The sequence below is a fragment of the Nycticebus coucang genome, chromosome 20 (assembly GCF_027406575.1).
Source record: "Nycticebus coucang isolate mNycCou1 chromosome 20, mNycCou1.pri, whole genome shotgun sequence".
In the NCBI taxonomy this organism is placed as follows: Eukaryota; Metazoa; Chordata; class Mammalia; order Primates; family Lorisidae; genus Nycticebus; species Nycticebus coucang.
In genome coordinates this window covers 41,954,047-42,026,135 of record NC_069799.1, presented here as the reverse complement: position 1 = coordinate 42,026,135, position 72,089 = coordinate 41,954,047, and the positions used below count along the sequence as shown (strand labels likewise).

The 72,089-nt window shown below is 43.2% G+C and overlaps 1 pseudogene; it reads right to left on the bottom strand.

The window, feature by feature from the left end:
* Window positions 1-53,404: 53,404 nt before the first annotated feature.
* On the bottom strand, window positions 53,405-59,073 carry LOC128572615 (ERO1-like protein alpha; annotated as a pseudogene).
* Between the last annotated feature and the right edge of the window lie 13,016 nt (window positions 59,074-72,089).

The following is a 72,089-nucleotide window of genomic DNA, read 5'->3' as shown; positions in this document are numbered from 1 at the left end:
CACAACACCGTGCTCCCCCATCTGATATCCTTCCTTCTCTGTGCATGTTCTCATCAAGTCATTTAATTTCAAAAGAAGTATCTCTGTCAGGGTCAGGCAGTGGTCTGCATTCTTGGTCCTTGATGTGCTCCTAGCCAAAGAATGACCAGACACACTAAAAGCAAGGCAAGTGTGGAAAAAGCTTGTTAAGGAAGAGAAATCTAGGTTGACAGAGCAAGATATGCTCACTAGAGACAGTGAGTGGGGGCACGTGTAATGACAAAATAGGATTTGGTAAGGACTGCAGTTTCCGTTTTACTGTACCTGGGTTGGGTCCTCCTCGTGGTTCCGACCTCACCATGAAACCCTGGATGGATGGTTAACAACACGATGATTAGTCTTAGGCTCCTTTAGGGGACTTTCCAAATCCTTTTGTGCTGGGCCACCTGGCCCACAGGGCGTTCCTCCTTTCCCAAGGTGTGGCAGTTGCTTGGGATAAGATTAAAGTAGGGCAGCACCACGATGGGGCCCACCCTTATCCTTCTTCCCTGGTGGGGCAATTGATTGACGCAGCACTAAGGTACCCACTTTGTCCCTAAGAGAGTCTTGGGGCTCCCTTGCTATCTACCTAACATCTCTTTGTCTTCACAGAACCATCCTTATCTCTAGTGGCTCAAACCAATCATTTCTCCCTGATTTTGGTTCTACCTAATCCATTGTTCTCTTCCCTTCTATAATTTATTTATCTTGCTTGGAATCCATGTCCTCACTATCTGCAAACCATGCACATATCTTCCCATTATCTAATTTTAAGAGTTTAAACATCGGTACTTCTGAATTTGACTACTTTATCTACTATGACTTATGAAAAAATTCAGGACAGGGTAGTCTTCACCTCTCAATCCTTCATTCCTCTGCTCTTTCTACTCTGATTATACCTACACTCTCCCAAAGCATCCCTGGTCTCAAAGATAACCAGGGACCAAGAATCCTCTCATGTCTACGTCCCATCGTTTTGATTTTTCTGTAGCATTTCCAAGTATGTACACCCTTCCTCTACAAAACATTCTCAGCTCCTTCCTCCTACAGCGCGTCTTTCTCCCCACATTCTTCTCTGGGCACATTTAAGTTACATTTATTCTTTGGCAATTTTCTAGTGTCTTTTGTCCTTTCTCCTTTTATCTTTCTTCTATTTCTCTTTTTGCCATGTTATCCATTTTAACCGCACAGATAAAAATAATTACTCAATGTGAACTGCAACCTCAAGCCCAAGCTCCTGACCATAAAGTGTGAGGTCGGACAATTAGGTTCATGAACTCATCCTAGAAAAACTGCTGCATGCCTCATTGCCGAGTATCACTATGGCAACCTTTGAAATACTCCCCTTGGCCATATGGCGACCACAGTGATGTTTAGCAATGAGGTAGGTAGCTCTTTTTTATAGGATGAGTTTGTCCTCATACGATGACAGCTCTGATCGGCCATTCCAGAAAAAGAGTTCCAGAATTGCTTTGAAGGGTAGACAGATGCTGGCATCGGTGCATGGCTTTCCAAGGTGAGGACCTCAAAGGTAACTGTAGTGATATTCAGCAATGAGGTTTATAGCACTTTTCCTAAAGATGAGTTCGTGAACTTAATTGTCTGAACTCTTCCAAAGTGTCCTCATTCACAGCATGTCAAACAGCTTTATCTATACATCTATCAATCAGTTTATGAAAGCTGGTAAGGAATCCCAGATGCCCTTCCTTTAGTCCTGGTAAGAAGTTCAAATCATTAGCAATGACCCTTTCTCTTACCACCATAAAAAACCCCAAGCCAGGCTCATTTCTTATTCTTTCAAGCCAGTGTTTTGTTTCCTTGGGAGCCTCCCTGCTGTACCCCAGAAAGCCTCATTTGTGAATAAAAAAACACAAACTAAAGTTTGGCGAAGATCCACCCTGGTTCTGCAGGGTCATCACAACATTTGCCTTTGTCTTATTGCAAAAGTATAACTACTCTGCTCACCCTGAGTGTTGCCACATCAGATCATCCAGTATTTTTCATGAAGCTCAGATACATTTACTTTTCTCTTAGAAGATTCCACTTTTCTCTATTACCTGTCAAATACAAATTTTGACCTAGTATTTAAAACCTTCATAACCAACCAGGCACAGTGGTTTATGCCTGTCATCCCAGTACTTTGGGAGGCCACAGTGGGAAGCTCACTTGAGGCCAGGAGTTTGAGACCAGCCTAAGTAACATTGTAAGACCTCATTTCTACAAAAAGTTAAAAAAAAAAAAAATAGCCAGGCTTGGTGGGGCACACCTGTAGTCCCAGCTACTTGAGAGGCTGAGGCAGGAGGATGGCTTGAGCCCAGGAGTTATGTTCACACCTCCCCCCCCAAAAAAAAGATGCAAAATAACCTTCCATGTCCAAATCTCAACCAAAATTTCTAGACTTCTCTGCTATTCTCCTTCATGCACCTTAAAATTCTACTTAACTGTACCTCCCACCTTCCCTCAATAGGTCTTGCCTTTTCTTTCTTTTTTTTTTTTCAGTGTAACAAAGAGAAATTTTATTTAAAAATATAGAGAAAGTTTATACCACTTCCAAAGAAGTAGTTCCCTCCCATGAAGGAGAAGAGGTAAGAGAGATCAGATACTGCCTTTTTCTACACTTGGGACTTTTGTTTTCATTCTCTTCCCTCAGATTGGATCGTCTTCACACTGTTGCTTGCTGTCCAAACCCCACCTGAATGGGTCAGCTAATATGTTTTTGGTTGTAAGAGACATAAAACCCATCCCAGAGGGCGGTACCTGTGGCTCAGTCGGTAGGGCGCCGGCCCCATATGACGAGGGTGGCGGGTTCAAACCCAGCCCCGACCAAGAACTGCAACCAAAAAATAGCCGGGCGTTGTGGCGGGCACCTGTAGTCCCAGCTACTCGGGAGGCTGAGGCAAGAGAATCGCTTAAGCCCAGGAGTTGGAGGTTGCTGTGAGCTGTGTGAGGCCACGGCACTCTACCCAGGGCCATAAAGTGAGACTCTGTCTCTACAAAAAAAAAAAATCCCAGAAGGTCAAAATAATAAGAGAGAATTTATTGACTCACATAATTCAAAAAGCCAGAAATAGTTCAGGCTTCAGGTAAGGCTTGATCCAGGCACTCATACAATGCCCTCAAGATCCAGTTCCTTACCCTCTAAGTTCTACAAGAATTGAATCCCTGAATCTTCCATATCTTTACAGTCCCAAAGCCAGTGGAAAGATAAAGGGTCTCTTTCCATAGCTCTAGAAAAACTCATTTATTTACTCTGATTGAGTCATCCTAAGTGATACATTATCCTAGGAGCCAATCATAGTTAGCAGATTTGAAACAATGAATGGTTCAGGCTTGGCTTCCAGGACCTGTCCCTTGAGTAGGAAGGAGAGGACCACCCAGACCACAGTGTGCGACAGTAGGGAAAAGGGTAGATTCTCCCCCAAAATCTAGAGATGTTACAGGAAGAAAGAGTAATTGATTCAGAGAGAGAAAACTTTATGTCTATCAGATTATCTATCAAAGTCCAGCTCAAATTTCATTTCATTAATGAATAATTCATTATTGAAAATAATTCTCTCTCCTCTAAACACCCATTACATTTTATACCTACCTTTCTGATAACAACTGATCAAGTTCTGCCTTACGTATACTGTCCTTTCTGCAAACTCCAAGGACAAAGACCACCTTATGCTTTGCTTTTTCATTCAGAGCCCCATTATACATAGTGTGTTGAAAAGTTTATTGAAAGAATAAATTAATAAAATACCTAAAAAGTTTTAAACTCAATAACTTTTTATTATAAACTTGTTATTCCATTTTTCTTCACATTGTTTTTATCAGTTTTTTTTTGAACTTTTCAATTGGTCACCCACTCTCTCTGCAGAAAAGAATAACTTTAAATAATCACTTGCAAAAGCTTGAATAGTTAGACTAAAATACAGGTGAGATTTATAATACTTTCACCTCAGTGTATATATCAAACTCTTTCCTCCATTACATATATATATTTTTTTTATTTATTTATTCATTTATTTATTTTTTTTTTGAGACAGAGTCTCAAGCTGTCACCCTGGGTAGAGTGCTATGGTATCACAGCTCACAGCAGCCTCAAACTCCTGGACTCAAGCAATTGTCCTGCCTCTGCCTCCCAATAGCTGGGACTACAGGCACCCACCACAACGCCCAGCTATTTTTTTTTTTTTTGGTTGCAGCCATCATTGTTGTTTGGCAGGCCCGGGCTGGATTCAAGCCCACCAGCTCAGGTGTATGTGGCTGGTGCCTTAGCTGCTTGAGCCACAGGCACTGAGCCTCCTCCATTATATTAAATAGAATAATTTTAAAGTATGTTTTACTAAGGAAAGGAATGTTGCTGAAGGTTTACACACAACAGTGACTACAAATATACTCTGAAAACTTCAACAAATCATCTTCTGATTTTAATAGGGAAAAAAAAGCATCACAGTGTTAAAAAGAAACCACCTGTGTAATATTCTAGTACCATAAGACCCAACCCCTGGGGCATGGACCCATACCAGTCTATGGCCTGTTTTAAGAACTAGGCTACACAGCAGGAAGTGAGCAGCGGGCGAGGGAGTGAAGCTTCATCTGTATTTACAGCTGCTCCCCATCACTCACATCACCACCTGAGCTCCACCTCCTGTCAGATCAGCTGGAGCATTGATTCTCATAGAAGCGTGAACCCTGCTATATAAACTGTGTATGTGAGGGATCAAGGTTGCATGCTCCTTATGAGAATTTATTTATTAAGACAGAGTCTCACTCTGTCACCCTGGGTAGAATGCCAGGGCATCATAGCTCATAGCAACCTCAAACTCTGGGGCTCAAGGGATCCTCTTGCCTCAGCCTCCCAAGTGGCTGGGACCACAGACATACACAGCTATGCCTGGATAGTCTTTTTATTTTTAGTAGAGACAGGGTCTTGCGCTTGCCCAGGCTGGTCTCAAACTCCTGAACTCAAGCAATCCACCTGCCTCAGCCTCCCAGAGTGCTAGGATTACAGGGGTGAGCCACCACGCCCAGCCTCCTTGTGCGAATCTAATGCCTGATGATCTGAAGTGGAGCTGAGATAGTGACACTAGCCCTGGACAGTCTACTGCAGGAAAACAAGCACAGGGCCCCCACTGATTCTGCACTATGTTGAGCTGTATAAATATGTCATTATATATTACAATATAATAATCATAGAAATAAAGTGCACAATGCTTGTAATATACCTGAATCATCCCCCAACTATCCTCCCTCCTGCCCAGTCCCTGGAAAAATTATCTTTCTTGAAACCAGTCCCAGGTGCCAAAAAGGTTGAGCACTGCGTCTTCAGTAAACAAAACTTCTTCCTGGGGGCAAAGTTTCTCCCACACTCCAAAGTCTACTGGCAAACTAGGGAAAGAAGTTGCCAGAGACAGAGCTGGAGAGAGAGACTCAGGGATCACCAAGAACTGAGGCTATCTGTGCTGGCTCCTAAATTTGCATTGTTCCGTTTACAGCCAATAGACAATCTGCCATCGAGGGGTAGGACGGGGGAATTACAGTGGGAGACCACGCAGCGGGTGTGGAGGAGGGAGAACCAAAGAAAACAAGTAAAGCATAATTAAAGCTGTCTTCCTTAATTGGCATCATAACTAAAGGTGTAAAATGTGCTCAATTGAATTTTAAAATCTCTAAAAGATCTAGGAAATCATTTGGGTCTCTCTTCGTTTGATGCCAAAATAGCCAGAGAATCTTTGTTTTGCTATTTAAAATAAACATCATGACTGGAACTGGAGGTCGTTACATGAAGTGAATTAAGCAGGCACAGAAAGACAAATATTACATATCCTCACTTGTATGGGATAGCTAGAAAAATGGTTCCAGTGAAGGTGGAGTAGAATGATGTTTACTAGAGGTTTGGATGAGTAGGGAGGAAGAGGGGGATTAAGAGAAGTTGGCTGGAATTTGGTTAATGGGTACAAACCTACAGTTAGAAGAATAAGTTTTAATGTTCAATAACAGAGCCAAGTGATTATAGTTAGCAACAATGCATTGTATATTTCAATATTTCTAGAGGAGAGGACTTGGATATTCCCAACACGTAGAAATGATAAATACTCAAGGTCATGAACATGCCAACCTCCCAGACCTGATTATTAATAAATAATAATAAAATATTAATTAATAAAACATTTTGTGCATTTAATAAAATATCACATGCACTCCAAAAATATGTGTAAATATCATGTATCAATAAAAAATTAAAAACGGGCAGTGCCAGTAGCTCCGTGGGTAGAGTGCCAACAACATACATGGGGCTGATGGGTTCGAACCTAGCCAGGGCCAGCTAAAATCAACAAGGACAACTGCAACAAAAAAATAGCTGGACGTTGTGGTGGGTGCCTGTACTCCCAGCTACTTGGGAAGCTGAGGGAAGAGAATTGCTTAAGCCCAAGAGTTGGAGGTGCCCAAGAGTTGGAGGTTGCTGTGAGCTGTGACATCACAGCACTTTACCCAGGGCAACAGCTTGAGACTCTGTCTCAAAAAAAAAAAATTAAAAGCAACTTAAAAATGAACAAACATCTTTACTATGCTCATTAATAGCATCTTTTGAATGGTCGGATTTAGCTCTTGGGTTCAACGTTGTTTCATTTCATCGTGTCTTGCAGTAATTTAAGCAGAGGGACACTATTCTTAAAAAAAAAACAATTTGAATTAACCTATTTGGCCATTATCACATTCTAACACTGTGGTCCATAGCCTGTTAGGAAGCAGGCTACAAGGCAAGGGGTGAGCAGCAGGTGAGCGAGGGACACTTCCTCTGTCTTGCAGCCGCTCCCCGTTGCTCTCATCACCCCCTGAGCTCCGCCTCCTGTCACATCAGCAGCAGCATTACATTCTCATAGCAACGTGAACCCTACTGTAGACTGTGTGTGCTGGGGTGCGTGCTTCTCATGAGAATCTAACCCACTCCCCACTTGGAAAATTGTCTTCCATGAAACTGATCCCTGGTGCCAAAAAGATTGGAGACCCCTGCTCTAACACATTCCCTAAACATCATCACAAAAAAAAATTGAATGACTTTTCTTCATGACTGAAAACTCTCTCCTTCCCTTCTAGCTGCTAGCCTGGGTGCTAGCTATAATCAAAGTGAGCAATGAATAGATAAATTGAAGTGATAGAAAAATGGCTGATTTGATATCATCGTAACAACTTATGGTGCTGGGTACCAATGAAATCTTTATTCATTCAACATAATATTGATTAAGCCTCTACAATGTGCCAGAAACTGTCCTGGATGGTGACAACATAGTAATAACAACTGTTGTTAACTTAGGCTACTACAACAGATCTCTGGAATAATATTTTTTAGTTCTTATAGTATAGAAAGAACACGATAACATCCTACTAACACTTTTTATTGACTTTTTCAGCACCCTTGGTGTTACCAGGTTACATGACTAAATAAGGTCCAGTGAGGAGAGAAGAGAATGAGAATTTTTAGGGTGCTATTTTTTTTCTTTTTTTTTATTAGTATTAGATCATAGCTGTGTACATTAATGCGATCATGGGGCACCGTGCATTGGTTTTATAAACAGTTCGACACATTTTCATCACACTGGTTAACATAGCATTCCTGGCATTTTCTTAGTTATTGTGTTAAGACAATCATATTCTGCATTCACTAAGTTTCACCTGTACCCTTGTAAGATGCGCCACAGGTGTGTATGGTGCTATTTTTTAAAAATTCTTTTCAAGGCCAGTAAAATATATGTTCCATGTTTTGATTTCAACCAGAAATGCAAGTCTCTCATCACGGCATGTCAATATTTCTCAGCTCAGTCAGCTTTCCAGAATTTCATTCCATTTAAAATAATCTTATCTTACAAGGAAAAGTGACAGCTGAGTGAAATAAAGACAATTTCTTGTGTCGAAGCAGTAATTATTTCCATTTTTCATTAAAGCAGCCCATTCAGTTGGAAGGTTCAGAGAAAAAGTTAAATTATGAAATAAAATTGCCATTGAAACAGAAGACAGCTAATGGAAGAAAATATGTAAACAAGATGAATATGATTACCTTGGAAAATGGGAAGAAAACAAATAATGGTAAACACGAATAACAAACATTTTGCATAGCTCAAATGCCTTATATCTTGAAACCTCCAGAATCAAAGGCCAATGAACAATTATAATTCGCTGGAGGAAAAAGCAAAGGAAGCTACGGGCATCCCCTGTACCCTTTAGCAGAGGAAAATGAAATGTAAAAGGGAAATAAAAATTCAAGAATTTTTTTTTCCTGCCTCACTCTTTACTCCTTAACATTCTTCTGAGAGCTGAGTTTTCTTTGAAGATACTTTCCTCCCGGTGGGTTTTCCATCCTCTGCGAGCTCCCTTGGATCATAAGAGCAAGCTCGGCTCGGTGTGTTTGGGCCAGGATGGTAATGTGTGTGTTTCTTGGAAAGAAATACACTCTTTTTCTTTTTTGCTTCATTTTTTTCCCCTGCTGTGGTGCTTCTGAGTGGAGGGCAGAGACAGAACGGGAAGGTGGGTACTAAAATGTCTGCAATCCAGCTCCGTGTCCTCTAGAAACCTCCTGCAATAAACTCATGCCAAGCTCATCAGAATAAGGCCGGGAGACCTGGAATCTACAACACTCACTGCTGGGACTTACGGGCGCTCGCTGTGCCAAGCGGTATCTCTATAAGCCCTCAGTCTTTGTGTGGTGTTTTCTCCGCCTGTGCCAAGATATACCTTCTGTGGCTGTATTTTTGCCTACGAGTTAGAAATTTTGCAATTGTTAATTCTGGCTCAATCAGAAGAACCAGAAATGGGGGTTGGGGAGGTTATAAATCTTAAAATCCTCACCACAATTATAGAAACCTTATCTATTCTTGGTGATGTATACACCTTCAAGGGAAAGAAAAATATGTAAAAGAAAACAGTTATGAGGGGAAAAAAGCTGAATGCTGTTTGTAAGCACTGTTACCAAATTCTTGCATGTACCCTGCCACTGTCACAGTGTCTCTTTGCTCCCTCCCTCCGGTGTCTCTTTGCTCCTGGCATGGGAGCACTTTCATCAGAGCACCAAGCACTTTCATCAGACTTAAGAGTCATATTTCTCACACGCAGAATTGGGAAAGTCATTGACTTTCCGTAGGCCTCAATTTCCTCATCTGTAAAATGGGAATTAAATTTGATAATACTGCACATAGTCAGGGCTCTAAATTAATCATTAATTTTACCCAGAGACCACGAAGAAAAAAATGCAGAGAAAGGGGGCGTTATCAGTAATAAAGAGGCAAGTCTGTTTTAGAAATAGCTTTGCATTCACAGTGTGTTTAAGTTTCATAGAGAACAATTCAGCTCACTGGGGAACTAATTCAATTATGCAACTGTAGTATCAGATGTGGGGATGGGGGTAAAGAATACGTTAGAACTTTGTTGATCTCATCACAAATTTCTCCATGCCTATGCAAGGTCACATTTAGAAACAACATTCTCTCATCTGTAGAGAATTGACCTGTGATGGTCGATTTTATGTGTCAATCTGATGGGCTAGGCTAGGGGATGTCCAGAGAGCTGGTAAAATGTTATTTCTGAGTGTGTTTGTGAGGGTGTTTCTGGAAGAGGTGAGTACTCGAATTGGTAGACTGAGTAAAGATGACCCTCACCAATGTGGATGGGCATGGCCCAGTCCAGGGGGGGCTTGAACAGCATACAAAGGCAGGACGAGGGCAAATTGGCTCTTTCTACTTGGGCTAGGACATCCGTCTTCACTTGCCCTTGGATATTGGTGCCCAGGAGTCTCAGTCCTTTAGACTCAGACTAAGACTTCAAAGGAGCTTGGGAAATTTCACCCCGGACTCCTTGGTATAAAGAATATTTTGAATTAAAGGCTCTTGGAGATTGACAGGCCTTGGAGGAAGCTTTCCCTCTCTCTGCATAAAACTAGACTGACCCATCTGTTGCCTTTCCTTCCCCTTCTAGTTATCCCAATGTTTTTCAGGAAAGAAAACAAGAATGCAACCAGACCTGGCCCAAATAATTTTAAATATAATATCTCTCTCTCAAGTTCATTTATGTCAATCTCTCTCCCCCCCACCACCACCCATTCATTCTTTCAAGTATCTATTCATCCTCCCTACTAACCATTTATTGCCCCTAAACAGAATTACCTATATTCTCCATCACTCCCTCTCCCCTCTAAAATGAGGGTGTATACATTTCTGGACACTCCCCACCCCCCGGGCTATTAAGTAATCACTCCCAGGAGGAGTGATCCTCCTCCTGTGCATGGGAAATAATTCCCTTTCTCCTATTAATGTGCTTTGTTGTGAGTCAACCTGTCAGCAAACCTTCTGGGGTGAAGGGAAAGTTTCATCTCACTCCCACAACTCATAACCATCAGCCCCCCAGGTCTTAGGCCACCAGGCTTGGGCTGGAACTACACCACCACCTGTCCTTGGCCTTCAGCTTTTGGATAGTACATCATGGAACTGCTCGGCCTCCATAACAGCATGAATCAATCCCTCAGAAGAAATCCTTTTCTGTATATCTGTGTATCTATATCCCTCTTTATATACATATATACCAATTCGTGGGCAATTTAAAATAGTTTAACATAGTAAATTCCACAGAAACTTTATGTCCACCATGTGTACGTTACACCTAAATGTTTGTGTCCCTTCAAAATCCACATGTTGAAATCCTACACCCTCACCATGATGGCACTAGGGGGTGGGGGGCTTTGGGAGGTGATTAGGTCATGAAGGTAGAGCCCTTGTGAATGGGATCAGTACCCTTATAAAAAAAGACTCCAGCAAGTCATTCACCCCTCCCATCATGTGAAAGCATGACGCCACCAGACACCACATCTGCCAGTACCATGATCTTGAGCTTCCCAGACTCCAGAACCGTACGACATAAATGTCTGTTGCTCATCAGCTACCCAATTCATGCTATTTTTGTTTTAGCAAAGCAAATGTACTAAACATCCTGTTGTCTCTGTTTCTCCAGAGAAGCTTGACTAGTACATTGCCATAAACCCCACCGAGAAAAGAATAAGGGTCACATCATCCCATTTTCCAGCTCCTGCCTCTCGTGAAGCTGTGTGCCTTTGGGTGTATCTATTAATCTTTTTTTAAATTTCAGATTAATATGAGGGTACGAAGGGTTAGGTTACATTGTTTTGTGTTCGTTAGGTAAAGTCCAAGTTGTAGTTGGGCCCTTCACCCAGGAGGCGTGCCATGCACTTCTACCTTGTGCCTGTGAGAGCACACCAATCTCCCTCCCTCTTCTCCTCTCCCCCTTCTCCTCTCCCCCTTTCTTCCTCCCCCCACCTGAATGACACTGTGTCTTTCTCTTGCATGGGTTTGTAGTTGTTCAGCTGCCAGTTTCATCCCTTCATCTTTTTAAGCAAGCCTCTCCTTTGTCATCCGTACAGGGTGGTTTTAGCAGGATCTACTTTGTTGGGTGAACAGTTTGCTATCCTCATGTCTGGCAAATGGTAGACTTTCAATAACTATTACCTGTTATTGATTAATATTGCTGCTTCTCTCCCAGATTCCTAAAGCTAGATGTTGAGCACGTAGGAGACGTTTCCACAATGAGGTCAGTTCAAGGATGCCACTCTTGGCCTCACACCTACCTATTCTTGCACCTACCGGAGCAGAAGCCCAGTGACAGAGTGGCTATATTCAAATGAAAGAGATTAATTGCCTGGTCTGAAACCTGAACGAGAAGAGAGCTCCAACTTTTGGCTCTAAAAACAGTACTACACCGGTTCGTTTTAATCCCACGCTGATCCCCTCCCTCTGATTCTTTTCCTTTCTTGTTTGCAAGTGACTAGGATGTCCTGGTGGCTGGTAGTATCTGGACCTACCGTGACTTCAAAGTGACGAGACGGAGGCACGGCCTCCGGAAGCTACGTTATCTTTGAGCAGATGACTGGTGTCCAGAGGCGGTAATCATCTCAAACTAGCCCGGGAGAGGGAGGACGAGAGAGCTATAATAATGTTAGTCAGGTAGCGCTTGCTACCTTATCAGCCCCAGCAGACATAAGTTTGCACTGACAATCCTACCCCAGAGGGTAGGATAAAAGTGGAATTAGAAAATAACTACCTTCAGGAGATACCGGGCTTCCAAATTCGATATGCAATTGTAATACAGATAACATGGAAAAACAGATAATAAATACAGCTTTTAATTCAAACATGACCTTCAAAGGGCTTTTTCCTTAGAAACACAATTGAAAATTCCAAACCTTTGAAAGAGCTGATTCAAACAATAAGCATGTTCCTTCATCCCCCTCCTCCCCAGCCCGGTCTAACGGGGCCCATCAGAGACCGTCCTCAATAATGGCCTTGCAGGGTACTTTTATCACACTTTATCACATATTCTGAGGTTCTTTATCACAATGGAAAGATAGGCTTCCTTTACTACTGGTTTATCTCCTTCTAAAGGTATCTTATCAATATTCCCTAGCCATGCCTATGAGTATCTCTAAATGACAGTACGGAACAGTCTATGATAAACGGGAACGTTGCTGCCTCTCTGATCAGCGGGCGAGATAAAGAGAATGTGGCCAGCCGGAAAAATCAACTGGGCTTGGCTGGAGTGTCAGGATCATCTGTAATGTGGCAGGGAATGATTCATTACTGAGCACGGGGACCCTCCTGAAGTTGAAGGGAACCAGGCAGGATGAGGTCAGAATGCCCCAAGTTCCTTGCAGAAGTTGCTTCCAATACAGCCAAGTGGCCGCCTCCATTGTCCTTGAGAAGCAAAGGAGGTTTTGTATTAAACTGTTCTCTCCTGAAGCCATATTTTACGGGTGCCAGAGCCAGAGCATTTTAATTGAGCTGAACTCCGTGCATGCAGGAGGGCCTCTTAGGATCAAGCACCCTCTTCCCACCATGACATTGAAACAAAGACAGTTTCTGCCACTTAACAGTGTGTAAATCACACAGAAAATCTTGCAAGGACAGAGACCACTGCGGCGTCCATGATGTCTCCATTCCTCCATTTTCCACACCCCATGTCCTTGATCTCTGCTTGGACGTGGCGCATTTGTAGAGAAATCTGTCTATGAGATAAGAGGGTGTATGTAGGGACCATGGGGAAACTCTTCCCCTTCGGCCTCTGAAGGTTCTTTGAAACACCCACTGGCCAAAAGGATAGCCATGCAAATGTATTCATGTGCCTGGAGGGAGAATGACAGGGTGATTACCCCACCACACAGGGGGGTACACATGGTTATAGACACTTTATCCTACGGGAAAGGGGGGTGGGGAAGTGTGGATGATTGGGGGGTGCAGAAAATTTTGCGGGGAATTCAACGGGCTTGAGGAACATACAATGGCTTGGGACAATGTCTTCTAGTGCTGCAGAGCAGACAACAAAATCCGTCCAGGTGTTGACAGATTTTAGCCTTTTTCCTGTGATGAGTTTACTCTGAGTTTCCTCTGAGTTAACTCAGAAACTCAGAGAAGGGACTGGAGGTGATTGTTTTCTTCTTTGGCGGGTCCAGCAGGTAAGGGGACTTCAGAGAACAGCTCCATCCTATGCTTTGAGAGGATGGAGGGACAGGAATGAAGGGACAGGGGAAGATCAGAGAGAGCTTGAGGCTTCCTCTTCTTCAGTTCAGCATGACAAAGTGCTCTTTTAGGGGGCATCAGTTTCTGATCCCCGACCAAGGAGTAAATAGAAAGCTTGCTTTATTCAACCTGCATTCCAACACCTGCCATCTCCACACACTTGCTACTGTACTAGAAAACATAATGTTTAAAACAAGATTAGATGACTGGTCTGGTTAAGATAGACTGTTACACAAAGGGATTAAATTCCACCAAGTATAACGAGACACACACTCTCCCCTTTAAGGTAAGACCCCCAACGTATTCCCTGACTAATAAAACAAAAAGACGTAAACATGACCTATGAAAAGTAACAGGAATTCAATCCAAATAATAACTATATTTACTAATCCAAAAACAGATGAAGTGATACTGCTCAGAAAACTTCCTAATCAAGAAAACTTCCTAATCGTATCTGTTCAGTGCCTGTCCACCAGATGCAAAACCATCCAAAACATAATGATGTTACAGATGACCTACGAGGCAGGTCAATGACCCCCATAGACACTATGATCCCTTTTGCCGGACAGAAGAATTGCAATTCACAAGCAATTGAGCGGAAATTATTTCCTCTCTGGGGCAGTTGAACTAACATAACAAAATCATGAAGGCTGTGACTTGGGTTAGCTTCCCTGTTCAAAAACAATGCTAATGATGTCAAGGTTGCCGGGTCAAACCCCATATGGGCCCATTGTCTTTAGAGAGGGAGAGATAGTATTCCATCGCCTGGGTGGCTTCAGGGGCAAAGGTCCCTGGGTCACATGAGGACCAAGAACCAAGACTTCACCAAAATCCACCAGCACATCTGGGAAAGCAGTTCTGCCTAATGAGTATGATCCCTTAAAGGAAGACACGGGCCATGATAAGATCTTGCCAGCCCAGAATACAAAAGGACAGGGAAATTATCTAGTATTTACTTTATGTTGTCAAAGAGATGGTAGGAAGAGATAGGTGGGAAATCAGGAGGAGAACCATGATTGCTTTAGGAAGAGAAGGTCTTTCAAATATAGAAATCTGATAGAACAATCATAAATGAGCTCAGTGAGAAGGACAAGAACAATCTCAGAAGGCCAAGGTGAAGCCCAGAGAGCTCCAGATAGGAGCGTCTCTCACTACAGCGCCCAACACCGTCAAAATCCCCACCCTCGCAGACCCTTTGCCCCTTCCCCAGACTCCAAACCTCAACACTATCTGCCAACTCTATCCTTGAGCTGTGCCACACTTTGCGGTGGAAAATAGTTGTGAGAGACATGGTTCTTTCTTCTCTGATAAGATGCATTCCAAATCTAAGGCATATTTGTCTAACACCGCAACTGGATATTTATCAACAAGCACTAAGTTCTAAAACAATTTATTTATCCCATTTTTTTCAACATGTTTGTTTTTACATCCCTACTAATTAAAGATTTACTACCACTTCTAAAGGGGAGTTTGGTGAGTCAGCGCCAGGAAAACAAATTATTTCGACAGCAGCAGCAGCAGCAGCAGCAAAGAAGCTTGACAGAGAAGCATCACTCACCAGTTCAGACTTCAACTCTTTTCCGTAAATCAGGTTTAGATCCCGCCTTCCTGCCAGGCGACTGTATGTGTCAAATACAATCCTCATTTTCATTTTAAAAAATGAGAAGGAAGAAAAGGACGAGTTGGCTGATGAACATAGCTGACTCAATCATTGGCAAAAGAAGCAAAAAAAGGTTTGGATTCTGAATGCTAGCATTCTTCCAATCCAACGCTTCCCAGCAGAAGGCCATTTCTAAAAATTTAAGATACAACTGGTTGAGATCCTAGAAATGAGGCAGTGGATATAAGGGATTGGATTGCTGAGCCTGAGGAATCTGTTAATCCTGTCTGTAAAGAAGTTAATAATTGAAACCTCAATTTCCCTATAGGATTACCCCTATCTTCAGACTGACAGATAAACGCTCTGATATTTTTCATAGCTTTTATAATCAAGGTGTATGACCTTGGGAAACAAACACGATTGCTTCTCTCAACCCTGGGCTGTTTGATTGCATTATCATGAAAGACAGGCTTGGGGGAACAAGAAACCCCCAATCACACAGTCCTTTGGGGATGCTGTCCTGGGAAGAAAAATCAACAGAAAAGCCCAGACAGGGACATACCCTTCCAAATGGGAACTATGATTTGATTAGGAATCTTGGATGGTTTTCTGTGAGACTACATTTCTAGCTGATATATTTCTTTTTTTTTTTTTTTTTAATTTCAGGTTAATATGAGGGTACATATGATGAAGTTACATTGCCCGTGTTCATAAGGTAAAGTTCAAGTTGTACTTGAGTCCTTTGTAAAAGATGAGGAGAAAGCAGGAAAGAAAATGTCACCAGCCAAAAAGATAGTTCTTAAAGGTTAAAAGAGCCAGGCGGTGCCTGTGGCTCAAGGAGTAGGGCGCTGGTCCCATATGCCGGAGGTGCCAGGTTCAAACCCAGCCCCGGCCAAAAAAAAAAACCATAAAAAAAAAAAAAAAAGGTTACAAAAGCCAAATAATCAACTTTATTTATTTATTTTGAGACAGAGTCTCAAGCTGTCACCCTGGGTAGAGTGCCGTGGCATCACAGCTCACAGCCACCTCCAACTCCTGGGCTTAAGTGATTCTCTTATCTCAGCCTCCCAAGTAGCTGGGACTACAGGTGCCTGCCACAACACCCAGCTGTTTTTTGTCACAGTTGTCCTTGCTGTTTAGCTGGCCTGGGCCGGGTTCGAACCTGCCACCGTTGGTATATGTGGCTGGCATCATAACCACTGTGCTACAGGCGCCAAGCCCAAATAATCAACTTTAAAAACAAAAGAGAGAGACTTAGGGTTAATAAGAAAAATGAGAGATGTAATTAAGCTTTTTTTGTTCTGTTATAAGCAGAATGACTTACTCTGTCAGCATCTTAATGACTGCCTGCTGCATACTTGACAGACTGGAGCTTTTCACCCAAATCCCTTCTTCCGCGCATTGTGTCACATACCTGAATTCTATCTCAGCCTCGCTCCAGGCCCTCTCGGGAATATGTGATTATTTCCCAGTGTTCAGGGAAAACAGATAAGGAGAAGGAGGGTTGATTCCGTTACTGACAACCTACACAATGAACTTTTGTGATCATTTTTAAGCCTTTTTCTTGCCCAGTTCAGCACAGAGTAATTTCTGTCTTCCTTCCCTTTCTGCAAGCTCCTCCCTGTAACCTCCACTTGGTGCATACTTACCCTACCTGGTAGAGTTAGTTGTCTGTTTATGTAAACCTCTGGTGCTCTGAGGGTCCATGACAAATTAGTCAACACAATAGCCATTAAATGAGATAACATAAGTGATGAAGGTCGTGTATTTTTATAACTTTCCCACACCAGCTACCATAATACCTTGTATAGTAACCAATAAGCAGTTATTGATTAAATACATGTTATGTTTTTAGAGATATTTTGTTAAGCCAGTTAAGCTTCATTACTCAACTATAAAAGAAGGGATTTATACACGTTAGATGACCTTTAAACTCCTTTTGAAGTTTACTTGCCTAAGATTCTTGTTCATTAACTTACAATCAAATGTTACGTTAATGTTTATCTTTGTGCAAATTCTAAGACAAAAAGGCATTTTTGACAAACTAATGGAAAATATTTGAGTGAAGTCTTTTTTTTTCCCCACACTTCAGGTACATATCTTTGATTTAAGCGATAGGTATTGAACCAGGCGTAGTGGCTCATGCCTGTAATCCTCATGCTCTGGGAGGCCAAGGTGGGAGGATCACTAGAGTTCAGGAGTTTGAGACCAGCCTAAGCTAGAGCCAGACCTTGTCTCTACTAAATATAAAAACATTAGCCAGGCATTGTAGTGGGCACCTGTAATCCCAGGTACTCAGGAGGCTGGGGTGGGAGGATTGCTTTAGCCCAGGAGTTTGAGGTTGCTGTGAGCTAGGCTAACACCATGGCACTCTAGCCTGGGCAACAAAGTGAGACCCTGTCTCAAAAAAAAAAAAAAAAAGATAAGTATTTGATTCAAAGTGGTAAGTTAATTATAGAATCTTACTATAATTCATTTTGATAAAATTTTCTTTGGTACTTCAACAAAACTATTATTTCTTTAAGATATAATCTATGATTGTGTTTTGATTTATTGAAACTGATTTCACCCCCCACTTAACTAGTGGCAAAATCCGGGTTCATTTACTGATTTGTTTCTCCAAGACTCACAATCTTTAAAAAACCTTGCCAGATGTAAAACGCCCAAACCATCCCATAGCCTTGGTTATTAAGTCACCGTCTATCCATTATTTACCAAATCTAATAGCTCGCTTATAGCCAATTCCAAAAATATTTACTGAGAGGCTATTCTATCTCAGGCAGTGAGAAAAATGTAAACTTGATTTTAAAAAATTATAAACTAGATTATAGTTCAAGAAAGGCAGGCAGAATTATACAAGCCACTGTGTCACAGAACAAAGAGGAGCAGAATGGTCTCCTAACCTCAGGAAGGAGAGCTCTCCCAGAGGAAATCTAGGTGAGAAGCGTGTGGCAAGGAGGGAGACAGTTCTGTCAAGGAACATTTTCTTAGGGAGAAGGAACTGGTTACATAAAAATGAGAAGGCAAGAGCAAGCATGTTGTTAGAGGACAATTTTAAGCTGATGTAGACTGCCAGGGTATGGAGTAAGGAGAGGGAAAGGAAGAAATAAAGGAAGGAAGGAAGGAGGAGAGAGGGAAGGAAGGGAGGGAGGGTGTGGGGGAGGGAGGGAGGAAGGGGAAGAAAGGAAGGCAGAGAGGGAGGGAGAGAGGAAGGAAGGAAGGGAACAAGGCACAGTGCAGCGGGAGGAAGAAGGAAGGAGGGAAGGAAGGAAGGAAAAAAGGAAAAGGAAGGGAGGGAGGGAGGGAGGAAGGGGAAGAAAGGAAGGCAGAGAGGGAGGGAGAGAGGAAGAAAGGAAGGGAAGAAGGCAGAGTGCAGCAGGGGGAATAAGGAAGGAAGGAAGGAAGGAAAGAAGGAAGGAAGGAAGGAAAAGGAAGGGAGGGAGAGAGGAAGTGGGAGAAAGGAAGGCAGAGAAGGAGAGAGAGAGAGGAAGGAAGGGAACAGGCAGAGTGCAGCAGGAGGAAGAAGGAAGGAGGGAAGGAAGGAAGGAAGAGAGATGAACAATGGCAAGATCACACCAAGATCTTACATAAAACATTAAGAAGTACACTATCTTCTGAATGGTATTTTCTGAGAAATCTGTTGTGTTCAGGCAGTTGTCTGTATTCTCAGCTCTTGGTGTGCTCTTAACCATACAATGACCAGACCCATCAAAAGCAAGTGTGAAACTAAGTTTGTTAAGGAAAAAAAAGATAGGTTTACAGAGCAAGATACATTTGCCATAGACAACCAACAGGCTCCCTTGTCGCAACAATAACGAAAAAGGATCTGGTAAAGAATGAGGGTCCTGTTTTACACTGTCTGGGTTGGGCCCGCCTCATGGTTCAGATATCACTATGGAACAACTTTGATGGACAGTTAGTGCATGATGATAGCCTTGGGTTACTCTAGGTCACTTTCCAAATCCTATTGTGTGGGCTGCCTGGCCTGCAGGATGGCCCAGGTGTAGAGGGTTTTCCGGGTAGGATTAAGGTAAGGCAGCACCAAGACCAGGCCCACCTTTGTCCTTCTTCCCAGGTGGGGCAATTGCTCAAAGCAGCACCAACTCAAGGAACTCCCTTTTGCTTGTAGAAGAGTCTTGGAGGTCCCTCCCTATCTATCTAACAAATTCATAAAGTTTCCTAAGATACAGGAGTATCAGTGGGTTGAAGCTGTAATGCAGAGAATAAGTGGAAGATGGTCCAGACTTGGCATGCGGCTAGCAGTTCAGAGCATGAGAAGAGGGTGACTGAGGCTGGGCCAGTTATTGTGCAGATAGAGGGAAATGTCAGGTGTCCCAGACATGAGAAAGTATCCACCAGCATCACTGACTGGTTGATTATGGGGGTGAGCAGTTGGAGAGGTCAAGTGCCCAGGGTTCTGCCCCGGGTATCTGGGCAGAGAGCATCCTTCACTGTGATTGAGAACAGAGTGTTGGTGGCATCGGAAAGGCAGTCAGAGGAGGAGTGGGGAAGGGGGAAGGTAGTAAGTGGAGTGTGTGTGCTGAAGGGGGAAGGTAGTAAGTGGAGTGGAGTTTGCTGCATCTGGGAACCATCCCTCTGGGGATATTGGGTTGGTTATATGGGTCTGCCGGTCAGACTTGAGCTCCCACTTGGAGACCCTATCTGGGAGGCATCAACAAACCACAACAGTTGAAGGGTATTAAAGGAGGTTAAGGAGGAGACAAGAGCAGAGATACAACATGATTAGCAGTGGTTGGAGGAAGAAGCTTGAGGAGAAGTAGAAGAAAAACTAGCTGAATGAGATCTCATAAGAGGCCAAGGAAGAAGATGCTTCCAGAAGGAGAAAGAGATTGATGGCGCCCAGCATCCCTGAGAAGGGGAGATGAAGATGTGGCCATTGGGGTTACAGACACAGGGGCCTTGTTGAGAACAGTTTAGCAAGGTGACAATTAACAGCCAAATTGTAGGACTCACCTTCTAGACCTCTCAGCAGTACTGTGCGCAGCTGGCCACTGTCCCTCCCCTCGGATCCCACTGACCTCCAGGCCCCGCACTCAGAGGCTTCCCTCTTCTCCGTCTAATGGGCCTCACTTCTTCTCCTGTTCCCTAGTCCTCCCCCAGGCTGCTCTGCTCCCCTCCCCTCTCTCTCCTCATCTTCCCACTGAAAGAGCTCAGGAAATGTCACACCCAAATACAACTCTTTGGTCTAAAGCATATTTGAATTAAAGGCCCTTAGAGATCAACAGGCATTGGAAGAGACTTTCCCTCTCTCTTCATAAAAACACAAAGCTGTCAAAAGGAACAATTGACTTCCCTTCCCCTCCTTGATATCTCAAAATATATTACAGGAAAGATCGAGAATGCAACCAGACCTGGCCCAACCCATCTTGAATGTAATGCCTGTCTTGGGTTCCTTTGATTTCCAAAGAGAATCATTTACAAGTCCATCTCCTTTCTCTTCCCCCATCCATTTATTCTCCCAAGTATCTATTCATCCTCCCTAGTAACCATTTATTGCCCCCAAACACACTTACCTGTATCCTTCATCTCCCTCTCCCCTCCAAAATGAGAGGATATAAACTTCTGAACACCACTAGGACAGTGAGTACTCACTCTGAGATTCTCCTCATGCACTTGGTGACTACATCTCTTTCTTTTTAATCTGCCTATTGTGAGTACCTTTTTTTTTTTTTTTTTTGAGACAGATTCTCACTGTGTCACCCTGGGTAGAGTGCAATGTTGTCACAGCTCACAGCTACTTCAAACTCTTGGGCTGAAGCAATTCTCTTGCCTCAGCCTCCCAAGTAGCTGGGACTACAGGTGCCTGCCATAACGCCCGGCTATTTTTGGTTGTAGTTGTCATTGTTGTTTGGCAGGCCCTGGCCAGGTTCAAACCTGCCAGCCCTGGTGTATGTGGCCGGCGTCATAGCCACTGAGCCCCAGGCGCCAAGCCTGTGAGTAGATTTTTTCACTGAACCTTTTGAGGTGAAAGGAGAGTTTCCCCTCACCCCTCCACCACCCATGTCATGAACCGTCCGGATGTCTTCATCACTCTCCTGTCCAGACTTCATGTCTGAGGCTGCCCGCGAGGCATGTGTCCGCCTCTCTCTCTCTTTCTCTCTACTCTCCTTCCATCATTTTCTCTCCACTTCTTTGTCTCTCTCTCCCTCCCTTCCCCTCCCCTCCTGACAGTGACTTTCAAGCCTTGCTTCTGTAACTTCCTCCACGGGAAACATCTTAAACTCAAGATGACCCAGCTTATCTCTTCACAACCTCTCTCTCCCCTCCCCACCTCTCAATCCCCTCATCCCTCCGGCTCCACATTCTGAAGCAGGGACATGCTTTTTCCTTTCTCTTTTTTTCCCTGCTTCCAATCTGTGGAGAGATCACAATTACCTGATCTCCCCACTATTCCTCACATCTTCCCTCTATCTGTGACGCTTCTGCCATTTTACTGTAGGCCATCCTTTTTCTTCCCCACACTAAAACAGATATTTTTTCTTTTTTGAAACAAACTCTCGGTCTGTGGCCCTGGGTGGAATCTCTGGCATTGTCACAGCTCACAGCAACCTCAAACTCTTGGGCTCAAGAGATCCTCTTGCCTCAGTCTCCTGAATAGCTGGGACTACAGGCACTTGCCACAACACCTGGCTGGTTTTTCTATTTTTAGTAGACATGGGGTCTTGCTCTTGCTCAGGCTGGTCTCCAACTCTTGAGCTCTGGCAATCCACCAGCCTTGGCCTCGCAGGGTGCCGGGATGACAGGTGTGAGCCACCGCACTCAGCATAAAACAGATTTCTTTTGTTTGTTTGTTTGTTTGTTTTTTGAGACTGAGTCTCACTATGTCACCCTCAGTAGAGTGCTATGGCGTCACAGCTTACAGCAAGCTCAGACTCTTGGGCTTAAGCGATTTTCTTGCCTCAGCCTCCCGAGTAGCTGGGACTACAGGCACCTGCCATAATGCCTAGCTATTTTTCTGTTGCAGTTGTCATTGTTGCTTAGCTGGCCCGGGCTGGGTTTGAACCTGCCAGCCTCGGTGTATGTGGCCAGCGCCATAACCACTATGCTACAGGCACCGAGCCTAAAACAGATTTCTAATGAATCCTTTTACATCCTGCTCCCTGAACATTGCCTTCAACCTGTTGCCCAGGTTCCAATTATGTTTCTTCTGCTTCGAAGTATTGTGCCTCCCACTGCCTGTTAAATTAAATGCCAGCTTCTCCAATGTGCCTTGAGGGCCCTCCATAACTTGACGAGTGATTGACATAGGACATCTTGTCCTTCCAGGGCTCTTCCTCTCCTGGTCACTATGTCCCGAGCAAAGCAGACTGCCCACCCTTCAACAAACTAAGCCCCATTTCTCACTTGGCTTCTGCCCATTGTGTTTCTTCTCCGGAAATCCTTCTATTCCGTTCCCCCCATTCCCAGCACTATCTTTGCCCACTACCAACATCTTCTCCACCTACAATCATGCCTCCACCTCCTCCCTGAAAAAAATCTTCATAGCATTTTTATTATACTTCCCTGTGGTTCTTACTGTTTCTACTTAATGACAATCATTGGTGCTGGAATGTCACCCTCACCTACAATCCAAGATCCTGTGTCTGCTCACCTGTGGGCAATACTTGTCTGTTGGCCTGAATGAATGGATTCCATTGCACAGATGTGAGCATTTGTTAATAAGAGTTCATTCTTTCTTTTCTAAGTGGCATCTAGAACCAAGGTCCCAAATTGGCCGCTGGAGGCTGAATCTGGCCCACAGATGTGTTTTGTTGAAGCCATGTTTCTTTTTTTAATTGAGTCAACATTTTTAAATGGAATATTTTACACAATATGCCAGATTTTCAGCTTCTCTATAAAAGTAGACTGTTCTGGCAACAGTGAGCCCACAGTCACCTCTGCCTAAAAATGCCTGAAGCGGAGGCCTGCCTGCTCTCTGTGGGTGAGGTGTCCACACCTTGGCTCACCTCAGCCTGAAGACTGCTGTCTCCCCTGCTCCCCTCCCTCCCTGGTGTTACTGATGGGTCCTCTGGAGGTACTAGAGTTTGCAACCCCAGTCTAAAGTCCTCCTAAGGGCAGTCTCCAGAAACAACCTTGACACAAGTAGGATCGTTTCTAGAATCAAATTCGAGTGGTAAATGAATTGTATCAGGCCATTGCTATTCTCCGTTTCTCCCACTCCCATCTTTACCACACAAAGCCCAGGTGGAAAACCCTTCCGTGAAATATGCCTTGCTCTTCCCTTATCAAAATGCACCTGCCTTCTAATGCAACCTGGATGATTAATATGTGTTCAAATGTTAATGAATTAATAATGATAATACTTCCCACATGGGTATAGTGTAAGTATGACTCATCTTTGTCAAGAATTATGCTGCACACACACACACACACACACACTCACACTGTGGCAGACATCACAACACAATCACAGTTCTCTTTCCAGCTAGGTTCAGATTGGTCTCAACACAGCACTTGAGGAAGCTGCTGGCTATGGGGTGGAGCCAGCACTGCGTCACCCCCACAACTCCCATGCTGCAGCCCCCACAGAGTGGATGATAAACACACTCAGGTCTCTCCTCATCCCTTTCCTGGCAAGAGTAGGCGCTGGACAGGAGAGGTATGATCATTATCATTTGGGGAATGAACAAACTGATTCCAAAATATGTATCAGAATGTGCTCAATACTAATAAGAAGCCAGTAGATGATCTAACACATGTCCACATAGGAGAAAAACTCCTTTTAGTTCAAGTTGGGGGGAGGGGTAACTCCAGAGGGGGAGGGGGTTGGGGTACTCTCACTGAATGGGCACTGGGTGAGGGTGTTTGGCACGCCTTTGTGTGTGGGACTTAACCGCAGAGGGACTCTACCTAACAAAATCAAAATTTTTGACCTGGTTGTTTGTACCCTCGCATTAACCTGAAATAAATTTATTTTTTGAAAAAAAATATATATTTGTCAGTTGCCCGCCATCAAATGAGATAAAGGTATTTGTGATAAATTTAACATCCTGCCCCAGGGGTCAAAATCTGCTCCCCTACAACAATGGAGAGGAGTCAATGAAAGAACAGCTTATCAGGAAAGACTGGGTTGATTTACGAAAAAAAAAAAAAAAAGGAAAGACTCGGTCAATTTTAGCTAAAAAAAGAATGAAAATATCTCTTGATACACAGAGTGAACATGAAGTTCATGTGCAAGTTAAAATAGTTTAACATAGTCAATGGCGTGTGAACTTTACGTCCACCCTGTATATTCAAGAGAGGTGAGGCTGCTTCTCCCCTCTGTGCTCCTCAGGGCACCAGGAGGGGCACCATGAACACTCTGGTTGCTTCCCCTTGACAGAAATAAAGATGGTTGGGAACAGATGGCAAAGCATGAAAAAAAAGGTCAAAGGGTGTCTCTGTTGGAAAAGAGAAAAAGTGGCAATCACACCTCTTGGTATCTTTGGAAGATAACAAAACACAGACTTGGACTCAAAAAAGGAAGGATGTTGAAATGGATATGGCTGCTCACTTTGCAATCCCTGTCACTGCTAACATTCCCAGAGGTTTCAGGAGAATTTCATACACCAGGTGAAGAGAATCACTACGATGTGCCTCTTAGATTCCTTTCAGCTTGAATATCCTGTGCTTCTATATTAAGGTCACTTAGCCAGGATAGCCTGAAGCCAAATTTGCAGTAACTGGCATATTCCTCTATACACTAAGTCCTCTTAGATAATATATTTGCATTTTAATGGAGAACATCAATGTCTTAGAGCAAAGGAATGTATAATATGGCCAATCTGAGCAATATGATATGGAGGAGCCATACAATTTCTATTTGTTTTTTTATTGCAGAGGGTAAATTATCCCTAGCACTCATATCATACCTCGTAGCATAGCCTTCTTCAACTATTATAAGCTCAATCCTACCAACAAAACTCTGTAAAATGCCCAGGGAAATGTGTTTTCTTAAAAAAATAAATAAATTGACACACGATCTAAAAACATGAAAAAAAGCTCATCATCCTTAATCATCAGAGAAATGCAAATCAAAACTACTTTGAGATATCACCTAACCCCAGTAAGAGTAGCCCACATAACAAAATCCCAAAACCAGAGATGCTGGCGTGGATGTGGAGAAAAGGGCACACTTCTACACTGCTGGTGGGAATGCACACTAATACGTTCCTTCTGGAAGGATGTTTGGAGACTACTTAGAGACCTAAAAATAGACCTGCCATTCGATCCTATAATTCCTTTACTAGGTTTATACCCAGAAGACCAAAAACCACAATATAACAAAGACATCTGTACCAGAATGTTTATTGCAGCCCAATTCATAATTTCTAAGTCATGGAAGAAGCCCAAGTGCCCATCAACCCACGAATGGACTAGCAAATCATGGTATATGTATACCACGGAATATTATGCAGCCTTAAAGAAAGATGGAGACTTTACCTCTTTCATGTTTACATGGATGGAGCTGGAACATATTCTTCTTAGCAAAGTATCTCAGGAATGGAAGAAAAAGTATCCAATGTACTCAGCCCTACTATGAAGCTAAATTATAGCTTTCACATGAAGACTATAACCCAACTATAGCACAAGAATATGGGGAAAGGGCCAAGGAAGGGGAAGGGAGGGGAGAAGTTAGGGTGGAGGGAGGGTAATGGGTGGGGCCACAGCTACGGTGCATCTAAGAATGGGTACAGGCGAAACTTACTAAATGCAGAATACAAATGCCTACATACAGTAACTAAGAAAATGCCATGAGGGCTACGTTGAACAGTTTGATGAGAATATTTCAGATTGTATATGAAACCAGCACATTGTACCCCTTGATTGCACTAATGTACACAGCTATGATTTAACAATAAAAAATAAATTAATTAATAAAAATAAATAATCACAAAGGCTGGGCATGGTGGCTCACACCTGTAATCCTAGCACTTGGGGAGGCCAAGGCAGATGGGTTGCTTGAGCTCAGGAGTTCCACACCAGCCTGAGCAAGAGTGAGACCCTGTCTCTAATAAAAATAGAAAAGCTAGCTGGGTGTTGTGGTAGGCACCTGTAGTCCCAGCTACTCAGGAGGCTGAGGCAAGAAGACCACCCAAGAGTTTGAAGTTGTTGTGAGATATGATGCCATCGCACTCTACCCAGGTGGCAGAGTGAGACTCCATCTCAAAAAAAAAAAAAAAGTTACAAAGACTTAAGGCAAATCTAACTGATAATCTGCATGAACTGTAACCTCTGAGATCTTGAGTTATTTTCTGAGTTTGGTGTCTACAAATATCCAAACAGCGCTGCTCCTCCTTTATGCTGTCTGGGATTTGGAGAAGTAGAATCCAGGCCACAGGGGAGCTGTGCAGGGAAGGGAACAATTCCCGGGGTCCTCAAACTTTTCAAACAGGGGGCCAGTTCACTGTCCCTCAGACCGTGGGAGGGCCGGACCATAGTGTAAAATAAAAAAACTATGAGCAAATTCCTATGCACATTGCACATATCTTATTTTGAAATAAAAATACAAAATGGGAACAAATACATTCATACGGCCTCATGTGGCCTGTGGGCCATAGTTTGAGGACCCCTGAATTAGACACAGAAGCCACAGACAGTGGTGGGTGGTGAAGTGAGTGGTGGGTGGTGAAGTCAGCCAAGACTTCTCCCTAGGCAGACAGGCTTCAGTATCAGAAGACTCCAGCTAAAAGGCAAGCAAAGAGCGTGTCCCCAGAAGTACCAACAAAAGCATGGGGAAGGGGAGAGGGTTGTTTGTTTTTTGGAGACAGAGTCTTACTCTGTAGCCCTGGGTAGAGCGCAGTGGCATTATAACTCACACCAACCTCAAACTCTTGGACTTAAGTGATCCTCTTGCCTCAGCCTCCCAAGCACTACAGGTGCCCACCACAACACCCAGTTATTTTTAGAGACGAGGTCTCACTCTTGCTCAGGCTGGTCTTGAACCTATGAGCCCAGGCAATCCACCCACCTCAGCCTCCCACAGTGCTGAGATTATAGTCGTAAGCTACTGTGCCCAGCCAACACAAGGGTTTTAGAAATGAAGATATAGCAGGGAGCCTGGACACCAGGCAGACCTGCCAATCACCCCAAGGTGCCAACAACGGGGGGGACCCAGAGGTGATCAGCCTATGAAGGCCAAGTTCTGAGTCATTCAGGGACGCCCACTGTACTTCCTGTTAAAACAGGAGACAAACCCATGGCAATTGCAGCCTGAAGTTTAAAGGTGGGAGCAGTCAGAGAAGATGTTTACCAATGTCATAACAGGCCTGACTCCTGACTTTATGGAAAAGAGAGGGTATGAGCACTCAAGGACATTGTCAACTCATCATAATGGAAACCGTCCTCCAGAATCCAGACCTTCTTTGCAGATTCCTGGTCCCTCGCTGTGTTCTCTAAGATCTCCAGAGCTTAGTTAAGACTAGAGCAGACTATTACTTTGTACCTTTCCAGAGCTAAGAAGTATTAAGCACATCACAGCTGATGTATCATATGCACAGGCTCACATGGGTAGCCACAGTGTGTATCCACACTTGGATACACTCACACCCATACGTTTTATTTATTGGTATTCTGCCAAAATATGGCTCAACAGGATATTCCCACATGTCACTGTCTGGCAATACTAAGCTTACACTTGTCTATCTTCCCAGGGAAGTATAAGCCTGATCTTCAGCTAGACTTTCAAAAGCAGTGAAACAAAGCATATATTCAAGCAAATACATCTCTGCATACTAAGTGGCCATGTCGTACAAAGCACCGTATACAGGTCATTGCCTATTAAATGCCTTTTAATGATTCTGGCACAGTATCAATAATTATATAATCAACTTTTAGTTCCTTGAGAATTCTCCATACGTTCTTTCAATAAAGGCTGTTTTAGTTTGCAATCCCATCAGCAGTGTAGAAGTGTTCCCTTCTCTCCACATCCAGGCCAACATCTGCAGTTTTAGGATTTTGTGATGTGGACCAATTTTACGAGAGTTAGGTGGTATCTCAAAGTGGTGTTGATTTGCATTTCTCTGATGATTAAAGATAATGAGCATTTTTTCATGTGTTTGTTGGCCATTCACGTGTCATCTTCAGAGAAGTTTCTGTTCTAGTCTCTTACCCACAAAGAAATGGGGTTGTTCTTTTCTTATTGATTAATTTGAGTTCTCTGTAAATTCCAGTTACCAGACCTTTGTTGAAATCATAACATGCAAAAATCTTCCATTCTGAAGACTGTCTATTTAATTTACTTGAATGCCTTAGCTGTGCAGAAGCTTTTTAGCTTGATCAGATCCTGGTAATATATTTTTGGTGTTGCTTCAATTGCTAGGGGGGTCCTCCTCATAAAATATTTGCCCAAGCCAATATCTTCAAGCATTTCCCTTGCACTCTCTTCTAGTATTTTTATAGTTTCATGTCTTAAATTTAAATCTTGTATCCAGTGAGAATCAATTTTTGTTAGTGGTAAAAAGTGAGGGTCCAGTTTTAATCTTTTCAAGTCACTAGCCAGTTCTCCCAGCACCATTTGTTAAATAGAGAGGAATCTTTTCCTCAATGCATGTTTTTATTGACTTATCAAAGATCAAATGACGATCTGTGGCATCTCTAAATTCTCTATTCTGTTCCATATACCTACATCTCTATTTTTGTGCCAGTACCATGCTATTTTGATCACTACAGATTTGTATCTACCCAGATGAACAAAAATCATTTTACGAAAAAGGACATTTGCACCAGAATGTTTATTGCAGCCCAATTCATAATTGCCAACGCATGGAAGCAGCCCAAATGCCCATCAACTCATGAATGGTTTAACAAATTGTGGTATATGTATACCATGGAATACTATGGAGCCCTAAAAATGATGGAGACTTTACATCTTTTATGTTTACCTGGATGGAGCTGGAACATATTCTTCTTAGTAAACTATCTCAAGAATGGGGAAAAAAGTATCCAATGTACTCAATACTATTATGAAACAAACATATAATCACTTACACATTCATACAAATGATAAAATACAAATATAAGTCCAGAAAGAAGGGCAGAGGAGGGAGAAGGGAGGGGAGGGGTAAGGGCAAGAGGAGGGAGGATATGTGGTGGGATCTCACCTAATGTGCACAATGCAAGGTACATACATTTCAAAACGGCTAAGAGTGTATTATAAATGTCTTACTACAAAAAATAAGTGAGGAGATGGTTATGTTAACCAGTTTGATTTAAGCATTCTACATTGTATATCAAACCATCACATCATACCCCATAAATGTATACAGTTATGATTTAATAAAAATTAAATTAAACAAGAAGATGCAATATTATCCTTTTTACTATTAATTAACAATGATAATTATTAAGATTACAGTTAACATTAATGATATTTTGACTGTTCTAAGTGACTGTTCTAAGCACTTAGCTTTCACAATGAATCTATGAGGTAACTATTATGACTGTATCTCTATTTTAAGATTAAAGGAAATAAGAATGTGTCTCCCTATTTCTAAATTTATCATTTTTTTAGTGCCACTATTTTTAGCCACGGAAAAACTCAACTGATATTTTAATATTTAGCTTCAGTCTTTGGAAGATTTAAAATATTCCAAGAAACATATTTTTAAAATAAATTGATTGGCCAGAAAAAAAAAAGAATCATATCATCTGTATAATCAATTATATAATCAATCATATAATCAATAGCAGATTTTTTCTAGCCCTGAATCTAAGACAATGGCCCTGAATCTTTTTGATACCAGGATCTGGTTTCATAAAAGACAATTGGGGGATGCTTTGGGGATGATTTAAATGCCTTATATTTATCATCCACTTTATTTCTATTATTATGACATTGTAATATATAATGAAATAAATATATGACTCATCATAATGTAGAATCAGTGAGCAATGGGGAGCGGCTGTAAATACAGATGAAGCTTTGCTCCCTTGCCTACCACTCACCTCCTGCTGTGCAGCCTGTTTCCTAACAGGCCACCTGATCTGTACCAATCTATGGCCCAGAGACTGGGATGGCAGTTCTAAGATGTACTGAATTCCTTCAGCCCTCAAGGCTAAATCCACGGGAGAGGGAGGGTTAATACCAGCTCCTTTCACTTCAATAGTTAACCAAATAGCTTTGCCCAAAGGCAAACTATAAGTAAAAAATAAAGAAAAAATTTTTTGCTTTTACAAAAAAAAAAAAAATCTTAAAAATAATGATTAATGGATCTACTTAGCAGGGTATTGCTTACATTCATCTCTGTCATAAAGTTGCCTTGATAGCTTTTGGAGACCTTTATCAGTGTTAATTTTGAAAGAGATTATCATGAGAAGGGGGTTTCGAGACACCAGCTTTCATTTCTTAGGACCAGGCAGTAGACTCTCCAGGAGCGTAGCCTGAAGCTTAATGAGGGTACTGCCTCCATGCCATCCAGGCACAGGGAACTAGAAAACATTTTGCCTGCTCTTCTCTGAACAGAAAATGCCACTGCTTTTTCCAAGCACCACGTTCAGAGGCAGGATCAATGTCTATTTCTGTGAGTTAGGCTTGGGTAATAACTCAATATTAAATGTTTGACTGAATGGGATTCTTTCTAATCAGCTATAGTGCATGATCTCAATCCCATTTCTAGGAATGCAGAGACAGAAAAACAGACAGCGTCCCAAGCAATCACATATTGTATAAGAAAGGGACATGAAGTTTGCTGTTAATAAAGATGGTTGGATTAGCTCAGCATGAACCCTGTAACTCTAATGATGCTTTGCCAGAATATGGAGGGACGATTACTGGGTGTCAGAGGACTCTTAGTTACAGAAGCTGGAAATCTTGATTTTTCCTTCCAAATGCCTTCTAAAGTAATGGAAATTTTGGTAGACCACAATTCAATTCCTCATATATGAGTCATCTTATTGAATCAAATGTTCAATGTATTAGTCTGCTTACCATTTGCATGAAAGTTACAGTAAACGAAATACAATTTTAAAGAAAGAACTAAAAAGAAAAGGAACTAAGTGTGTCTGATACTTTCCTGGTTCTTGACTTTAGCATCAGCTTCCACTTTTCTCTGAGGCTCGTAAATGGGACTCTCAGGCCTTGAAAAGAAGCACCCCGGAGGCTCTCCTCCCCCGTACATCTGTCACCATGCTCCTTCCAGATCAGGCTCTGTGACCGGCTTTGTAGAAAACCAAACAGATCCTTTCCCTGAATGGGACCTTCCAAGAAATGGTGACAATTTCTATCCAAACAGGAAACAGCTATTACACAAATCTTGACTTGATTTGGATAACATTACAGTTACCTTTGGGCTGTCGATTTGCAGATTCCAGCCTGTTGTGATGTTTTATCAATTATTGATTTAATCCCCTTTCAGTGGTTCATTTTCTAGATCAACTTGACTGGGCCATGGAGTACCCAGATGTTTGGTTAAACATTATTCTGGGTGTGTCTGTGAGGGTGTTTTGGGGTGAGAGTAATGTTAGAATCAGTTGATTGAGTAGAGCAGAGTGTCCTTCTCAATGTGGGTGGACCTAAGACTGAACAAAAGAGAATTCATCCTCTCTGCCTTCAGGTCCTCAAGCTGGTCTTCTCCTGCTTTTGGACTTGGACTAGAACTTAAACCATAAGCTGTCCTGGTGCTCAGGCCTTGAGACTTAGGAATTCTCTGGCTTCATAATCGCATGAGCCAATTCCTTATGACAAACCTATCTATCCATCTGTGGGTGAATACAGAGGTTTTGAGACAGACTGTTATGGTCCATTATCTCATTCACAAAAATCACAGTCAACAGTGTCCTTTCTGATTCACAAGGCAAGTATCAGCTGGCTCGGCTTATCAATGTAGCCGGGGGTGGGAGGGGCTTCATTTGTTTCCATACACATAGATTTTAGGTTTCTTGATTTTTGTGCATCTCAAACTTTTATTTGCCTGGTTAATGAGGTTACTAGGAGTTGGGCTCCTTTCAACCTTTAAAGCAAGTTTGGGTTGAGGCAGGAGGAGACTTAATTCTGCATTCGGGCCTATAGGCCTGACTGGGACAGAAAACTTATGGCGTTGGATTGTAAGAGTGGTTCCGGGGTCTCCCCCATATACATAAAGTCTGAGTCCCCAGGTTTTTCCTGTTTCCCATATATGGTCATAGATGTTGGACCAACTTTTTGGTTTAAAGTACCAGGGGCCATACAGGTGTGGTTTGAGGTGAATTTAATGTCTAGCCAATCATCTGGGTGAGTCCATGAGGCCTCTGTTTCGCAGCCCCAGTGTTTGCAATAAAAGTCTTCCTGTCCCCCACAATCTGGGTCTCTTCCTGCCCAACAGGCAGAGTACTGGGTGCCCCATAAGTTTTTCTCTAGGTCAGTAGTACCACAACCCCAAGTGTAGATACTGCATGCTGTGTTGAGATCTCTCTATCCCCAAATAAGTGCATGGGCTCCTCTCCCTCTTGGTAAGGGTATACCAAGGTTACAGAGATCTACTTTTAAAGGTCGACTGTTTGTGAGTGGTAACATTCTGAATTATTTCACCTGTTTCAGTATGTCTAAATTGGGGCTTATGTGGAGTTGACTCCCAATCCTCTCCTCCCTGTAATGACTCACAGACAATCCTGATGGTCAGGAACAATCATTCATATGTTGCTCCACCCACCACTAGCAAGGGTGCCTATGAAAGCTTTTTGTGCCTTTACATATGAAAAAATAGGGATTCAGAGATGTTAAGCACCAGACCTAGCACCCCAGGGCAAGTAAGTGGCTGGGCTGGAATTCCAATCCAGGTCTGCGCGATTGCAAACTGTCTTCACCCAATGCTCAGGACATTTCAACTGGTTTCTGCTAACTTGCTCTCTCTGTATATTTCTGAATACAGAAAGTCTGGAAAAGGAGGCATCAGCAAAGGCAGGGGTATTAGGCAGCAGTGGGTTCAGAAACTAAGCAAGCAGATAATATTCGAGACGGAAGTTACTCAATGCAAGTCAAGGCAAGACATCGTGAGTCCACGTGAAGGCTGTCAGGGATTGCAGCAGCAGAGTGAGGCAGGCCCTGGACGTCACACGAGATGTCAGCAGCCCACAGCCTGGAAGGGAGCGCAAGGACGAGGCTGGGTAGAAGCCGGGCACACAGCACAGGGAGCCACAGACCCTGATGCCGAGACAAAGGACTTCCCCGAGATCAGATGCTCTTATTCTCTCCTCACCTCGCCTGTGCCCAGCCTCCAGGAGTCTGGCCTGAAGCCCTGCAGGTGAGGAAAAAGGAAACAGCTACAGCTGATGGACCAGTGCGTGCGGGAGTGGGGAGCAGACCCTCTGCTCTGGCAAAGGCCTTCCCCTGACAGGTGGCAAGAGGAAAGCCTGTTCCCAATCAAACAGAGTTGGACGGAGACAGCTAAGATGAAAAGCAAACTCTGCCATCCCTTCAGAATCTCCGCGTGCAATGGGCAGCTGCTGCTGCTCTGGACACAGGCGGGGAGAAGGAAGTCCTGCCAGCTGAGAACTGATGCAGAGAGTCCTGTGGCCAGCTCCCCGAAGGCAGCACAGTCCTGGAGCCACGTGAAACCCTGACTCGTGATCATCGTGGTAATCCCGAGAAGAATGCTTATGGAACACTCTTCATGGTTAAACATGTGTGTACATCCTTATTTTATCATTCCAAGAATCTGGAATCTGGGGGAGAAGATGGCCGTTCAGGAGGAATAAGTCACTGATCCCCCTTGAGAAGGAGCACACACTTCTGTAAAAGAATGTCAGAGTCCAAACCTCGTGTTTCTTCTACTGCAGCTTAGGAAGGCATTTTGCCCTAATGAACACATCAGGATATGGAGGACAGGGGAGAGGGACAAGTATTCTATGTGCTGTCTACGCAAGAAATGCTGCACACCTGTGCACACTTGTGTTCATGCATGTACACGCACACTTCCTATGTCAACCGTCACAGGCTCCAAAGTCATTCCCAAGGTTTTTGTTATTAAAATGACCACAGGCATCCCCCCCTTTCTCCCAGAAAACATATCTTAAAGCACATTTAAATAAACATGAGTTTTTAAACAGGAAGGTGAAGTCGTTTCTTCACATTCCTCTTCAGTAGCTTATTTGATTATCATTCCCACCCCCCGAATGTAAAATTTTTTCAAAAAGGAATTTGTTTTTTCACTTTAACAGAGTTATGTCTTTATTTTAAAATTTTAGATGATATGTGATTTAAATTTCCTAGTTATACATAGGGAAGTGTGACCTTGATCCAGTGTTTCTTAATGACTCTAGTTGAATTCTGTAATCATGAAGGGATGAGGGTGAATTTATCAGAAATAGTCCTGGTGAGCATGTGTAACCCCCTGATTGTAGGGCCAAGAATTGTAGGATCTACCACTCAAAATATGAGTTACTTCTGCACAAGGAAACATTTTTAAAGACTTTTTTCCCTATAACATTAACTGAAATGTAGACTACTTCTCAGTACTTTTGGCCTATTAGTAGAACAAGAATACAGAGCTTAACTAAAAAATGTGTGTGTGTGTGTGTGTGTGTGTGTGTGTGTGTGTATTAAAGGCTTTTGTTTGTTTGTTTTTCTTTTCTTTTTTGAGACAAAGTCTCACTTTGTTGCCTTTGGTAGAGTGCTGTTACATCATAGCTCACAGCAACCTCAAACTCCTGGGCTCAAGTGATTCTTTTGCCTCAGCCTCCTGAGTAGCTGAGACTACAGGGACCTGCCACAACGCCCAGCTATTTTTACAAAGTCTAGCTCTGGCTCAGGCTGGTCTTGAACCTGTGAGCTCATGCAATCCACCTGCCTCAGCCTTCCACAGTGCTAGGATTATAGGCATGAGCCACTGCGCCCAGACTTGAATCCTTTTTTTGTAGTTTAAATACACTCAATCTTTAAAAAAAAATCAGCTAATGATATTAGTTGCAGGTCACTTACACATTACTGGTTACTTTTTCTTATCTGCAATTTTACTAATACATAATACCAGCTACACCCTTCAAAGATGTTCCCAGGGCCTATCCATGCCCAAAAGAAGTTCATTTGTTCAACTACACTGTCCTTGTTCCCAAATGGGATCTTTCTAACAAGCACAGAAGCTGAAAACAACACCAGCAAAATATCTGGGAAAATGGTTCACAGCATTCTAATGGGTTACAGATGGGTTGGAATCTTCCTGCCTTTTTTTATTGTTAGCGAACTTCCTTTCTTCTGTCTGGAGTTTTACTGCATGCTCTCCTTGTTAGCCTCCAGGATACTTGAATTAACCCCTCTGCATCTTTCCCTGCTGGTGGATGGGGCTAACAGCCCCTCATCATGAAGGTCTCCGGCTCACAGAGAGGGCCCCAGGGCTTTAGAATAGATTGTGTTTCTCCATAGTCTATAACAAAAGTGGCTCATGTTAGCCAAGCCTGGCAAGATGGTAGGAAAGTATATTTCTGTGATCATTTTAAACTTACTTTAGCAAACTAAAAAAATATATATGTGTGTGTATATATATATACATATATATCATATATATCCCCACAGTTTGAATAATGTCCTTGGAGACCAGGGAAACTTATCCAGATCAGCTTTATTAGATTGAATATCAATCAGAAAAACTCGGACTGCCAGAGGCTAAATGTTGTTAAGAAAGTAAGTCAGAGACAAAAGAACCAGCACCTGTAGCTCAGTGGGTATGGTGCCAGCCCCAAATACTGAGGGTGAAGGGTTTGAACCCAGCCCCGGCCAAACTGCGATAAAAAAATAGCCAGGTGTTGTGGCAGGCACCTGTAGTCCCAGCTACTCGGGAGGCTGAGGCAAGAGAATCACTTCAGTCCAAGAATTTGAGGTTTCTGTGAGCTGTGATGCCACAGCACTCTACCGAGGGCAATAAGGTGAGACTCTGTCTCTAAAAAAAAAAAAAGTCAGTCAGCATGTTAAATGGTTCTGCCTGTTAGCAGTGTGAACTGGTTCACAAAACTGAAAAGGATTATTACCTGACACTCATGTGCCCTTGCTGAACTTGGAATGTCACAGCTCAAACCCAACCAAAATGAACTACATCACGTAACACTGACATGGAAATAAAAGTCAGCTAAGCCAAGCAACAGCAGAAAGGGTGGATTATGGACGCATACTAGGTCAGAAATCAGAAGACTTGAACTCAGTTCTCAGAGGCTGCCTCCCAGTCCACAAGAGACACCTAATAGGTGTTTGTCCAGCCTTGCCCTCTATTTCCTCTGGGAAATACTCCTCCTTCCCACTTCCCCATGAGCTTCCAGTGGGCTGTCAATCACAGCACCAGCCTTCACATGACCCAAGCCAACCAATCAGAGTCCTTCCTGGGACTCAGCACCAGCTTGCACATGACCCAAGCCAACCAATCAGAGTCCTGCCCTGGGAATTTTTGGCTTTGACCTAAGAGAAAATGAATCACTGCTGTGTGCAGTAGTAGTGACCTGCAGCCATGTTCTGCACCTAGATTATGCAGGCCTGTGGTACAAAAATAGGGCCCCAAGAGCTCCAGAGACAAAAGAATCAGAAAATCCAGCAATATCTGGCTCCAACCCTGTCATTCCTGAGGCCCAGATCCAATTACGCCCTCCCCATAGTTTGGTCTCACGGGAACCAACATATTCTCCTTTTTACCTGAGCTTTCTTGACCTAAGTTTCACTTGAAATAGAAAAAAAAAGTCCTGAGAAAGAAAACATTGTGAACCAATCTCTCTGGGCCTCAGTGTCTTTAAGTAAAACTTTTAAATGCCCTCTGTTACTTGGAATGTAGGTTTCTTTGCTGCCAAAGAGAACAGTAACAGGGTCTTACTCTTTACTCAGGTAAAATTTCAAAGTTGGTTTGCCATTCTGCCCTGTGATTTTGTCAGGGGCTCAGTCTCCTTCTCACCAGAAGTTACTGGGGGTGCTGACCAGGAAGTTACTGCACAACCAAGTAGAATGGGGATCCGTTGCTATTTCTTCCCAGTAGGATGCAATCATTGTTATAGACCAATAACCATTGTGTGTTTCCTATTCTTCCCTTTTCTGAATGGGAGTTTTTATTGTCAGTAATCTAATCCTGTACCACCATTGTATATTGAGGGTAAGGAGGAAACAGCTGACTTGTGTCTCCTGTGTAGAGGAACCTCATCTGGACATTACGGAGATGACTGTACTCACTCAGAGACCCCTGAGCTGGTGCAGTGGCTCAGTGGGACTTTAGGATAATTTTTCGGGGGGAAAGGCTGAGTGTAGTCCGTGAGGGAAGAAGTATTTGTATGGATATTTGAGAGCCCGTAAGAGGGAACTGTGACGGACACTGCTAATTGTCCCCCAATATCTCCTGTTTTACTTAATAGAATGCCCAGTTTCTGGCTGGCTTCCCTGTAGAATGAAGAGGACATTTCCCAGCCTCCTTGCTGCTAGGACAGGCCACGTGACTAAGTTCAGCTTAATAGGATCTGTAGGAAAGGACACGTTCACCTATGGGGGCATGCCCTACAGGGAGAGACATGCCCTTCTCTTCCTTTTTCTAGAAGATGAGGTGGTAAACCATCTTGGACAGCACAGATGAGATGAATGCCTTAGGGATGGCACAGGATCCTGAGTCCCCCAGATGGCCAACTCACCATACAAGCCCTGGACTGTTAACATGAGAGGGAGAAAGTCATTTCTATCTTGTTTATTCTATTTTATATAATGTTACCTGTTAGGGAAGCCAGATATTATTTCCTACTATTACAAGCGCTGCATAAGGGCATATCCAGGTAGGTTCTCCTTTAAAAACTGAAGTCCTTGGACATCAATGAATAGGACCACTCAGTCACTGGCGTGAATGTGACACTGTAATAAATGCCTCAAACAGGCATTTAGGGTGATAAGGAAGGCTAACAACACCTTTGGCTGCCATCTTTCTCCAGTTCCTTAGGGAAGCTGGTACTTGCCTCTCTCCTGAAAGCCTGGCCCCTGCCCAGGACCCACCTCATTCTTACCAGGAGATAAAAGGCATTGCCTATCTTGTTCTTACCAAGGCTGAGCATAATGTGAAATGAGCTTTCTCTTATCATAGAGCTGGTATTATTTAGGGCACAGGTGTGGCTGCTAAGACACAGCAGAATTATAGGGCCTCTGTGGTACTATGCCAGGGGTGGGTCTGGGGCACTCCCAAGAGACTGGGGTGAGAGGACTAACACACCACCTTGTTGCCAGGGGTGAGTCTGGGACAGTCCCAGGAGACTGGTGTGAGAGAACTAACACTTTCACTCCAATACCCTCACCTTGTCCTTTAACCCCAGTGTCCAGCAATTAGCATCTGATGTACCCGGTTAGCAAGTCTCCCCTAGGACTTTGCTTTAAGGCTAAACCTAGTGTTCATTCTGGTTTATTAGGCTCTGAGTATGTGAATAAGTAAATACTTCAAATCATCCTTGCCTGTAGATGCCAGCCTGAATTTCCCCACCCACCCACATGATCGGGCCATTCAAATGAACTTTCACAGCTGGGTGTCCCTTAGTCCCCCTGCCTGTTATTATATATTTCTTTTTTTTCTTTTTATTTTATTTTCTTTTTTTTTTTTTTTTTTTGAGACAGAGTCTCACTATGTCACCCTTGGTGGAGTGCCATGGCATCACAGCTCACAGCAACCTCAAACTCTTAGGCTTAAGCAATTCTCTTGCCTCAGCCTCCCAAGTAGCTGGCCATAACACCCGGCTATTTTCTTGTTATAGTTGTCATTGTTGTTTTGCAGGCCCAGGCTGGGTTTGAACCCACCAGCTCTGGTGTATGTGGCCAGCTCCCTAGCCGCTGAGCTACAGGTGCTGAGCCATATGCTTCTATTGAACTTGGAACCCTGTCTAGTCCAGGCTGAGATCCTACCACGTTCTTACAAATTCCCTTCTTCTGGGGGATTACTTGGGCTGCCCTTCCATGAATGAAAAAGATCTTTAATGCTGCTTCCCTGCTTGCTACCTTAACACCTACAGCACAGCCCATCCAGTGAGAGAACCTTACTTGGCAATTAAACACAATCACACTCAAGCCTATTGTATAGACTCTGGTTTAAATCTTTGGATTAAAAAAAAAACTGGATTCAAATCCCAGTTCTATTGTTTAAAGTAAGGGACAGAGGCAAGATGTGGTGGCTCATGCCCATAATCCCAGCCCTTTGAGAGGTTGAAGTGAGAGGTTGGCTTGAAGCCCAGAGTTCAAGACCAGCCTGGACAACCCAGAAACACCTCATCTCTAAATAATTTTTTTACTATATTAACCAGGCATGGTGGTAGGCATCAGTAAGTCCCAGTTACTCAGGAGGCTGAGGTGGGGTAAGTCCTTAAGCCCAGGAGTTTGAGGTTACAGTGAGCTATGATCATTCCACAGCACTCCAGCCTGGGTGACAGAGCAAGACCCTGTTCCCCAAAAGAAAAGAAACAAACAAACAACAACAAAAAAAAAAAGAAAGAAAGAAAGAATGGAGTCTTGGGAAATTAACTTTTCTAAGTTTCAGTAAATTCAGCTTGGAAATGAAGAGAATAATGCCTGCTATACAGAGCTGTTATGGTCATTGAGTGGCACAAAATAAAGATTCAAGGAATTGTAGAGGATCTGGGCCATTATGACAGAGCCACCATCCACCCATCCACTGATCTTTAGCCATCAGGTTGCCTCTCAGCAGTCAGCCTCTTTTTCTCTTTTCTCAGACGGCTTGAGCCGTCTGGTCCTCGGTCTACTTGACAGTGTAGCCCACATCCCAGGAGAATGTACTCAGTTCCACCCAAACAGTGATGAACCTATTCATGACAGGGGCTGATATGTGTTTATAGAATCAGCGCGTGATCATCTGAGTAGAGTGTAGCACTAATATCAGTTGTTTCCAAACACACACCAAGTATCTACCATGAGCAAAGACCGTTCTAATTGCTATGGGGACTGCACCAAGCTGGTAAAGCATGGTGACTCTCCCCAAGGGGCTCACCATCCTCTGTCCCTCAGTGTCCTTGTCAGAAAGGGCACCAGGAGTCCACTGGCACATCATCTCTTCATCAGCACACCCCCGATGACATCCCACATCCACCATGAAGGAGCTTCACAGTTGCTTCTGAGTCCATGGAATTCACTTGATGCTAATGTTAAATACTTCAGCAGCCTCCACAGGAGACATATGTCCGTCAAAGTAATCTGTGCCCCAGTCTCCTGGTGGGACTGCCTCACTCCATAAACCTGCGGAGGCGGGCCCAGCCAGCAGGAGAAGATGGAGGGGACTAGAATGCAGGTGTCACCATGAGTCCCCTGCTAGGAAGGAATTCCCAGGCACTGGCACAGAACACAGCAGCAGCTGTTTCTGCCCTGGGAACAGCACTGGCCTCCGAAAGCAGATAAAACTGGAAAAAAAAAAAAAGCATAAGTGGAAAATTACAAATATGACATCTATTCCATAAACTAGGACAGGTCCCCACTCAGTGACCTCAAGGCCTCTTCCCTCAGCACTGCCCTAGGGTTTAGAGAAAAGGGAAATGTTTACATGGCTTTGTTCCAAAGATCCTTTCAACTTTGCCCTTGGAAAGGTGAATAAATAGGTAAAAAAATTAAAAATGAAAAACCCACATCTTTTTTTCCCCCTTCTTGTCCTCTATTCTTAAGTGTAAGTATTGTGCATATTATTATATGGTACCATTTTAGAAAGGGGTGGGAATGAAAATGATGTCAGGAAAGGCTGGAGTAACCAAACGGAGGTGAACTATTTGATGGAAGAAGGAAGAAGATCAAAAGAGATGGAGAAAAGTGAAGGCTCCTTTCTGAAAGAACCAGTTGGTGGCTTTTCCTACTAAGGGTGTGCAACCCTTTGGCTTCTCTGCACTTCATTGGAAGAAGAAGAGTTGTCTTGGGCCATACATTAAGTACACAAACACTAATGAACGCTGATGAGCAAAAAAAGATTTAAAAAAAAAGTCTGTGTATAATTTTCATGATACCTAACATCTCAGATAAGCAAAAAAGTCCTCCCCAAATCCACATGTGGCCTGCAGGCCACAGGTTGGACACACCTGAGCCACAAAACACAGGCCAACAACACCCTGCAGGGCAGGACTTACAGGTACAAGATCTCCAGACCTCCTCTTGGGGACACAAAGGATTGAACTTGGAGCTTGAGTACATCACACCAGGGTCAGAAATGGTATCAAAATATTTCACAATGATATTCCTCCCGTTGTCCTTCTCACTTCAGGGGCACAAGCAGTGTCCATGGGGAGGTTCAGAACCATCAGGTACATGGTCACCAAGATGTAGATTCTCCTGTAGACACTCCTCTTTCTCTGTCACAGCCTCCATCCCCCAGGCTTAGCTCCTAGCAGAAGGAAAATCCCCATAGGACTGTGCCCTGGAACAAGGCCCTGGCTTCTGGCCCAAAAGACAGGCATGGCTGATGGGCACAGAGAACATTAGAGTGACTCTGGAATTGAAGCCTCCCTTGAGCTCTTCTCACCTCAGGCCCTGGCCTGCATTCCAGAGTATTCCACAAGCCAAATGAGTGATAGACCAGGAAGGGGCAGTAGCCATTTATCTTGGTAACTTTCTTCCTTACAGGAGTTGATTCATTGCTGATGGATATTAGCCCTTTGTTCTGCATCAGTTATACAGACTGTTTAAAGAGAATGTCCATGTCCTAGTCATGGTGACTTTCTGCACAGTGTGGAGCAGGGAACCAGGTACGTATTGGGATATAGAATCTGAAGGTGGATACGTGGGCTTTGAGTCTCTGGTTTTGAGCCCAGTTCACCATCCTAACTGTCCTCTATCTATGGAAATGTGACTTCCATCTGTGGCAAAGAAGCGTAAAAGTTTGCCAGAATTCTCCCTGCTGCAGAGCTTCTCTCCAGCCAAATATGACTCAATCGGGTTTTAAGCAAAAGACCTGGAAGGTCTGTCGCTTCTAGAGGCTGTATGCCAAGCACAGGATGTAAAATGTTCCTTTTTACTCATACTGCCCACTTCTTAGCCTGCACAAGAGGGGTCTACCCTCCACTCTCAGATGACCTTCCTTTCAGGAGCACAAAGGCAACCAGCACTCTCTGAGCTCAATGTTGCCAGTAGTCACAGATTTCTGCACCATGGTATCTCCACTCTTTCCCTGGAGAGCATCCCAAACTTTCTCTCACCTTGGAATATTTTTGGGGGCCCTGGAAACTGGATAGGAATGGCAAAAAGGACTCAAAGTGGCTGAGCTTCCTTTATTTCCTTCTGCACTTTCTCCCTACCACCTACCCTTTCCTTTGGCACAATAGAAACAGGTCTAGGGTAATTGTGGGCAGTGTCTAGTGCCTAACAAATGGCTCAGCACCCATAGCTCAGTGGTTAGGGTGCCAGCCATATACATTGAGGCTGGCAGGTGCAAACTCGACCCAGGCCTGCTAAACAACAATGACAACTACAACAAGAAAAGAGCTGGCCCTTGTGGCGGACACCTGTAGTCCCAGCTACTTGGGAGGCTGAGGCAAGAGAATCGCTTAAGCCCAAGAGTTGGAGGTTGCTGTGAGCTGTGATGCCAGTGCACTCTAACAAGTGTGATATAGTGAGATTTTGTCTCAAAAAAAAAAAAAAACACAAATGCTTATTGAAATATTTGGTGCAAAAACACAAAGTATGACAGCTATTCAAGCATTCATGAAAGACTGTTAGGGACCTTCCCTGCAGGATACTTCTTGGAATCCTGTTAATTAGATTACTCATAAATCATAAGTAGCTCAGATAAAACATATCTCAATACAGGCAAATAATCACCAAAGACTTATTTTCCCATCATTCAATTAAAGCCAACAAATGTCAACTGAGTGACTACTATGTGTAAACCTCTGTTGCCAGCTGCAAGGGCAGAAGACAATGGCACAGTATGTGTCCTCAGGAAGTAAAACAATTGCAAGTTTTTCCCACTCATAAAAATTAATAAGAGCTGTTAAATTAAATAAGAAGGAAGTTATTAGCTTGAGGCTCTCTCCGTGATTTGAGTTCCTGTATAACAAACCTCAACCTAACTTAATATCCAAACAAACAAAAAACTAGTTTTGAAATACATTTTTCTAACCAACAGCCAAAATTCAGCCAATCATAGGCAGCCAACTTACCACACATTGCTCAAATAAGGCAAATGCCTTTATAGGCAATCAGATGGTTTCTCTACTTTGCTTTTCTGTGTTTGACCTATAAAAGCTCCTCACTGGTCATACTGTGGGATGGAGCTCTCTGAACCTCTTCTGGTTCTGGGCGCTGCCTGATTCATGAATTGTTCCCTACTTGAGCAGGGAATGTTGTTTAATTTAATTGGCCAGGGCTGGGTTTGAACCCACCACCTTTGACATATGGGGCCAACACCCTACTCCTTTGAGCCACAAGCGCCACCCCTAAAATGTTTTTTCAACAGCCTTAAGTACTATAACACCCACTACTACCATTATTCTTTTCCTAGAGGTGGGGAAAATGGAGAGAGGTTCGGGGAAAGTTGATTTAGAAAGTGATGTTGCCCCAGGCTTTGAATGACATGTGGGGGAGGGGTGTTGGAGAAAGCAGAGCAAATGAAAGTATTGAAGAAGGGGATTTTCTGGCAGAGGAAGAACATAAGCACAGCTATGGAAGGTTGAAGACACCTGAGCACTTGGGGAGCAGTGACTAGACTCCCGTATAGGAATGGCCACAGTGGCTAGAATGATGCAATGGGCCTGATGGGAAATGGCATCAAATGCCATGCTTAGGAGGCATCCTAGAGGCAGATAGGAGCACCTGAAAGAGTTTACTTTAAAAATAATGTGATTATACCTGTGTTTTAGAAAAGATAAACTTAGCAGAGTCATTGATTTCACTTATTTTAAAAAACTACAAGAGATGAAGTATCTGCTCTCTCCCCTCTGTCAATATATGCATGACAAATGGCACCATGGCAGGCAAAATCAAGGTGTTTTACAATGGTGCCAGCTCAGTGGGACCTTCAGCATGTTACTGAGCTCAGCCGAGTACAGGCGTGAAGGGTGTGTTTAGACCATTTTGCATTTGCTATGAGGGAAATAGTTGAGGCTGAGTAATTTATAAAGAAAGGGGGTTTGTTTGGCTCGCAGTCTGCAGACTGTACAAGAAACATGGCACCAGCATCTGCCTCTGGGGAAGACTCCAGGGAGCTTCCAATCAACACAGGAGGCGAGGAGGGAGCAGGTGTGTCACATGCAAGAGGAGAAGCAAGAGAGAGGAGGTGGTACCAGGCTCCTTTAACAACCAACCCTCTCATGAACTAATAAATCCAGAACAGACTCATTACTGTGGGGCAGACACCAAGCCATTCATGAGGGACCCACCCCCATGACCTAAACACCTCCCGCTAGGTCTCACCTCCAACTCTGGGGATGGAAATTCAGCATGAAGTTTGGAGGGGACAAATATCCAAACCCTATCAAGGAGTGTCCTTTTCACTTTCATTTCTCTTAGAACCCCATCTCTTAGGCATTCTCAGGGACATTTTAAGGGAGGTTCTCTGTCAGGGTTTAATCAGACTGCAAGGCACTGGTGTGGATACAGTTAGACCCAACCCCCAACGGAGTGGTCCTGGGTTGAATGTCAGCTGTGTGGCTCACCCTGGTTCCATTCCTGTCTGCCTGGTTCCTTCTCCCTGTCCCCCACTCCACAAGCCGCTCACTGCATCACCGTTTCTCTCTGGTCCCTGGACACCCATCCTAATGTGGCAGGCTGACATGGATGATAAGGCGAGGGGCTATGTTCTCAGTCATGAGGAGCTCCCACAAATCCTGCCTAAGTTGAGTCCTTGCCTTTCTTATTAAATATTTTTTTTCTGCTTTCTACTCATTTCCCCTTCAAGACCAATGGTCACAGAATAGTCCCACAGCTTAAATGAAAGAAAGGGTAAAATGGAAAAAGAGGAGCTTGATGAAAGTTTATTATATTTCAAAAATATTATCCTACAGGCTGGCACAGTAGTTCATGCCTGTAATCCCAGCACTCTGGAAGGCTGAGACAGGTGGATCACCTGAGCTCAGGAGTTCAAAACCAACTGAGCCAGAGCTAGACTTCATCTCTAAAACTAATCAGGTGTAGTGGCAGGCGTCTGTAGTCCCAGCTACTTGGGAGGCTGAGGCAAGAGGATCCCCTGAGCCCAAGAGTTTGAGGTTGCAGTAAGCTACAAACCATGGCACTCTATCCAGGGCAACAGAGTGAGACTCTGTCTCAAAAAAAAAAAATTGTCCTACAGCAAGTATTTATTCTTTAAATAAATATTGGGTTTTATGAATATTATGTGCATAAAATGTAATATTTCTGAAATTCATCAAATAATAGGGGCTTTTAAATTTAGCCAAGTCACCAGAACACAGGTATTTAAAGACCGTAGATGTTAGTAAACCCATCTGAATCTTAATTAATATAGTTGTACTTTCACACAGAAAAAATTTCAGAGTACTTAGTACTATCATTGAACCAGCTGGCTGGTTCCTCCCCCAAAATATCACCAACTCTAAGTAACTATGCTTAGAAACTATTTTAGTAAACCATCTTTTTGTTTAAAAAAAAAAAAACTCAAGATAGAGAGATAATTTACTTCATCCTTCTTCTGTAAGTCTAAATCCAGCCTAAGTATATTCATATCTCTTTTAAATAGTCTCTTTAGGCTCCTTAAGCTTTCTAATCCCTTATTTCAAAAAAAAAAATTGCTCAGTTCTTAAAAATGTCTGTCTTGGCATAATACATGATCCCATGAGCTCTGTACTCGCCTCCTAACCAACCTCAAGAGCCCCATCACCAGAAACCTTGAGACAGTTTAACCCTAAAGGGAGTTTGCCATCTTTCACATTTATGAAGTGGCATAGCACTTCTCACACAGGGCCAGGAAGTGAAAACGAGCAGGAAGACTATTTCGGTTCTACTAGATGACAGGGTCCACAATGTCTTTCCCTGAATGTGGTCCACGTGGAGACCATCCTGCCCCCAGGGACACAAAAACCACCCTATTTCAAGAACATAATACTCACAGCACGACTGGGGCATTTGTTTCATTTTTAGATAAGTATTGACCTTGAATCCTCACGACGTCCAGGAAGAACTTTTCCAAGAGTAAACAGGAGCCAGTGAAGTAGTCTATTAGAGATTCTTGCTCTATGTTTATTTTTCTAGATCAAATACCTATATGTTTGAAAACATATCATCCTGCCTGGTCATCCAGTCTAGGCTTTTTTCCTGGTGATCCAAAGAGAGTAGTCTGGCAAAGACATCCTTGACTTGGGTTCCAGTCATTCCCTCTAACTGGAATGAAAGAAGAAAAAGAAGAATGTCATATCTCACCATGTGTTTAGTGTGCTTGAATTTCACCTTGCAGTGGTCTTCCACAATTACATGTCAATGGAATAGTTATTCACATGATATAACAAGTATCACATCAAAACATACATGCACAAATTAGTGGGCACCTACGTATGTGTGTGTGTGTGTGTGTATACACATGCACTTGTGCAATGTTTTTTGTGTTTTGTTTTTTTTTTTTTGAGACAGAGTCTCACTTTGTCACCCTTCGTGGAGTGCTGTGGCATCACAGCTCACAGCAACCTCAAAGTCTTGGGCTTAAGTGATTCTCTTGCCTCACCCTCCCAAGTAGCTGGGACGATAGGCACCCGCCACAATGCCTGGCTATTTCTTTGTTGCAGTTGTCATTGTTCAGCAGGCCCAGGCCAGGTTCAAACCACCCTGCATCAGTGTATGTGGCCGGAGCCCTACCCACCGAGCTATGGGCACTGCCCACACTTGTGAAACTTTTTTATAATTATTCTTCATCGTTGTTCATCATTAGTGAAATCAGTCTCTTAGAATTAAAAATACATATTTTTTTTATTTTGAAGATTTAATTTAATTGTTTTTATTTTTTATTTTTGGCCGGGGCCGGGTTTGAACCCACCGCTTCCAGTATATGGGGCCAGCGCCCTACTCCTTTGAGCCACAAGTGCTGCCCCCAAGATTTAATTTTATTATTTCATTTTATTTATATATTTTTTTGAGGCACAGTCTCACTCTGTTGCCCCAGGATAGAGTGATAAGGCATCAGCCTAGCTCACAGTAACCTCAAACTCCTGGGCCCAGGCAATCCTCCTGCCTTAGCCTCCTGAATAGCTGGAACTACAGGTGCCTGTCATGATGCCCAGCTAATTTTTCTATTTTTAGTAGAGATGGGGTCTTACTCTTGCTCAGGCTGGTCTCAAACTACTGAGCTCAATCAATCCACTCGCCTCGGCCTCCCAGAGTGCTAGGACTACAGGTGTGAGCCACCACACCTGGTTAACATGTTTTTTAAAGTCTGCCTCTAATAGGCCTAACTTATGAAGTCATTCTTCCTTCAAGTGTGAGAATCCCCCGGAATATTCTTTTTTTTTTTTTTTTGTAGAGACAGAGTCTCACTTTACAGCCCTCGGTAGAGTGCCGTGGCGTCACGTGGCTCCAGCTCTTGGGCTTATGTGATTCTCTTGCCTCAGCCTCCGGAGCAGCTGGGACTACAGGCGCCCGCCACAACGCCCGGCTATTTTTTTGTTGTTGCAGTTTGGCCGGGGCTGGGTTTGAACCCACCACCCTCGGCATATGGGGCCGGTGCCCTACTCACTGAGCCACAGGCGCTGCCCCCTTGGAATATTCTTTAAACTGCAGCTTCTGGGCCCAACCCCAGGCCCACTAAATCTGAATCTCATGATGGCAGAAGTGAAGGATCTGTATTTTTAATAAACTCTCTAAGTGATTCTTAAGAACACCAAAGTCTGAGACCCCCTGCATTAAACATTAAGAGAAGCCGTTATTATTCTAGCATATTCACCATATGTACATAATATCTAAAGATTTAAGAAACAACCCTTCCAAAACAACAGAAGAAAACACTATAGTCTAGCACAACTTAGTGGCTCGGTGAGTAGGGCACTGGCCCCATATACTGAAGATGGTGGGTTCAAACCTGGTCCCGGCCAAACTGCAACAAAAAAATAGCTGGGAGTTGTGGCAGGTGCCTGTAGTCCCAGCTACTCAGGAGGCTGAGGCAAGAGAATCACTTAAGCCCAGGAATTGGAGGTTGCTGTGAGCTGTGACACCACAGCACTCTACCAAGTGTGATAAAGTGAGACTCTGTCTCTAGAAAAAAAAAAAAAAAAAACTTGTATTTAAAGAAACAGAATCCATAAACAATTTTTTTTACAGACTGCATGACATTGACAGGGCATGATTCTTACCGAATAATTTATCCCCAAAAGATTCCTGACAATCCTCCTCAGGCATCTCTCCTTGCTCCTACAATGTTTCTACTAGCAAGGAAAAACAAAATAAAAGGTATTTTATAAGTCCTCTGATGGACTGAAAAACAAAAGCTACAAAAGAAATCTTTGGATAGTTGGAGAAATAGGAATATGGGCTGTATTTTAAATATTATTATAGTTAGATGCGATATATGGGGTGATAATATAGGTGAATGTCCTTAGTCTCAGGAGATGTAAGAGTCTGAAATATTTAGGCATGAGGGTGAAGATGTTGTCAACACATTTTTAAATGGTTCAGGGAAAAAAGCATAAATATATGTACAGAGTGGCCATGAAGTCCACATGCAATTTAAAACTAAATTTTAACTTAATTTAAAATTAAACTGCACACGGACTTTATGGCCTATATGTGTGTACATAGACACACACGTATGTATGCACACACATACGTAGGTGTGTGAGACAGTGAATGCAAAACGGCTAAATGGCAATTATTGGTTAAAACTAGGGTATTTATTCTGTGTATCTTCTAAGTTGTCCATGGATTAAAACGTTTCCTTTCTTTTTTTTTTGGCTGGGGCTGGGTTTAAACCTGCCACCTCAGGTATATGGGGCCGGCGCCCTACTCTTTGAGGCACAGGTGCTGCCCGATTAAAATATTTTTTTAATAAAAAGTTGGGGAAAAGCAAATCTCTTTCTTTCTTGCAGCTGTCTCCCCACCTTCCATGCCCAGCCCCACACCACCCACCTTCCACCTGGAAGTGGCCACTACTTACTTGACCATATCAGAGCACTTGTCACCACCAGAGGACCTAAAGGTGACACAATTCCCAGGCTTCTCTTGAAGAAAACCAGTGTAACCCCCAGCCCTTCCTGCTTCCAGAAGAATGATTTTTGGCTCTCACTAATTTTCTTTCAAGAAATTCCAGCCTATAAAATACTCCACCTTCAATACCTGGGGTACATATCTCAATGAGTTTCCAACTAACAATTAACTGAAAAACTCCAGAGAGCATTGCAATCATAAGGGAGCTGAGAAATATAATACTCAGACAGGTCAAGGCACTCTCAGGTCTGATTCCATTTTTTTTTTTTAAATCATAGCTGTGTACATTAATGCAATCATGGTGTACAACGTGCTGGTTTTATATACAATTTGAAATATTTCCATCAAACTGGTTAACATAGCCTTCATAGCATTTTCTTAGTTATTGTGTTAAGACATTTATATTCTACATTTAGTAAATTTCACATGTACCCTTGTAAGATGCGCTGTAGGTGTGTTTCTCTCCACCCATCCTCCCCCTTCCCCTCCCCTCCCTATCCTCTTTCCCCATATTCTTGGGCTATAATTGGTTTCACAATAGGGCTGAGTACATTGGATACTTTTTCTTCCATTCTTGAGATACTTTGCTAAGAAGAACATGTTCCAGCTCCATCCATGTAAACATGAAAGAGGTAAAGTCTTTATCTTTCTTTAAGGCTGCATAATATTCCATGGTGTATATATACCACAATTTATTTATCCATTCGTGGGTCAATGGGCACTTGGTTTCTTCCATGACTTAGCAATTATGAATTGGGCTGCAATAAACATTCTGGTACAAATATCTTTGTTATAGTGTGATTTCTGGTCTTCTGGATATATACCTAGTAGAGGACTTGTAGGATGGAATGGCAGGTCTATTTTTAGATCCCTAAGTGTTCTCCAAACATTTTCCAAAAGGAACGTATTAGTGTGCATTCCCACCAGCAGTGTAGAAGTGTTCCCTTTTCTCCACACCCACACCAACATCTCTGGTTTTGGGATTTTGTGATGTGATTACATTTTTAGGTGGCTGGTTATAGAGGAGGCATTGGTATCTCTGGCTGTGAAGAACCAGAGATGAGAACATTCAAAAGCAAACATCTCTTTATTATTCACCACTAAACCAACTGATCACTGAAATTCCTTCTTCTCCAAACACAATTCTCCTGTAAATTATTTTTTCTGGGTTAGCTCACACAATCCTTAGCATGAGACAGTTGATTAGAAACATCCTTGATAGCCAGAGAAAAGACATGTAGCAATGTTCTAGGAAGCATTTCACATAGGGGTCTCCTCCTGCAGTTCCAGCTCTTTAGCCCAGAGCCCTCAAAATCAAGTAGAAAGCTTAGATGCAGCTTGAAGAAGACATTCTGGGGTATAACATAAAGCAGAGCAATTTGGGATTTTGTAGAGTTTATTGGAGCTAAGCAAAGCCTCATTAGCAATACCATGATAAATGTTATTGGAATTAAATGCACTCTGATTACATGTGAGATAACTAAAAAAAATCAACACCTCCGTGTATAACTATTGACACCGTGAAGGAATTGGGCCAGGGGAGGAGGAGGATAAGAATCCCTCACCAAAGACAGGAAAAAAGAATTAAGATGGGTCAACTAGAATAGTTGCTGTACCTGACCAGACCAGGCACCCTTCTCTCAGCCATACCTGGCAGATGGCATCTCCTGATTCCTTAGTGCACAGAAAAACAGAAATAAATGTCAGAAATTAATTGTGGCAAGCTGAATAACTGACCTCCAAAAGATATGTAAGTTTTCATCCCTGGGATCTGTGAATGTTACCCTATGTGGCAAAATGGACTTTGAAGATATGACTAAATTAAGGCCGCTGTGATGGGAGATACTACCCTATAGGCATTCACAAGGGTCTCTTTAAGAAGGAAGCAAGGAAGTTAAAAAAGAGAGAAAGCCATGTGACAATGGAAGCAGAGACTGGAGTGATGTAGCCACAAGCCAAGGAATGCTGGCAGCCTCTAAATGCTAGAAGTGATGAGAAACAGGATTCCAGGAGAAATCAGTCCTGCTGACATGTTGACTTGAGATTTCTGATCTGTAGAACTGGAAAACAATACATTTGCATTGTTTTAAGCCACTCAGTTGGTAATCATTCATTACAGCAGACACAGAAAACCAATTCACCCACCACATGATGCTTATTGTATACGGTCATGCTTAAGTCAGCTGATAGCAAATTGCAACTCTCATTTCACAGGGTAGGTTTGGTATTTCTGATTTTTTTGTATTGATAAAATTTTTCATCAACAAATTCTATCAAGAGGTGGTAGATAGACTATGCAAAGATAATCTGAGGAGTGTAAACCCCACCCACTATAGCAATCCCTGGCAGGCCCTGGTGGGGAGAGGCAGTGTTCTCTTTTGCAGAAGTCACTATCTCGACTGCAGAGTCTAGTCACGGACATACAGGGAAAATTTGGAGATTGTTTAACAATAGGGTCTCCAAAAGGCCAGTGGGAGGCTATTTGATGTAGTGGAAATATAACGGGTACACGTGCATTGGAATTCCAGCCCTGCAATTACCAGCTGTAAATTCTGAGCTTCTGTCTCATCTGAAAGTGAGAAACAATACTACTTACTGGACAGCTTCCTTGTGAGGATGAAATTAGATAAGGGAAGCAAAGAAGCTAACATGGCAGCTGTTGCAATCATGATTATTAATAACAATAAATGACTTTTCCAATTCCATACAAAGTATTACTGTCCAGAAGAGGACTTTTCCTCCTAGGACCTGCCACAATGCAAGACCATTCTAGTCCTCCAAGCATTACATCCTTTCAGGGTGCCCCAGATTGCCTCAGACCCCCTCAGAGCTCTTGTGCACGTGGCTTTCTTGCCAATTTAGTCCCTTTTCTGGCCACACATGACTGCTGCCTGGAGTGCCCTCCATTCATTGAGTCAAGCATTTGTGTGATGTAACTCATGGGGGGAGGGGAAGGACTCAGACAAGCAAAACAATGCCCTTTCCTCAAAAAAAAAAAAAAAAAAAATACATTTTAGCATGTCCAGACAATAACAGAATTGACATTTATGGTGCAGAAAGTGGAGGGCCACAGAGAGGCAGAGACACAGTGACCAGTTCATAGGCAGATAAAAGGCCCCAGTGCAGCTGTTTTGTGAGAGTGCTGGTGGACGTACACCCCAGAGACCTTCAGGCCTGTGACAGATGGTGAAGGGACAAGGAGCGTGTTACAGGAGGAAGCAGTGGGACATCTGGGGCCTGTCTGGACAAAAGCAAGCTGTCTGCCGGGGTGCATTCAGGGGCACAGCCCACATGCTTACATCCAAACGCAAACACTGCTTCTCCATCAGGGAAGTTCAGCATTCCCCTTCATGGTCAAAACAGGACACTGGTGAGTGGCCTGGCACAGTGGTGACAGATCAGGGCATGAGGATTTCCCGGTACTGGGATGCCAACAGGGAGCAGTGGGACCCAAAGCAGAAAGAATGGTATGAAAGTGAAAAAACACTAATGTGTGCTTCAAATGTGGTAAGACAAGAACAAGGGCCAGTTGTCACTATTGCCTGAGTTTGGGATTTCGTGCTGCAAGGAAAGTTAGCTGTCCACTCTACTTTCTTTGTTCTGATAAGCATCTTTTCTTGGGAAATTTCCCCCAAAAAGAGTTCTTTGATGAAAAATGTGCTTCTTGGCTGGGTGTCATGGCTCACACCTGTAATCCTGGCACTCTGGGAGTATGAGGTGGGAGGATCGCCTGAGCGCAGGAGTTTGAGACCAGCCTGATTAAGAGCAAGACCCTGTTTCTATTAAAAATAGAAAAACTAGCTGGTCATTGTGGCAGGTGCCTATAGTCCCAGCTACTCAGGAGGCTGAGGCAAGGGATCACTTGAGCCTAAGAGTTTGAAGTTGCTTTGAGCTGTGATATCACGGCACTCTGCCTAGGGTGACAGAGTGAGACTTTGTCTCAAAAAAATAAATAAATAAAAATGTGCTTTTTTAACCAACTACAGTTTCTTCTCTACATGAAGAAATCTTAAGGTACTAACAGGATAGGAGCAAATTAAATGGAAAGCTCAAAAAACAAAGACACGGAGTTTTGAGTAGTGAAGGTAGCATGGTGTCGGCCACGGGTGACGAGGACACAGCTAGACAAGGTGGACCAATTTCTTCAAACTGCAACTTTTCTGCTTGTGGTGTCAGTGGTGGTGGGGCCGGTCATGAATGTCACTCAGGTAGAGCAAAAAATGAATTCTCTTCCAAATGCAATGGAAATGACTTGATTTCATGAAGTATTTCCAGAAGTAGCATTTTGTCTTTAGCATCCTGAATTGTATTTCCAGTGAAGAGCTTAATTAAGATCTGGTAAAATGGTAACACTTCAGACAAAGCAATCGATCATATGAAGTAGAGAAAATACAAGTCTGAAGACTTCTTGGACCTTCTTCTGTCACAATTTCATCAAACCACTACTGAAATTCTGTAATGTTGTGTCCCCATTTCTTTTCCAACCAGTTATCTTATAAAAAGTATCTTGCACTCAGACGCAGACTAATGCCTTCATGTAAACAAGCTATGTCGGTAGAATGCTCTTTTTTCCTACAGAGTCCTTCTAGCCAACTGTAATAATGTGTTCTGTTGACCAGGAGCCAAAGGATTTAAAGGTTTTTTTAATTGCCTATGGCTTAAAACAGTTTTCTTCATAGATGACGTTCCATAGCTTCCAAGCATCTGGTCCCTCGTAACCCGGGTAGCACTCAGGATTAAGGAGCAAATCTATATATTCGGCACCACGTGACCGGATGTCATCAGCTTCACAGAAGTTGTCTGAAGCATCGTCATGCTCGGTCCACTGAAGAACAGCCTTCTGAGTCTCCTCACTCAGAGACTCATCCACTGCTCCAAGTGGCTCAGCTTGTTCACATTCCTTAGTGAGATTATTGGCTTCTTCAGAAGACTTGTAGCTGGCCGGTTTAATTCCATCGGGAACATCATCAGATTGGCAAAGCTCGACAGCACACAATCCCTTCTTCCCACTGGCTGATACCATTCCAGAAAAGGCCTGGCCTCTTCAGGTTTACCTTATAATATCTAAAGTAGACACTCTCTACAGGTTTTTGTAGTCTTGGGAGAAGCCTGAAGTTATTAAATGTATCAATGGTTTTTTTAAAAAAAAAAAAAAAGTGAGGATGCTGGAAAGGGCAGCCTTGGCACGAGTGCTCTGCCACCTCTCTTTCCTTGGGGCAGCCTCCAAGAACATGCAGAACCAATTTCCACTCTTAGAAAAGGAGTAGCATGAGCTTCTTCTTGTAATTAATGACTGTAGAGCCAGTGGGTGTCTGTCAGTGTGAGGAAAACCCAGAAGAGACATTTTTTGTGGCTGGAAGAAGCTCCCCAGAACCCTCCTGATGCAAAAGGTTCTGCGGGGGGGGGGGGGAGGAGGGGCATGCCAATTTCCAGAGGAAGCGCAGGCCCTTGAGAGAAAATAGAGAAACCAGCTGACGTGGGCTAGTGCGGGAGTCCCCAACCTTTTGGCACCAGGGACCAGTTTGATAGAAGACATTTTTTTCATGGACCAGGGCGGGGTGAGGGGGGGGTGGAGGGAAGACTGGTTTCAGGTGATTCAAGTGCATTACATCTCCACCTTGAATCATCAGGCATTCAATTCTCATAAGGAACACACTATCTAGATTCTTAGCAGGTGCAGTTTGCAGTAGGGTTCCTGCTCCTATGAGAATCTAATGCCACTGCTGATCTGATCAGGCAGTAATCAGAGTGATGGGGAGCAGCTGTAAATACAGATGAAGCTTCTCTCACTCACCTCTGCTCACTCATGCACTGCTCACCTCCTATTGTGCAGCCCAGCTTTTGACGGCCACTGATAGGCACCAGTCTGCAGCCTGAGGGTTGGGGAACACAGGGTTAGAGGACTCTGAACTATAGCCCAGGGCTGAAAAAAATGCCAAGAATCCGAGGGGAAGTTTACAAGAAGGAAGGAAGGGGGAGGTCCGTGCCACTGACCTCATTTCAGCTAGGGCCTGAGGGTCTTGAGAAAGGATGGGTCCCCCTGAAGCAGGGGCCTCATGCTCAAAGCCCCTCCACACCCACCAGGCTAGGAACAAATGCCTGGGAATGTGAACATGAACTAGAGGGATAGTGATCTTGAAGCCCAATCAATATGGGTTATGCTCCTGAGGCTTAAATAGGAGTTACAGTTACAGTTCGGGTCCTGCAGAGAAAGGAGAAGCACCCATCAGACACTGCAGGATCATTCTTCTAGGTGACAACAACCCCATTCAGGGCATAGACGCAGCTGTGCTGGACAACTGACCAGACTCAAGTGTTCCTCTGACATATGGAGATAGAGCTGACATCTTGGGACTAACTAACCACCAAGATTCCCAAATATTGAATATGATGGATGTATCTCAAGGAGAAAAGATGAGATTAAAGGTAGGTGGGGGGAGGATTATGGATATACTTGGAGAAACAGAAGCATGCTTGTCCACATGAGTCTCAGCTGGTCACAAAGCCCCTAGCATTTCCACAGAGCCAGCATTTACATGCATACCAGATCACTGTCACCACTCTAGCAGGGAGAATTCCTAGAAGGGACTCTGGCTGTCAAAGGTGCCTGTTCAGCACAGAGGGTGGCAGCCACCCTGGCTCCGGAATGCTTTTAGAGGAGGATATTGATGAGCAAGTACTTGTTAAACATCTTCAAAAACCGTTCCTATATCAGGATCTATGTAGATGATGTTAAATTCATAAGCAAAGACCTCGTCAATTTTGCCTCATTTGTATTCAATCCCAGATAAAGGCCCCCTTTCTCCACAGCTTCTTGTCACATATTAGTTTTTAATCAGATCATCTAACATCAGACTACACTGGTATGGAAGAAAGCAGGTGAACGTAAGGGAGAGCGGGCTGATTCCAGCTGGTCTTCTCAAGTTCAAACAAGAGTGCTGGACTGAGCATCTGGCTGTATTCTTTGGAGTCTCAAATTCAGTGAGATCAATGACCACCCTTTCTCCCTACCCCTCCTCAGCTCCAATCTGTCTCTCCAACTACATGACTTAGTGATCAAAGAGTGAAGGATGGCTTCTCAGACCCTTACTGAAAGGTAAGAACAGGCCCCCAAGAAAGGCCAACCTTGATGGTCACTGTCAGCAGAATGTACGCGGAGGGGGGCTGCAGACCTGGGGATCCAGGACTCCCATCTAACAAGGGAGACACAGGCAGACAGCTGCTCCGGGCATGTTTGTGTATATGTAAACATCCATAGACAAACTCTGAACTCCAAGAGCAGTCTGGCCATCTGCCACAAATGTAGTGTGCTTGTCCATCAAGAATTGCAAGCAAGCACCATGTGCTTCTACCCTGGTCTTAGACTCACTCACTCAGACAATCCCAGAACTGAATTTCAGAGACTTTGAGGTTTTCCCATCATACCATTAACAATAAATAGAAAACACAATTCACATTAAATCTTGTCTTAGGGTTCCATTGTTCTAAATGGGGCGGGGAGACACCAAAAATGTTATTAACAAGCCAAGGTTGAAGATGCCCAGACAATAGGATTTACAGACATCCTTTCTCTCTCTTGTCCAAAGCCATTGTCTAAACAACCAATAACCCTCCCTCTCAGATCTGAATCAGCAGCCCATTGAAAAAGTTCCTACTTCAGATCCCAAAGACAAAAGTGAATAGCCAAGGAGAGTCCCAAAGAAATCCTATTATGCCTTCTCCTGCCCTCCCTCCCTTCTTCCAACCTCAAAGCTTTGCCATCTCAGCTCTTCTATCTTTCATCGGATTCAAAGCTCAGCTGCCTTGTTTCCATAGAATCACGGAAGTAAAAGCTAAAAAAGCCTTTGCATGATATTTCCCTTCACACAAACCCCCAAGGGCAGAATGTTACCAAACTGCGAGTTTTAGATCCACAGCAGACTTTTCTGCTGGGAGTCAGGCCTTAGCATGGAGTCATATAAGATTATTGAGTTCTGTCACACACATCCGAGAACAGCTTTGGGTTTGGCAGGTAGAAGGCAGCTGCGGTGACATTTTTTTTCCTTCTGAAAGAGCTTTCATCACTCTGCTTAGCTTTCATTTCCTGCTCAAGATTAGAAACCTCAAGTTCATGTATATTTCTAAGCACTCTCGTGATACACTCTATCACTTATAATGCAGCACACACCCCAAGCCAAGAAGTACTCAGAGAGATAGATGGGACAGAAAACATCCAGACAAGAAAACTCCATTGAACTTTGCCTTGTCTGTGCTACCATGTGACCTTGGGAGAGGGCTCAAGCTATAGTGCCCAAGCATCTTAAATGGAACGTGAGCAGGCAGCCGGTAGTTCAGGAGATGAGGATAATTCAGAGCACCTGCCTTGACCCAGTTATGGGCTTTTCCTTCCTTCCCCTAGCCTACACCAAAGAGTACCTATCTCCTATGCCATTCTTTTGGGGTCTGCCTTAGCTGGTTAAAGTGATCAATTAATCCACAAAATGACGTTGATATTACTAACATGTTAAGATTTTGTTATGCAACCCAGAGTACATTTTAACATCTTCAATATCTTTTTTTTTTTTTTTTGAGACAGAGCCTCAAGCTGTCACCCTGGGTAGAGTGCTATGGCATCACAGTTCACAGCAACCTCCGACTCCTGGGTTCAAGGGATTCTCCTGCCTCTGCCTCCCAAGTAGCTGGGATTACAGGTGCCTGCCACCACACCTGGCTATTTTTTGGTAGCAGCCATCACTGTTGTTTGGCGGGCTCAGGCTGGATTCGAACCCGCCAGCTCAGGTGTATGTGGCTGGCGCCTTAGCCGCTTGAGCCACAGGCGCCAAGCCAGCACCTTCAATATCTTAAACACTAAAAACATTGCCTAATGATGGAAATGTGGGGCATTGAGAGCTAACCAGTAACACAACAGTATTTAATAATCCAATATAATGATGGTAGATGGTCATCAATTACTAACTCAATGGGGTCTTGTGTTTATTCTTATTTTTTCTTCCTTTCAGAGATGGGGTCTCACTTTGTCACCAAGGCTGGAGTGCAGTGATCATAGCTCACTGCAGCCTCCAACTCCTAGGCTCAAGCGATACTCCTACCTCAGCCTCCCAAGTAGCTGTGACTACAGGCATGCTCCTGAGCCCACCTAAGCTTTTATGATATTTATCACTTAAACTTTTATGATATTTAGAGATGGGGTCTTGCTATGTTGCCCAAGCTGATCTTGAACTCCTAGCCTCAAGCAATCCATCCACCTCAGTGAACCGCCACACCTGGCCTTGGGTTTATTCTTAAACAATAGAATTGGCAACATCAAATCAGTTTTCCACAAGTCTTCAAATTACATCATTTTCCTGTCACAGTTCTAGGAGGTACACCAAATAAAGAGATGGTAGACAAGAAAATGTCCCCAAACCCTTTGGTCTATCAGCCAGGTAATGTGAGCGTGTCATGTGGCTAAGGACAAGTCCTTCCTCTTGAACCAGTTCACAAGGACAACAGGTTTACTTGCAAAGAACAGATACTTTATCACGAGCTGTTCAATTTCAAAGCTGAAGTCATTTTCCATTTACTAGTCTGAAAATCAGCCCTGTTAAGAATCATGATCAGATCCTATTGATCATTTCTCTAAGCATCTCTTCAAGGGATTCTCTAGACACACTCAACTGAGCTGGATTTAATTGAAACACTTCACTGTCTACAGATTCTATCAGTTCAGCTTTGTGAAAATTATTACTTCAAGGACCCAGGTTCCCTAAGGAAGCCAAAGCATACATGCTCTTGATGTTCTGCATTACCCCAGCTTGAGGAAAGGCTTTTGGGTACATCTTCCTCCCTGTTCCAGGTGAACCCTGAATTTCTAGCACCTTCTCAACCATTGGCCATACCATCCTACTATCCAGATTTCTCTCCCAGACAAGCCACAGTTTGCAGAGTTGATACCAAGACCACACACTAGCACTCCAATGCTCCTTCCACGTCTGAGTAGCAACTGTCCTGTCTCCAAGGAGAGAGGAAGGAAGCCATTTGACAGAGCCACATCCACTTCCCACAGTGTTTTGAAAAAAAAATCATCTTCGATGCCTCTAGAGAAAGTCATTCTGGCTGAAGTCTCCGGGCCTGATTCTTTGATTAATTGACAGTGGGGCAGAGTGGGAATTATGGGTAAGCAAAGGAGATAGATTTTCAACTCCTTTATTTTCTTGAAGCTATTTCCTCTCATAGTGTGAATGGAATTTTAAAATGGCATCTAAAGCACAGCAGGAAAATAATGTAAATCAAGTGCTAGGAAATTCTTCCCTCCAGGCACCATTCAAAAAACCAAACTCATTTGAGAGAAGTTCTGGGGGGTGGGTTTGGAACAGTCAAGAGGGCATCAAGGCAAGAGATGGGAGCCTGTGGAGAATGAGCACCAAGGTCCCCAGCTCAGAGCAAGAGACGTGAGTCAGCCTTGGAGACACCCACTGCAAACAAGAATTCAGACTTGTCGAGATGCTATCTGGAGGCGTGTGTAGGTGGATCTCGTGTTTCAGAGGCTTTCAGAGTATTTTGTCATGTCATTTGTTCCATTAAGGTTTGTTTAAAAGAAAAAAAAAATTCAGGAAGCTAGCGTCAACAACTAAGAGGATTTTGTAAATACCATTCCTCCCACTCCAAGTAGCATTGCCTGCATCAACGCTTACCCGTCCGTCCCTGATGCTTTTGAAAGAAATTATGCAAAGATAACAGTCAAAAGTTTCCTATTATTGCAGGAAGCTTTTATCAAACATCTACTTTGATTTTGACACTTCTGAACACAAGGAGCCAGGACTCTACTTTTAAGTGCTAGCTGTGTTCTGAAATGTATGAGTAATGTTGCCAAGAAACCAGAAGCTGGGGAGAGGCAAAGCAGAAATATGACTTTGGAACAATGATTTCTGTGAGAGGTCATCCTCATGCTTATATAACATGTATCCCTGAATGCCTGGGTGGCATGGGGGGCAAGGCTGGATGCTTAAATAGCCCACCTAAAAGGGGTATCAAGTTCTTAAACCATGACAGGGGCAGAACTTTCCATTAGGGATGGGATGGTTGTAGTGAATCATAGGGAAATGGCAGGAGATGAAAAAGAGCTTGAGTGAAATGGTAATCTTTTAGAGAATACTTAGATCAAAAAGAAGCTGTCATTTCTGTTTGTTTCTCACCTGAAACTATCTTGTTATGATACTTTCCCACCACATGAGCAGGAAAAGGTTGTGAAAGCTCTGTGGGTTGGTTGGTTGGTTGGTTGTTGATTTTGGGAAGTGAAGCAAAGAGTAATAAGAGACGTTGAGATGCAGTTGGTGAACAGCACGTAGATGGGATGGTATGCAACTCAGAGAAATCGAAGAGGGTGCTTTTTCTATCAGGACCACAGCAACAGCATCCCAGTATAGCTCCGGGATTTCTTTCTCAACCTGGGGATGGGTGGAAGCCAATTCAAGTTAAGGCTTAACAAAACTGAGATAACTTTTCAAACTAAAGAAAGATTTGTCTTCCAAATCATAAAAATGTTGTATGGTCCTTTCTATTCCTTCCCTTTCCTAATTGATGCAATCCTAGAGCATTGGTCAAAGCTGAGCAAGGGTTGGAGGGAACTAGCTGGAGTCACCTAGGGTGCTGAGGAAGCTAAAGTGGATGAGAAGGGTGTCTGCTCAGAAGGGTCGCCTGCAAGAGGTATCAGCACTCTAATGCAGCAGGAAGATGTCCTTGCTAAGGGGACAGCAGCAGTAGTCTAACCCAGGGGTGAGATGAGATGGTGGCTATGTCTCAGGGGGCACAGAGACATTCAATAAGCAAGTGTGCTAAGGACAATGGGATTCAGGTTTTTCACTGTCTAATGAAAGAAGTTGCAAGCAGGTAAAGAGAGACATTGGATTGGAACTGAAAGTATTGATATGATCTCTCAGGATTTTCAAAATAGATTGATAAATAGACATAAATACAGAAATAATTATAGAGGTAAAAGTGTGTATATATGTGTAAGTGTGAGTGGCTTGCACATGCATATATTTCTTACAGACATATGTAACTTTGTCCCCTAGGAGGCAACATTCTAATAGCAGTGAATACACCCAGCACCCAGATATTGGCTTCAAAATACCCTTCTCCACTAAAAGAAACCAGTGCTCCATAGGGAAATGAATGACTCCATGGCCAAGGCAGGAAAAGTAAAAATGAGTTGGAAATGTCTAATTATAGCAGAAGAGAAAAAAGTGCTCAAATAATGATGGGCTGGATGTCAAGAGGTCGTAGAAGCCAACCTAAGTGGGATACTTCTAGCCAAATCTAGGGCATAGTGAGAATTAAAATAATGTTAGCAATGGATCATAATTCAATAGGTAACAAAGAAAAATGTGGTCTATTTTCATAGACAAGATCTGACAATTATGTTTTGAGCTCATCCTAGAAAAAGTGTTACATACTTCATTGCTATACCACTATAATCACCTTTGGAGTACTCCCCTTAGGAAGCTTTGTACTGATGACAGCACCTAGTCCACACTTCAAAGTAACTTTGGAACTCTTTTTCTGGGATGACCATCAGAGTTGTCATTGTACAGTACACAAAACATGCAACAATATGCAACTTCTTTCATAGTTCAACAATAATGAACACCACTCAGCGAGACACCATTACATGCCAAAACACACACACAGCTGTGAGACACTGATATATCAAGGTTATGAAACCTTACTGAGTTGTTTATACAGTGCTGCCAACATAAGTGCATGCTGGCAAGTTCATGAGCTTAATCATCAGACCTTAAAGGATGACAGCTCTACTGGCCACTCCAGAAAAAGAGTCCCAAAACTGCTTTGAAGAGTGGACGGGGCACTGGTTTTACAGGCTAATGTAAAGCTTCCCAAGGGGAATACTTTGAAGGTGTCTATAGTAATATAGTCAAAGATCAGAGGATTAGCCTGTAAAACTACATTATTTTTCATACCATAACTTTGATGGTTGTGTTGTGGTAAATAAAAGAGAGCACCCATGTGTGTAGGAAATACATACTCAAGCATCTGGAAATCATGGAGCATCCAGTTGGCAACTTCATCTCAAATGGTTCCAGAAAAAGGAAAAAAAATTACTATTTGCAACTTTTTTATGATTTTGAGATTGTTTCAAAATTTCTTTAAAAAGAATCGTGCAGGGAAGGTAAATTCTACAAGGATTTTGCATAAATTAACACAGCAACAGGGCTTTTCTGGATCATGAATCTAAGCCAACAAGCATAGCAGAATTATCTAGGAAATTTTTCAAAAGAAACACACACATACAGAGGATCATCCAAATGTAGCTACTGTTGCTAGTTGAGTTGGGTTCTGGTAAGGGACAGCAATGCCAACCCACGGAACTGGCCCATGGTTTCATGTTCTGATTGTTAATAATGCAAGTGAAGAGTTCTAGAGAAATTTGGGTGGATGTTAAGAAACAGTCACTGCCTCTCCTCCTGTTGAAATGACACCAGGTTAGCACATAAGAATAACTCCCTGAGGTAGATCACTCAATTCTGGCTCTTCCAGCCCCATTTCCATCTATCTCCCCACCTCCTTAGCTTCTTCAGTGTATGTAGCTACACATAATCACCTCCTCTGGCATATGTATTAAAAGAGAAAAGTGGGAAACTCTCATCTTTCTCTCCATCAACAACACAAAAGTCAGAAGCTGACAATTCTGAATTCTGTCTCAAAGAGGAGCTGGTGATACCAGCCATGTAAAGCTTTGGAGTTGCGCAGGGTCAGTAATCGAAAATCTGGCAGTCTCGGGGCCTCTATATGAATATGAACATCACCTGAATGTAAAGCTTTAAAGTTCCAGACAGCAAAGCTAAGCCTGTCCCATCCCCTTCCCACAGATGAATGGAGTGAAACCCACCACCAGCTGGCTCCCTTTGCCAATTACTGGCCAGCCTGTATTCTGAGAGCAATGAGGCAGCTCTCAATGAATTCCACTATTTTTATGGCAAAGACAAACTTCCAGAGTTGTCTGGGATTTATTTCAGCGCCTTTTTATGATGGGAAAGTAAAGCCTCCCTATTTGTGCAAGCCACTGCGTGTTTACAGAGAGACTCTAAACAGCCTGCCAATTGGAAAGCGCGGGGCTGGCCCAGATTTAAAGGGAATCTTAATTAGTAACACCAGCAAAAATCCCATTTGGACCAAAATTTCATGTTCCAAAGGCTTTTTTATCTCAACTCCCCTAAGGCTTATGGATGACTCTTTATTTCTGGAACCTTCTCATGAAATGAGAGAGAATCCAAGATCATATATTTATCTCATTATATCAAAGTAAAAAATTCAGGCAACTCCAAACTCACAAGTTAGAGCACGAGAATGCACCGATATAAATATTGTTAAGAAGCCAGAGCCTTGGGTTTCTTGGACAGAAATCCTTCCATGTTGGGAAAGAGTTGACCAAGAGCCCTCATCTTCTTTCCCAGCTGGGGAACAGCATCTTCAGTTAGACGAGGTCATCTTTTGTCTGGGTCAGCATTTCTCCAACAACAGTGTGCATAGGAACCACCAGTGGATCTTGCTAAAATCAAAGTTTTTATTCAGAAGATCTGGGGCAGAGTCTGAGAAGCTATGTTCCTAAGAGGACCCCAGGTCCATAGACCATACTTTGAGTAGCAAAGTTCTAGGTGATGATTATGAGTCTGAAAACTCAGCCGCACCTCACTCAGAAGTGACTTCCCAAAAATGTTACAGGAGGATATGATGCTGGAGAACAGAGTGATTGGCTTGGGCAGCCTAGAAGAGGAATAAGCCCAAGGTCCTTAGCCTGTGCACTGACTTTCTTCCAGATTCTCAGGAGAGATGTGGCCCAGGGATGTGTCACCCTGATGTTCTGTGCATGGCACCACTTACAAAGTGTTTTCACCACACTCATCCTGGGTTGCTCAAATCTTATGTTGCCAAAAGATAGAGAATCCCAGGTATAGCTTAGATTTACTATTCAGAGTCTTACTCCAGGGACTTTGTTCACTCCCCAAAACTGGCTGACTTGCCTTATTTCATGAAGAAGCTGACCTTCTTTGAGGAAGGGACCCTACCTGCTTCAAGTTTAGCAGGGCCTGTTATAAAAAGTCCTCACTTACACCTCGGGATTGCTGGTCTCCATGGTTCCGAGGAGATCATCACTATCTTTTCTGTTCCCCACACGTGACTTGCAGGCTGTTGCAAGTGACCTGGTCAGTCCAGAGAATGGCAGCTCTGACCTCACACAGGAAGCAGCCATTCTTCAGCAGTAACAGCCCTCTTTCTCGTCTTTGCATCTGTTTACCTAACTAAATCATGATGCTTCGTGAATAAATGTGTTTTCTTAGAGGAAGCAAAGATTAAGATGGAGGGGGTTAGATCAAAACAAAATTATTCACCTGAAAGCTAAATATAAAAAAAGAAAAATAATAAAAAAACATTCATTAGTATATTTGATGAAAGTGGAGTATGGTACTGCTGACTGCTTTGGGCCTGGGGTTCTGCTTCACCCACATCCTGGGACCTAAGCAGATAATTGCAGTTGTGAGGAGATGAACTTGCCATGCAGCTGAAACACTTCATTGCATTGCCCATTGAGATGGCTCCTCTTCTGGCATCCCAGTCCTTATCACATCCGAAAACGTTTTCCGTGGGTAGAAAATCTTGGTTTGGACACAGAGAGCAGATCCAGGTTCAATGTGAAATGTTCTGAGAGCTACAGAATCTTACTACTCAAAGTGGGCTTTGCAGCTGGGCATGGTGGCTCACATCTGTAATCCTAGCACTGTGGGAGGAGGAGTCAGGAAGAGCTCTTGTGACCAGGAGTTTGAAACCAGCTTTAGCACAAGTGAGACCTCATTTCTACAAAAAAAATAGAAAAAATTAGCTAGGCATGGTAACACGTGTCTGGGGTCCCAGGTACTCAGGAGGCTGAGGCAGGAGGATCACGCGAGCCCCAAAATTTGAGGTTGCTGTGAGCTATGAGGGCACTGCTGAACTCCAGCCTGGGCTACAGAACAAGATACACTCTTAAAAAAAAAAGAAAAAAATAGTGTGGTCTCAGACCCAGCATTGAGATCACTAGGAGCTTCTTTAAAAAGCAGAATTTCCAACCCTAGCCCCAACTTACTGAACCTGTGTTTTAACAGGATCATCATGTGATTTGCAAGTCCATTAATCTCGGAGGAACACTTTAGTACAATTCTAGTGTTTAAGTAATACAACATATTGGCAACTTTCATTGGAGGCAAACTTGTTTGCTTGAGGAACTAATCCTGACATTGAAATGAACTGGCCACATACCTCACAATGCTGGGTGCTTTTCTTTCAGGTTCTTCTAAAGAAAAGGAGGGATTTATTTTAACCTGTATGGAAATTATCTGTTGTTTTTAAAAATATTTTCTAGGACAGACTAAAAACTGTCCACAGATTCTACGCCAGGGACCACAGCTGATGGATTACATTTTATTCTAACTCATATTATGGTTGTGGCATTGTGCCCAAGATACCCAAAGACCCAGAGCATGGATGTTGTTCTGTGTCATGGAGTAACAAGAGTATGTGAAATTTCTTTTGCGCAAGACTATTTCTAATCTCTTACTACAATAATCTTTCTCTCCTGCTGACCATACTAAAGGACTTCTTTTTTTTTTTGCAGTTTTTGGCCAGGGCTGGGTTTGAACCCACCACCTACAGCATATGGGGCTGGTGCCCTACTCCTTTGAGCCACAGGTGCTGCCCACAAAGGACTTCTTAGTCATTTTCTTGCTCTGAATTATGAATAGAAGTGGCTTCCTATTAGGGGAATAGTAACTGGGTTATGTGGACCAATTGTCCTACTGAAAACAACCAAAATATGCTGACTAAAATGAATAAACTACTTTCTTACAGATATGATAAGATTGAAAGGAATCTTTTGCTTTGAGAGCCTTGGCCAGTCTGGGAAAATATGAATGTTCATTCTGATAAATTGGTGCTAAATTATAGTCCAGAGTTTACAGCAGGTGAAGTGGCTCCAAAATAAGTTAGCAATACTTTTTTTTTTTTTTTGAGACAGAGTCTCACTCTGTCACCTTGTGTAAAGTGTCATGGCATCATAGCTCATAGCAACCTCAAACTCTTGGGCTTAAGTGAGTATCTTGTCTCAGCCTCCCAAGTAGGTGGGATTTCAGGCATCTGACACCATGTCTGGCTAGTTTTTCTATTTTTAGTAGTGACAGGGTCTCGTTCTTGCTCAGGCTGGTCTCGAACTCCTGAGCTCAGGTGATCCACCCACCTTGGCTTCCCAGAGTGCTAGGATTATAGGTGGGTCATGCCCAAAGAATTACGCTTTCAGGAAAAGGGTGAAACAAAAGTAATCAAACCTTCCTAAAGATTTGCAACAGGCTCATATTATCTCGAGATTTACACTTAGTTTAAGTGTTTGAACCTGTGGATAATCCTTTGTTGAGGAAGGGACCTTTATGCTAGACCTTAGATTATTCCTAAAAATAATTGTAAAATGCAATGACTAGCACTCCATCAAAGATGACCAGGACAACAAGGAGACAAGACACCATGAGAAGGAACCAATAGAAAAAGAGACGTCAGAAAGAGACTTCAGATATTAGCATTATCAGACAATAATTATCAGCATGGTGTTTATTATATTAAAAATCAGAAAATGTTATCTATAATCAAGCCTAAGGAAACAAAAAGATAGAAAATACATGAGTAAGACTAAAAGGCATAGAGAACAACTTGAAGTATTCTAATATACATTTTATTTGATGTCTCCAAAAAGGAGAAGAAAAAGAAGGAAGAACTAATATTAGTAGAAATAATCCTAAGATGTTTCCAGACTGAGGAAAGATGCCAAATTATAGATTTAAGGACTGTATTAAATCTCAAGTAGTGTAAATAAAAAGACTTACATCTCTCTGCATCACAGTGAACTTGCAGAAAACTAAAGGCAAAGAGAAAATCTAAAGATGATAAGGGAATAAAAAGGGTACAGTTAGACTAACAGCTGACTTCTCAAAAGTAACACTAAAAGCTGAAAACCAATGGAAAATTCCTTTCATTTACTGGAGAGAATGACCATTGGTGTAGAATTCTATGGCCAGTACAATCTTCCCAAAATGTAAGTAAATAAAAATAAGAAGTTGTCACCAGCATACCTTCACTGAAGGAAATTCTAAAGTAATACCTCTCAAATTTTTTGTGGTGAAGAACCAGGTTTTTGGTTTTACATTCTTTTTTAATTTTCAATGTGTCATAGACTTAGACTTTGTTTATATCTTGTTCAACAAATCAAGAACATTGATAGTGCCCTTGGGTATTTCAGCAACATCAAAACGTTATACAAGTCTCTAATTTTAATTCTCTGTGCTGATCTCATGGTGGCCTGGGTACGGTTTGCAAACTGAACCCCATTGCATGGACTGTACTTTCAGTAAAAACTTTTAGAGGCTGCACTTTAGACATAAGGGAAGTGAAGACTGGGCATGGTGGCTCATGCTGTAATCCTAGCACTCTGGGAGGCTGAGGTGGATGGATTGCTTGAGCTCAGGAGTTCGAGACCAGACTGAGCAAGAGTGACACCCTGTCACTATTAAATATAGAAAAACTAACTGGATATTGTGGTGAGCACCTATAGTCCCAGCTACTCGGGAGGCTGAGACAAGAGGATTGCTTGAGCCTCAGAGTTTGAGGTTGCTGTGATGCCACAGCACTCCACCCCACAGCGACTGAGTGAAACTCTGTCTCAAAACAACAACACTAAAAAAAATGAAAGTGATTCTGTGTGGGCAAGCTGAAATACAAGAAAAAAGAAAGAAGTAAGAAAGTGTTTTGCGAGCATACAGGAAGAATTTCACATCTCTTTTAAGTAAGGCAAACGTGAGTTAGCAGAGGTGGCTCATTAGACCAATTTCGCAAACCAGGTTTTCCTATGTGACAAGAAAGAGTTAATCTTATGGCAAAAAAAAAAAAAAGAGAGAGAGAGAATTTTCCTCCTCTTTTAAAATTAATACATTGTGCAATGATGCACACACAATCTTTTAGGGATTATTACATTTCCATGATGATATAGGTAATTATAAAAATTACCTTGAGAAAATTGCCCCAGAAAAACCTACTAAAACAAATTTAAAAATCAGCTCTGTTTTCTCTCCAATATTATCACAAATAGCAACCCCCTGAACAAACTCTGGCTGCATGATGTAAGTTATGGGGTTCTCAGGTAGACATTCAATAGCCCAGCACGGTGTACAATGCCTCTATTTTGATTGCTTTCGTAAATGATAGCGTCACAGTAGAAAAGAAATATTTACAACCCAAATCTAGTACTCTTCAATATGGGGAGAGCTTTAAAAATAAGATTCTTACTGCTGACTACCGAGGGGTTCATTCGGCTAGGTAAATCGGAAACTGGAATTCCACTATTTCATGTCTGTGATATGAAAATACTAAAAACTATGTATTCAGAGCTCATCTTTGTCTTCCCATTTCCTTGTATTAATTTATTTATTCCCTTTTATCTTCAAACACCTCTCCTAGTGCCCCACCTTTCACTGAATGCCATATGGTTGTGTCACACACCTGTATAGTCTTATGAAGTATATCCGGCCATTCTGGGCAAAGTTAAATGTCAATGTCATGGTATGCCCAAAAAAGCCTTTCACATACTGTTGAGTTCAGAGATGCTTTGAACTCTGTGTTGGTTGAGCAGCTGGGGGGCAGCCCAAAGAGCTGTCATTGCAGAGCTTAGGAGCAGATCAGACCCTGGAACTGGGTCTTCTCACGCAGTGGCAGGCTCAGGGGCTCACCTAACAGTGGAGCAGGTGGGGAGGAAGGGACGCAGGTCAGCTCAGGGACCTCTCCAGCCAGCAGCACCGTCTCAACAGGTGGGAAGAGCAAGATGCCATGGAGACCCCTAGGTGTGTAGCCAGCATCCGATCTCCCTTGGTGACAGCACACTAACTCTGTTCAGTGCGGCAATGTGCCCAGGAGAATGCCTATCCTTTCCCACGGTGCTTGCAGCGAGGAGTGGGCACATGAGATGTAAATGGAAATCCTCGAATGGGATTTCTGGGACAGCTCCCTACAGTTGTGAGTCCTTTCCTATCTTCTCGGGGAGAACGTGAACAAGGTAGCCACCATTCCCGCAGCCACCTGAGGATGCTGAAGGTGTCAGAACCGTCCTGTGAAGGCAGAAGGAGCTTGGATCCTTGATGACTCAGTGAAGCCACCACGGCACCACTGGACTGCTTACTTCCAAGCTTGCTTTAATCTGAGCAAACAAATTCTTTTTTAAGCCACATATTTGTGTCTCTAATAGCCCAACGATCTTCACTCACACTATGGACAAAAATAAGCACAAAGATAAGCACAGGAGATATTCAGAGGCCCAAGCAGGGGCATGGTTGCAAATCTCAAGGGAGACGGTCAGTGAGAAGCGAGGCTCCAGCCACCACCCTTGCATGCAACGCCAGACTCTCCTTCCAGCTCCCAGGGAAATGGGCTGCTGGTCACGTCTCACAAATGGAAGTTTGTCCAGGGAAATGGACACCCTCCAACTTTTAGAATTTATGTACAAAACTAGAACTGAGTTCCAGGAACAAATAAAAACACGGTTCTTAGAATCAGATATGGCTCCATGTCAAAGCTGCCTGAGTAGCAAAAGAGATTCAATGCCAAGTTCTTAGACCACTCCTGCCTAAAGTCCGGATGGTCCACAGTCCAGGGTGAGGATTAGCATGTGGGCAGATGCCAGGCTGTGCAGCCCTGGGGAGAAGCAGGATGCCAAGGCTGGGAAAAAGGCACAACCACAGGGAAAGCCTCCCTTCTGCTCTCCAGGACAGTGAGGAGCTGAGTCTTACAATGGGCTGAACCCACATCTCCATTGAGAGGCTCCCTCCCCCCAGATCCCTCACCTCAAAGGAGGATGACACAGAGGACCTTTCAGCTGCTCAGGGAGAGGGTCAGAGGGTGACTCCTGAGGGAGGAGGGTACTCCCAGGTGCCACCCATCTGTGCCATTGTGATCTTCCTCCTGTAGTTGACTCCTGTGAGGACCAGTGCCCTTGAGGGCAGCTAGGCATTTTCTCAGTGTGTGAATTAGGATGCTTCAGCTGTCCATAATCCTACACTGTAAACTGATCATTCGTTTCCCCTCAAAATCCATTATGTCCAAACCTAATCCCCAATATGATGGTGCTGGAGGCAAGGGTTTGGGAAGTCATTAGGTCACAAGGGTGGGATCCTTATGCATTGGATTAGTGCCTTTATCAAAGAAACCTCAGCGAGGTTCTCCCCATGTGAGGGACTGTGTTCTCCCCATGTGAGGACACAGTTATGGTTATCTGTGTGCCAGGAAGTGAGCCCTCACCAGGTACCAAATCTACTGGCACCTTGGTCTTGGACTTTCCTGCCTCCAAGAAAGTGAGAACTAAATTTCTATTTGTTGTCTAAGCCAGCCATGCTATGGTATTTTTGTTATACCACCCAGACTTAGTATAGGCTAAGACAAATAGCTTAAATAAATGTGAAGGACATTTATTATTTCACTTAGCAAGAGGCCTAAAGATAGTCATTTCAGGTTTGGTTAATTCAACAGGATAAGAATTAATCAATCCCTTAGATTTGTCATGTACTGATTTCTCACCTGGCTGGCCCAAATGACTGCCATAGTTGCCATCATGTCTGTATTAAAAAGTAAAGGCCAGCTGGATGTGGGGGGGGCTCACACCTCTAATCCCAGCCCTCTGGGAGGCCCAACAAGGAGGATCCCTTGAGCTCTGGAGTTCAAGACCAGCCTGAGCAAGAGTGAGACCCTGTCCCTAGAAAAAATTGAAAAAGTGATGGCACATGCTTATAGTCCCAGATACTTGGGAGGCTGAGGCAGGAGGATCACCTGAGCCCAGGTGTTTGAGATTGCTGTGAGCTACCATGATGCCACTGAACTCCAGCCTGGGCAACAGAGTGACATGCTGTCTCAAAAATCAAAATACAAACAAACAAACAAAAAGAGCAAATAAAGCCTTTCAGACTCCCTCTTGTATGTACTTGGCCAGAATTGAGTCATATGTCCTACCTGCTGAGGGAATGCTAAAATAAGTGGTTGGAATGTTTCAAATCTTTCATGAGAAATGGTTTCTGCCTCCAAAGAAGGAAGTTGGAAGTGGGTGCTGAGTAGATAACCACTTGGTGCTTGCCATGGGTTCATGGGCACTGCTCTAGCAAGAAGGAACAGCTGTAAAGTGAGACCTTGGGAATTGCCTAGAACTCTGTGTCATGAGAATTTGCCTGCATGCTTTAAAAAGGTAGGGAAGAAAGAACTGTTATTTTTCATTTCCCAGTCTTGAAGGAACAGTCAGTCAAGTGCTAAGCACTGGCCCAGAGTGGGCGTGTGGTCTTGGCACTAGGAAGAGGTTTTAAGTGTTACAAGCTGACTGAAAAATCTTCCATCAGCCACCTTTGCAAAATCACCACAAGCAGGGCACAAGCTATCATTCATTCTGACCAAATCACTGCCCACTTTAAAAATTCTGGAACTACCAATGAGAACAATTGAATGAGTCCCTTTCTCCTGATATTTGAATCTCAAAGTAATAAAAATACTGGACCTGACTGATGCTCTAGATTCATACTTAAGTGTCTGTAAGATTTCCTTGTACATGTCCTTCCATATCCGTGGTTGCTCAGCTGTATTTTTTTTTTTAACGCCACCTAACGTCATTTAAATAAACTCTTTTTCAGATTCGAGTCAGCAGAAGCCTGGCTGGTGCAGATGGAATACCACCTGTGACTTCCACTTGCTGGGGAACAGAGAAGGGGGTGTAACTTCCATCTTTTAAAACCGTAACTCGAATTCAATCCACTAAAATATTTTTAAGCCAATTATTGAACTATTT